The sequence below is a fragment of the Moschus berezovskii genome, chromosome 21 (assembly GCF_049115385.1).
Source record: "Moschus berezovskii isolate FMDL1 chromosome 21, NW_MosBer_1.0, whole genome shotgun sequence".
NCBI classification, from domain to species: Eukaryota; Metazoa; Chordata; class Mammalia; order Artiodactyla; family Moschidae; genus Moschus; species Moschus berezovskii.
The window spans coordinates 1,019,120-1,088,828 of record NC_142480.1 but is presented as its reverse complement, the minus strand read 5'-3'; the positions used below and the strand labels follow the sequence as shown (position 1 = coordinate 1,088,828).

Sequence of the window (69,709 nt, the reverse complement as noted above, 5' to 3'; positions counted from 1 at the left end):
GACCCCACGAACTGTAGTCAGCCAGGATCCTCTGTCCATGGGACGCTTCAGGCAAGAATACTGGAGTGGGTTGCCATTCCCTTCTCCAGAGAAGCTTCGTGACTCTGGGATCAAACCCAGGTCTCCTGCATTGCGAGCAGAATCTTCACTGTCTGAGCTACAGGGAAGATCCATTTCCAATGCACCATCAAAAGACCAAAAAGCAGTTGGTGGCCCAACTCCTGGAAATCTCCACCCCTTCCCCAAAATCGTTGGAATAATTCTCTCACTCATTAACCTGTGAATTACCGAGCCCGTGAAAGCTAACCAGGCCACACTTCGCAGCCGCTAGACTCGCCTTCTGCGATGGCCCACGTTCTGTGGAGTGTGTTTCTCACTGAAGAAAGCCACTTCTTAGCACTTTGTCTCGCACTGAATTCTTTCTGTGATGAAACATCAAACGCATGAGCTTCATTAGGTCTAAAAACCAGATGCTGTGGGTTTTGGCTGGGTTTGAGTCCCAGCCATGTGCGCTGCTGTTGTTCAGTCATGTCCTATCCTTTGGGACCCCACAGACTGCAGCACTCCAGGCTTCCCTGTCCTTCAGCATCTCCCAGAACCTGCTCAAACTCATGTGCGTTGTGTTGGTGGGTTGGTGTCCCAGCCACATGGGTTCAGGTCCCCCTGAGGTAAGCCGTTTCAGTCCTGATGGTCCTTGCTCAGCCCTGGGTCGCAGGGCCAGGCCAGAGCAGCTCTGAACTGACCCTCAGCAAGGCAGTCTGCATGTCTTCCAGGTTCGTCTCTCTAATTAGAAACTCTTCCACTGCCTGACTGGACTGGGCTTTGGAGAGACATCTTGGTTTTGTCCAAAGCTAGGCTCACCCCGAGCTCACCAAGGAGGTTGGGTAGAAGAGCTCCATGGTGGGTGGGTGTCTCTCCAGGGCACAGAGGAACATTGGAGGCAGCAGGGGGATGGAGGGGAGTTCCGACCCATCCCCAAAGATTGAGAAAAGTGAACTCTAGGAGAAAAAGCTCCGCCGCTTTAGAGGACTATAGTGTAAGTGGTATCCCCGTTGGACAGCTTGGCTTAGTACAGATCTCGGAATCCTTCAAAACTTTGCATTTCCCTAACCCCACTTGTAACAGTAAGCAACTTGCTAGAGAGGACTTCGCTGGAATAGCTCCGTTTCCATCCGCACTTCTGTCTTCCAGTTGGTTTCCAGGCCTCCTCTGCTTTATTCCAGTTCAGTTCAATTCAGTCGCTCAGTCGTGTCCGACTCTCCGCGACCCCATGAATCACAGCACGCCAGGCTTCCCTGTCCATCACCAACTCCCGGAGTTCACTCAAACTCATGTCCACAGAGTCGGTGATGCCATCCAGCCATCTCATCCTCAGTCGTCCCCTTCTCCTCCCACCCCCAACCTTTCCCAGCATCAGAGTCTTTTCCAGTGAGTCAACTCGTCGCTTGAGGTGGCCAAAGTATTGCAGTTTCAGCTTTAGCATCAGTCCTTCCAATGAACACCCAGGATCGATCTCTTTTAGAATGGACTGGTTGGATCTCCTTGCAGTACAAGGGACTCTCAAGAGTCTTCTGCAACACCACAGTTCAAAAGCATCAATTCTTCGGCGATCAGCTTTCTTCACAGTCCAACTCTCACATCCATACATGACCACGGGAAAAACCATAGCCTTGACTAGACGGCCTCCTCAGACAGCCATTTCGCTCTTTTGCATTTCTTTTCCATGGGGATGGTCTTGGTTCCTGTCTCCTGTACAATGTCACGAACCTCCGTCCAGAGTTCATCAGGCACTCTATCAATCAGATCTAGTCCCTTAAATCTATTTCTCACTTCCACTGTATAATCATAAGGGATTTGATTGAGGTCATATCTGAATGGTCTAGTGGTTTTCCCTACTTTCTTCAATTTAAGTCTGAACTTCGCAATAAGGAGTTCATGATCTGAGCCACAGTCAGCTCCTGGTCTTGTTTTCGCTAACTGTATACAGCTTCTCCATCTTTGGTTGCAAAGAATATAATCAATCTGATTTCGGTGTTGACCATCTGGTGATGTCCATGTGTAGAGTCTTCTCTTGTGTTGTTGGAAGAGGGTGTTTGCTATGACCAGTGCATTCTCTTGAAGGAGAAAAGGAAAGATATAAGCATCTGAATGCAGAGTTCCAAAGAATAGCAAGGAGAGATAAGAAAGCCTTCCTCAGTGATCAATGGAAAGAAATAGAGGAAAACAACAGAATAGGAAAAACAAGAGAGCTCTTCAAGAAAATTAGAGATTCCAAGGGAATATTTCATGCAAAGATGGGCTCGATAAAGGACAGAAATGGTATGGACCTAACAGAAGCAGAAGATATTAAAAAGAGGTGGCAGGAATACACAGAAGAACTGTACAAAAAAGATCTTCACGACCAAGATAGTCACGATAACGTGATCACTGACCTAGAGCCAGACATCTTGGAATGTGAAGTCAAGTGGGCCTTAGAAAGCATCACTACGAACAAAGCTAGTGGAGGTGATGGAATTCCAGTTGAGCTATTTCAAGTCTTGAAAGATGATGCTGTGAAAGTGCTGCACTCAATATGCCAGCAGATTTGGAAAACTCAGCAGTGGCCACAGGACTGGAAGAGGTCAGTCTTCATTCCAATCCCAAAGAAAGGCAATGCCAAAGAATGCTCAAACTACCGCACAATTGCACTCATCTCACACGCTAGTAAAGTCATGCTCAAAATTCTCCAAGCCAGGCTTCAGCAGTATATAAACCGTGAACTCCCAGATGTTCAAGCAGGTTTTAGAAAAGGCAGAGGCACCAGAGATCAAATTGCCAACATCCGCTGGATCATGGAGAAAGCAAGAGAGTTTCAGAAAAACATCTATTTCTGCTTTATTGACTATGCCAAAGCCTTTGACTGTGTCGATCACAATAAACTGTGGAACATTCTGAAAGAAATGGGAATCCCAGACCACCTGACCTGCCTCTTGAGAAACCTGTATGCAGGTCAGGAAGCAACTGTTAGAACTGTACATGGAACAACAGACTGGTTCCAAATAGGAAAAGGTGTACGTCAGGGTTGTATATTGTCACCTTGCTTATTTAACTTATATGCAGAGTACATCATGAGGAACGCTGGGCTGGAAGAAGCACAAGCTGGAATCAAGATTGCCGGGAGAAATATCAATAACCTCAGATATGCAGATGACACTACCCTTATGGCAGAAAGTGAAGAGGAACTCAAAAGCCTCTTGATGAAAGTGAAAGAGGAGAGTGAAAAGGTTGGCTTGAAGCTCAACATTCAGAAAACAAAGATCATGGCATCTGGTCCCATCACTTCATGGGAAATGGATGGAAAAACAGTGGAAACAGTGTCAGACTTTGTTTTTTTGGGCTCCAAAATCACCGCAGATGCTGATTGCAGCCATGAAATTAAAAGACGCTTGCTCCTTGGAAGGAAAGTTATGACCAACCTTGATAGTATATTAAAAAGCAGAGACATTACTTTGCCAACCAAGGTCCGCCTAGTCAAGGCAATGGTTTTTCCCGTGGTCATGTATGGATGTGAGAGTTGGACTGTGAAGAAGGCTGACCGCCGAAGAATCGATGCTTTTGAACTGTGGTGTTGGAGAAGACTCTTGAGAGTCCCTTATACTGCAAGGAGATCCAACCAGTCCATTCTAGAGGAGATCAATCCTGGATGTTCATTGGAGGGACTGATGCTAAAGCTGAAACTCCAATACTTTGGCCACCTCACGCGATGAGTTGACTCACTGGAAAAGACTCTGATGCTGGGAAAGGTTGGGGGCGGGAGGAGAAGGGGACGACCGAGAATGAGATGGGTGGATGGCATCACCGACTCTGTGGACATGAGTTTGAGTGAACTCCGGGAGTTGGTGATGGACAGGGAGGCCTGGCGTGCTGTGATTCATGGGGTCGCGGAGAGTCGGACACGACTGAGCGACTGAACTGAACTGAACTGAACTGAACTGACTAGACGGACCTTTGTTGGCAAAGTAATGTCTCTGCTTTTTAATAGTCTCCAAGTAAACTCAAAAGGTCCCTCATTTCCTTAAAACCACTGTAAATTCTTCACACTTTCACTGTAGAATTCACTGTTGACTAGGAAGACGCACAAGGTGAGAATTGCGAGTTAAGGTTTACTGGGGGCAAGATGCAGACGGCAGTCCCGGAGACAGCACCTCTCCGGGAGACAGCTCTGAGAGACTGCTCCAAAGAGGCAGTGGGAGGAAGGCCAGTGTACAAGACTTCAGCAAAGGGGGAGTTCAGCCCAATCAAGTGCTTACTTTACAGAGGTTTTCTGCTAGTCACAAAGAGCTGATGTCACCATGAAGGGATTTAGTGATTTTCTAGATAAGAAGAGGTGAAAGCATTGGGATCATGGAATCAGTTCCTGAAAACATCTATCTAAAGACCTGTTCCACCAGTTTTCCTGGAGCACAGAGTGCCTCTCTCCACCCTGAATTCTCCTGGCGGGGGTGGGGGTGGGGGGTTGGGGTGGGGGGGTGCAGCCACACAGGGTTCAATCTCCACAGAAACTGAAGTCGCTCAACCGTGTCCGACTCTTTGCAACTCCATGGACTATAGCCTACCAGGCTCCTCTGTCCATGAGATTTTCCAGGCGAGAGTACTGGAGTGGGTTGCCATTTCCAGATGGCAAATGCCCTTGTTAAGTCACTGGCAAATGCTCTTGGCAAGTGCCCGTTTGTAGTTGACACTAGGGAGATGGATGGACAGTTGGACCTGTTAACCAAAAATAATAGTTATTTTTACCAGCAAAGCAAGTTTATTCTGGAGCCATAAAGGATTGAAACTCTAGACTTGCAACTATGGCAAACCATATGAAATCGTGGCAAAGGCAAAGAGAGGAAACTCTTTTATAGAGGAGAAAGGAAGTTGGGAGGGGCTGTTATAAACACAAAGTCTGTTGACGGAAACTAGGAGATCAGAGTATAGTGGGTTTTCATTGGCCAAATTGTGACTGTCTTATTGAGTGAGCTGTTGCCGGGCAAGGAAAAAATCTTTCTTCCTCCTCCTGCTAATAAAGCAATGTCACTTCCTGCTGGGGATGAAGGGGCCCGTCTTCCTGTCCGAGTCGTGCTGGTGTGGCACGTGCGCTGAGTGTGTGAGAGCGTCCCCTTCTGGCCTCTTAGTTCCGTTTGCGCGCGCTTTGGTTTACTAGTTCTCACAGATAGGTGAAGGGACAGTTGGATGAATGCGTGGCTGGTGTATCAGTTAGAAGCACTTTTGGTTTCAAGTAGCAGTAATTATGAGAAGTGCGGTGGTTTGGACCAACAGGGGTTTATTTTTCTCCCATAACAAGAGTCCTGGAGGCAGGCAAGTCTGCTGAGCAGCCCAGTCATGTCAGACCAGCATCTCTGTAATCATGTTTGGCTTCCCTCATGCTCACAGAGGGTTGCCACAGCTCCAGACACCACATCCATGTTCCAGGCTAGACAAAGAGGGGAAAGGAGAGTGGAAGGGATGTCTGCCTCTTTTCTCATAGACACGAGCTCCCCAGAAGCTCCCCAGTAGTCTTCACTGACGTCTCCCTGGTCAGAACCGTGTCCCTCCCACGTGGCCTACCACGGCAGACCTGGGGGAGTGGGCGCCAAGTGCTTCCAGTGTCCCTAGCAGAAGAGAGAAGGGGATAGGAGGGAGGAGTGACTGCAGCAGACGCCGGGCATTGCCGCCTCCCAGCATCTTTTGAATATCATCTCTGCAGTTGGGTGGTTCCCACATTGTGAATCCTGTCCCTCCGGCTTGGAATCCAGAAGGATTGCGTTGCCCAGCCTTCCCTCACCACTAGGGGCAGATGTCCAACTTGACCCGGGAGGGGGCAGCGGTTTTGCTGGACTGGGCCTGGCAGAGGCAGCTTGTTTCTGGGGCCGGGGGTGGTGTCCCTCCTGCTGCCACAACAGCTCGGGCGTGGTGGGGGCAGCAGAGCCTGTAGCCAGACCAGTCCTGGCAGGGATTCTGGGCACTGTTCCTGGAAGCTGAGCCAGATCCGTGAGCCGTCTCACAGCTCCTTATAAATCCGCACGTGCGTAAACAAGCTAGAGTGGATCCCTTCATCCACAGCCGCTAGGGGCCGGATGCGTGTCCCCAGATGCTGTGTCTTCATCCCATACCTGCGATTGGGACCGCGTTTGGAAACGAGCTCTTTACAGATGTCATCAAGTCACCAAGAGGTCCTTGGGGTGGGCCTCAGTCCAGGACGCCGGTGTTCTCATAAGAGGGAAGTGAGGAGACAGACCGCCAGGGGAGAAGGCTGTGTGACTGCAGGGACAGACCCCCGGGGAGGAGGCTGTGTGACTGCAGGGACAGACCCCCGGGGAGGAGGCTGTGTGACTGCAGGGACAGACCCCCGGGGAGGAGGCTGTGTGACTGCAGGGACAGACCCCCAGGGAGAAGGCTGTGTGACTGCAGGGACAGGCTTCGAGAGGCTGCAGCTCCGAGCCCCGGAAGGCCAGACTGACGGCACCCGGAAGCTGGAGGACCCTGCCCCAGACCTTCAGAGGGAGCACGGTGTGTCCACACCTGGATGTGGACTCCTGGCCTCTGGAGCCTGAGAGAATAAGCTCCTGTGGTTTTAAGACCCCCAGTCTGCAGATCTTTGCTGCAGCAGCCTCAGAACACGCGTGCAACAGGGAAGGACCCCAGCCCATCCCCCAAACAACCGTGAGTGTCAGGCTGAGGGGAGAGCAGGCAGATGGATGTGCAACCCGACACGAGTTGGGGGCTCTGCTCGGTGGCGAGGCCCCTGCCCCCAGACAGAGCTGCTGCAGGGGCCCAGACACCCCTCCTTGTGCTTCCAAAGCAAGTTCTGTTGAGAGCTCTGCCAGCCAGGGCCTCCAGCCTCCTGCAGCGCCCTGCCACCCAGCCTGTCCTGCCCTAGCCCAGAGAGGATGCGGGGCGGGGGGAGCCGCCAGTGCTCAGGCCGAGGGCATGCCCTTTCCTCCCCGCCTCATCATCCCTGGAGCTCCATCCACAGTGGGTGGGTTTATCCTCCCTGAAGGTGGCTGCACGCGGGACACAGCGCCCTCCCCCCTGGTATTTCCAAGGGCTAGAGGCCTCTTAGAGCAGCAGGCACCCACGGATGAGAGGTGGGCTTGGTCCACGGGAGAGCCGGCGGGGTAGGGGGGGAGCTGCAGAAAACAGCTTACCCTGCGGATTCATACACAGGCGGCATGAGGGGCCTGTTCACAGAGGTGCTGGCAGGGGTGGGGGCAGGGCAGGGTGAAGGGTGCCCTGCTGGTGAGGCGGGCGCCCGGCAGTGAGGTGGCGGGAGGGGTCTGGGGGGCCGGCCCGGTGCGGAGCCTGCGGCCACCGTGCCTGCTGCCAGGAGCATGCTGTGCAAGGGCTGCGGGGTCCTGGTGAGGAGTGTCGGACCCCGCAGACGGGGCCTTTCTGTCCACCTGATTTTCAAGCATCTCCTGGCAGCAGAGGCTTCTGGGAACATCTCCGCGGGACACAGGTGTCTTCACGCTCTGCCCGTTTCAAGAGCGTCCTTGGAAGACCCCTGCCCAGCTCTCCATGCCCCAGCCGCCACCCTGTGGGCCATCCCCGCTCCCAATGGGGGCCGCGCGTCATGCTCCAGGCGGTCCTTGTGGCCGCTCCGAAGGTGGCTTGGCCGTGGTCCTCCAGGGCCTCCCCGAGCCGGGCTGTGCGCTGTGGGGCCAGCTGCCCACCCCGTGCCAGCTCGTCCCATTCTCCTCCGCTCACCCATCCAAGGGTCACCGCGTGAGGCTTACCCACACCTGGACAGAGCAGCTGCAGCAGCGGCCTCCATGTCCGGCAGACACTCGAGGCCCCTGGACCCGGCGGGGCCCGGCCTCACGTCCGCTGTCCTCAGAGACAGGGGTGCGTGGGGTGGGTTTAATTCTCCATTTGTGTGGACGGAGGATCAGTAGGGCACCAGGGCAGCTCAGGGTCACCTCCCAACCCATGGTCTCGTCTCCCAGGGCCAGAAGCTCAGCCAGGAGCTGCCTGTCACCCCCGAGGCCACGATCTCGTGCCTGCCACCTCGGGGTCCAGCAGTTCCCCGTCAGGGCTGCTGGAGGCCCCCCATAACCCCCTCTTCTCCAGCATCTCAGCAGCACCAGCCCCAGTGCGTCATGGGTCCCAACGGCAGGGTGTCCTGGCCCCCGCCTGGCCCCAAGCAAGTGCTCTCACTCCTCTTGATCCGGTCCCACTCGAGCCTGGAGGCCCCCGTGTCACTCAGTAAACGTGTTGGGAAACGTGGTCAGATAGCACGTGTTGCCTTCAGAATCCGAGGTGGCCCACCATGGGATTACCCGCAGTCTAGGAGGGCTCCACGCTTCCATGGCTGGGGCACAGCTTGGGAAACGGAGGTTCTGCGTGCCACCGGGCATGGCTGAAAAAAGCAAAAGCAAAGTTCCAAAATGACTCACCAAGCACGGCGCCCCATTTTTTGAGTGGGCAACACAAGTTACGGCAACTCATTTTTCACTCTGGGGCAAGGGCTGACCGCCGCGCTCCAGATCACGGGAGCCTGGAAATGTCACCACCTGAGCTGCGTGAGGCTCACCGCCCACCCTCTGATGCACGTCGCACCGCGGCATCTGGTGCCCGTACCACTTCCTAATAGCTGGGTCCGATTAGCATGAAACAGTCAATGCAGGGGCGCGGGGCAGCGTGTCAGCTGCTGGCTGTCACGTGACCAAGCTCCCCGGGAGCCAGGCTGTGACAGAGGCAGGGTATACTGATAGCCCTGCCAAGGGAAAGCAGAAGGCTTCTGATTTTTTCAGATTAGTCAGGATTGAGGGGGAAACGAAACGCCAGGCTGGTGACTAGCTGCACACTGGGCGCAAAGGCCATGGCGGTTTGCTCCACAATCACAGCCTGATTAAACTTATCCCCGTCTCCAGTCGGTCTTCACACCTAGCCTGTGGACACATAGGCAGGGTAAACACACAGGACAAGGGGGTGCGTGAGTTTCCCGTTGCTGCCGCAGCCGCTCACCACAGACTCAAGGACTTCAGACAACCGCATTTACTCTCTCACAGTTCTGGATGGCAGAAGCCTAATATCAAGGCGTCGGCAGGGCTGAGTCCAGAGAATCATCACCTCTGTGTTTTCAAGTCTTTCATGATGACGTTAATTTCAATCCCCTTGGGGATAATTTTAGCAAGGTTGGAGGCCTTGCCCTTGGGTGTTCTGCTTGGCCCTTCCTCCCCGTGATGTAGTAAAGAATGAATTTGGTTTCTGCCCCCAGCCCTGACACAGATCTCTTAAAATCCTTGGACTTTTCTGAGTGATAGGGAGTGTCTTTTCTTCTTCATAAGGAGGCCTTTTTTGATAACACCTGGGTTCATGCTAATGAGTGGTTAGGGTTGGGCCTCTGGATGGCCTCAGGATGAAGCTGGTCACCAGAAAGGCCCAATGGTACGGGACTGGAGCGCTCAGCCCTGCCCCCTGAGCTCCTGGGAAGCCAAGAGGGGTGTTGCAGATTAAGCTCTATGGAAACTCTCCAACAACATGGGCTTCTGGGTGGGGGACACATCCAGGTGCTGGGAGGGTTCAGTTCAGTTCAGTCACTCAGTCGTGTCCGACTCTTTGTGACCCCATGGACTGCTGCACGCCAGGCCTCCCTGTGCATCCCCAACTCCTGGAGCTTGCATCACATCCATCGAGTCAGTGATGCCACCCAACCATCTTGTCACCCCACTTCTCCTCCAGCCTTCAATCTTTCCCAGGATCAGGTCTTTTTCCAGTGAGTTGGCTCTTGGCATCAAGTAGCCAAAGTATTGGAGCTTCAGCTTCAGCAACAGTCCTTCCAATGATCAGGATTGACTTCCTTTCGGATTGACTGGTTTGATCTTTTTGCAGTTCAAGGGACTCTCAAGAGTCTTCTCCAGGACCACAATGCCAAAGCATCAGTTCTTTGGAGCTCCGCCTTCTTTGTGGTCCAACTCTCACATGACTACTGGAAATCAGTAAATGTAAAGAAACATCCCTCTCAGCTTTGTGAGCCAATCTACAAATTATTGGACCTGAAGAGAGCATCATGGGGCCCCTGACATAGAAGCCTCAGAGTCAGAAGCACCGGTGTCAAGCTGGACTTGCGCTTGGTACACAGGGGATGGGGCCGTCCTGCAAACTGAGCCTTCGACCTGTGGGATCTGTGCCGTTTGGGCAGACGGTATCAGGACCACGTTGAATGGCAGGGCCCAGAGGGGTCTGCTGAAGCCTGGAGAGGACACCTGGGGCCTGGAGTATTGAGAGAAGACCTGAGTTTCCCCAAAGTGGCTTCTCCGCTCTCCTTCCCGAGAGCAGGAGCCCATCACTCCTGTGCCGTGTCTGCCTGAGCTCAGTACACCCAGGAGCCGGAGGCAAGACCACGGCCCGTTGGCCTCACCCTGAAACAGGCCCAGGCCAGACTCCTCCATCACTTGAGCCCCTAAAGCCTCCCCTCTGACACGGCGGCACGTGGAGGCCCCAGGGGCCAGGGCATGTGCCTGCTCTTCCCCCGCTCACATGGTTGGTGGTCCCGGGCCTTGGGGACAGGCCTGGGGAAAGGTCTGTGGTGGACACGTGCGGCCCCACAGCAGCAGCCTTCCTCGGGGGGACCCAGACCCTCCCCATCACGGAGCTTGGGGGTCTGCAGCCTGACTCAGAGTGGGGAGCTGGGTGAGGGTCTCGAATCCCCAGCCTGGTTCTGCTTCGGCCAACAGCCAACAAGCCATCAGGACTTCCCCTCGCCACTCGGCCGCAAAGGCAGACCGCAGCCCTGCCTGCGTGCACACAGCGGGGGCACACGGCTCCACCAGCCTCACATCCCACCCTCTGCGGCCCCACCCGCTGGGTCTCATCCTTCCACAGACTGATTCCTGCCCACGTGAGCTGGTGAGGTTTGGAGACTTGTCTGGTGTCCGTTTAGCTCCCCGTCGACCATGCCTGCAGGGGTCCCCCTGACGTGCAGGATGGCAGTCACAGTGGTGAGGCAGGGAAGCAGGGGACGGTTCCCCCGGGGATGCCATCGGACGGCTGTCAGTCCAGAAAGGTGGCTTCGGCGGACCCATCTCTGCTGACTGCCTGAGTGGCGGAGGTCGCTGTGTGCTGTGGAGTCTCAGCCTCTTCACGGGGCTTGGGCTTTCATCAGTCCTGAGACCCATCGGCAGGTCTGTTTCCTGGGGGTACTCCTGTAGCCAGCACTGGTTACAGATCAGTCGGGAAGCCGTGTTCATCCCAGACATTTTGGATGCAGACTCTTTACCAAAGGTGCTATTTATGGAGGGGTGGAGCTGCCTTGGGAAGCAAAGAGGAGATGGAGGGGCACTGGAGGCTCACAAACAGGACGGTCACCGTCTTTTGAGCTGGAAGGATGAGGGTAGCAGCTAATGTTTCTGGAACCCTCGAGGAGCTGGGCCCACCAAGCAGGACTCCCCGGTGGCTGTGGTCACAGAGAGGCATGGCCGCTGCCAGAGGCTGGGCTCTAAAGCTGGGCGGAAACTCGGAAAGATGGCCTCAACTACCAAGGAGCTCCCTGCCCTGGGCACTTGCTCGTGTCTCCCTCAGGAAACTAGCTGGCATGGGAGCCAGCCTCCCAGGATACAGGGCAGGGTGGAGGCCCATGAGGGTTAGGGGAGGCTGAAGATGAGAGCCTCGGGGGTCAGGCCGTGACCAGGGGCCGCCTCCTTGGAGAAGGGCCTGCAGCCACGGACTGCTGCTGGGGGCTCAGCAGAGGAGGGGTCCAGCTGAGGCTGGCCGCTGCCCCAGGACAGCCACGAATGGCCTCCACTGCTGCAGGGGCATCAGACTGCAGGGAGGATGAGAACTGGCCAGAGCCCGGGGCGGGAATGGGCCCGCTACCCTGTTCCTTGCTTCCCCACCTCGCCTGCTTGCCCCCAAACAAGAAGGCCGAGGCCCAGGAGAGGGAGGTCACCGCTCTTCTCCTTGTGCCTGTGCTGGAGCGAGTGAGCAGACCCGCCCCCGCCCCAGTTCAGAGCCTGGGAGTCACAGGTGCGGTCAGCTGGGGCACTCGCGAGGGAAAGCGGAGGGTGAAACTGGCTATGAGATGGACATTTTAAACTGTCTGGGATGTTTTGATGCCTGAATGTTGTGGACTCTGCCTGAGCCTGAGATAAAATTATGGGAGAGAAAGGGGGATAGGACAGAGCACAGGGACTGACAGAGGCACCTCCTTACACCCTAATGAGCTGAGACGCCGCAAAAAACCAAACAAACTAGTGCAGGTGGATGACTGGATGGGTGGATGGATGGATAGAAGGGTGGATGATTGGATGGGTGGAGGGTAGATGGACGGACAGGAAGATGATTAGATGGGTGGATGGATGGATAGTAGGGTGGATGATTGGATGGGTGGAGGGTAGATGGACGGACAGGAAGATGAGCGGATAGAAGGGTGGATGACTGTGTGGGGTGGACGAATGGATGGATGGATAGTAGGGTGGATGATTGGATGGGTGGAGGATAGATGGACGGACAGGAAGATGATTAATGGATGGATGGATGGATAGAAGGGTGGATGACTGTGTGGGTTGGATGACTGGACAGCAAGACGGTTGGATGGATGGAGAATCAGCAGGGGCGCTTCCTGGGAACTCTCGGAGGCTCAGAAACCCGGACCATATCCTCCAGTGGATTACTCTGCTGCTCCATCTACTTCCCTGTGCCCTCTGCCTATGTTAGTGTAACCCTGACTCAGCGACCTGCTGTGTGGGTGGAGAAGGCAGGGGTGGGGCAACTTTCTCCCAGCCAGGCTGGGGTCAAGGGGAGGCACAGACCACAAAGAGGCGCAGGTAGGCACTGGGGTTTGGTCTGGGCTCTGCCGGAAGCTCACCTGGGCCCTCCAGATGATTATGGAAGGTCCCAGGGCCCTTCTGGATGGGGTTCATGAGGACAGGTGGCAGAATCCCTTGGCCCTATCAGCAAATAATTCTTTGGAATTCCCTTTCTTTGGGATGGGAATGAAGACTGACCTTTTCCAGTCCTGTGGCCACTGCTGAGTTTTCCAAATTTTCTAGCATACTGAGTGCAGCACTTTCACAGCATCATCTTTCAGGTTTTGCAATAGCTCAACTGGAATTCCATCACCTCCACTAGCTTTGTTCGTAGTGATGCTTTCTAAGGCCCACTTGACTTCACATTCCAAGATGTCTGCTTCTAGGTCAGTGATCACGTTATCGTGACTATCTTGGTCGTGAAGATCTTTTTTGTACAGTTCTTCTGTGTATTCTTACCACCTCTTCTTAATATCTTCTGCTTCTGTTAGGTCCATACCATTTCTGTCCTTCATCGAGCCCATCTTTGCATGAAATGTTCCCTTGGAATCTCTAATTTTCTTGAAGAGATCTCTTGTTTTTCCTATTCTGTTGTTTTCCTCTATTTCTTTGCATTGATCACTGAGAAAGGCTTTCTTATCTCTCCTTGCTATTCTTTGGAACTCTGCATTCAGATGCTTATATCTTTCCTTTTCTCCTTTGCTTTTCGCTTGTCTTCTTTTCACAGCTATTTGTAAGGCCTCCTCAGACAGCCATTTTGCTTTTTTGCATTTCTTTTCCATGGGGATGGTCTTGGTCCCTGTCTCCTGTACAATGTCACGAATCTCCGTCCAGAGTTCATCAGGCACTCTATCTATCAGATCTAGTCCCTTAAATCTATTTCTCACTTCCACTGTATAATCATAAGGGATTTGATTTAGGTCATATCTGAATGGTCTAGTGGTTTTCCCTACTTTCTTCAATTTAAGTCTGAATTTGGCAATAAGGAGTTCATGATCTGAGCCACAGTCAGCTCCTGGTCTTGTTTTTGATTGCACTCATCTCACACGCTAGTAAAGTCATGCTCAAAATTCTCCAAGCCAGGCTTCAGCAATATGTGAACCGTGAACTCCCAGATGTTCAAGCAGGTTTTAGAAAAGGCAGATGCACCAGAGATCAAATTGCCAACATCCGCTGGATCATGGAGAAAGCAAGAGAGTTCCAGAAGAGCATCTATTTCTGCTTCATTGACTATGCCAAAGCCTTTGACTGTGTGGATCACAATGAACTGTGGAAGATTCTGAAAGAGATGGGAATCCCAGACCACCTGACCTGCCTCTTGAGAAACCTGTATGCAGGTCAGGAAGCAACAGTCAGAACTGTACATGGAACAACAGACTGGTTCCAAATAGGAAAAGGAGTGCGTCAAGGCTGTATATTGTCACCTTGCTTATTTAACTTATATGCAGAGTACATCATGAGGAACGCTGGGCTGGAAGAAGCACAAGCTGGAATCAAGATTGCTGGGAGAAATACCAACAATCTCAGATATGCTGATGACACCACCCTTATGGCAGAAAGTGAAGAGGAACTGAAAAGCCTCTTGATGAAAGTGAAAGAGGAGAGTGAAAAGGTTGGCTTGAAGCTCAACATTCAGAAAACAAAGATCATGGCATCTGGTCCCATCACTTCATGGGAAATAGATGGGAAAACAGTGGAAACAGTGTCAGACTATTATTTTGGGCTCCAAAATCACTGCAGATGCTGATTGCAGCCATGAAATTAAAAGACGCTTACTCCTTGGAAGGAAAGTTATGACCAACCTTGATAATATATTAAAAAGCAGAGACATTACTTTGCCAACCAAGGTCTGTCTAGTCAAGGCTATGGTTTTTCCCGTGGTCATGTATGGATGTGAGAGTTGGACTGTGAAGAAAGCTGATCGCCGAAGAATCGATGCTTTTGAGCTGTGGTGTTGGAGAAGACTCTTGAGAGTCCCTTGTACTGCAAGGAGATCCAACCAGTCCATTCTAAGGGGGATCAATCCTGGGTGTTCATTGGAAGGACTGATGCTAAAGCTGAAACTCCAATACTTTGGCCACCTCATGCGACGAGTTGACTCACTGGAAAAGACTCTGATGCTGGGAAAGGTTGGGGGCGGGAAGAGAAGGGGACGACAGAGACTGAGATGGCTGGATGGCATCACCGACTCTGTGGACATGAGTTTGAGTGAACTCCGGGAGTTGGTGATGGACAGGGAGGGTGATGTGCATATCCGTGGGCGGGGCGTGGCCGCTGGCCGACCGGGATGTGTGCGCAGAGGCCGATCCAGGCAGACACTGCTGGTGTGCTGGGGGCGCAGAGTGTCCGGAGATGAGGGAGGAGAGGACAGTGGACGGGGCGGGGGTGGGGACACACAGGCCTGGCGGCCAGTGCAGGGATTTCGAGTTTGAGTGGATTCCATTCCTTGAGTGACAGGATGGTTCCTAGGTTCGGCCCCTCTTTGGCTGCTGCGTGGACAGCACGCAGCGCAGGGCAGCGGGAGCAGAGGTCAGCCAAGAGGGCGCTGCAGTAGTGCGGAGCAGCGCAGGGGCTGCCCAAGGGAGGGCTGGGCTCTGGGGCTTGCGAGGCCAAGGACGGCGCTTGGGACGCTCGGGCCGGGGCGGGCACCGCCCCTACGGTGGGCCGCAGCTCGCTCAACCTGGTTCTGCGGAGTAAACTGAGCGCCGAGGTGTCTCCACAGGAGGGCTCCCGATCTGGGAGGCTGCGGGCACTGGGACGGTTGGGCGGCGCGTCCCACCTGCTCCTCTCTCTCCTCGCCCGGGAGCGCCGGCCTGGAGCCGGGTGTCCGCGTGGGGAGCGCCTTTCTCCGCGCACGCGCGCCCCCGCACGCGCGCCCCCGCACGCGCGCCCCCGCACGCGCGCCCCCGCACGCGCGCCCCCGCGGCGCAGCCCAGCCCGCGACCAGCGCGCCCCCTGGCGGCAGCGAGCCGTAACGGCGCCGCGTCCGCCACTGACCGGCTTCTCCCGCTTCACAGTCACAGCCCTGCCCCGGCCAAGGGGCTTAAGCCCGCACTGAACCTATGAGCCACGGGGTCCGGAAAGAAAACCAAGGTGGACGGGTTATAGTGAAGAGTTCTGATAAAACGTGGCCCACTGGAAGAGGAAATGGCAACCCACTCCAGAGCTCTTGCCTGGAGAAACCCATGGACAGTATAAAAAGTCAAAAAGACATGATCTGGAAGAGGAGCCCCCTAGGTCAGAAGGTGTCCAGGTTGCTACTGGGGAAGAGCAGAGGGCGATTGCTAATAGCTTCAGAAAGAATGAAGAGACTGGGAAAAGCGGAGGTCCATCAGTTGCGCATGTGACTGGTGATGGAAGTAAAGTCAGATGCTGTAAAGAGCAATATTGCATAGGAACCTGGAATGTTAGGTCCATGAATCAAAGTATCTGGATGTGGTCAAGCAGGAGAGCAAGAGTGAACATCAACATCTTAGGAATCAGTGAACTAAAATGGACGGGAATGAGTGGATTTAACTCGGATGACCATTATATCTACTGTGGGCAGGAATCCCTCAGAAGAAATGGAGTAGCCATCATAGTCAACAAGAGTCCAAAATGCAGTACTTGGATGCAATCTCAAAAACGACAGAATGATCTCTGTTCGTTTCCGAGGCAAACCATTCAGTATCACAGTAATCCAAGTCCATGCCCCAACCACTGATGCCAAAGAAGCTGAAGTTGAACGGTTCTATGATGACCTACCTTCTAGAACTAACACCAAAAATGATGTCCCTTTCATCATAGCGGACTGGAACACAAAAGTCGGATGTCAAGAGATACCTGCAACAGGCAGGTTTGGCCTTGGAGTACAAAATGAAGCAGGGCCGAGGCTAACAGAGCTTTGTCAAGAGAACACGCTGGTTATAGCAAACATCTTTTCCAATAACTCAAGAGACGATTCTACAAATGGACATCATCAAATAGTCAATACTGAAATCAGATTATATTCTTTGCAGCTGAAGATGGAGAAGCTCTATACAGTCAGAAACTGTGTAGAAACAAGACCTGGAGCTGACTGTGGCTCAGATCATGAGCTCCTTATTGCAAAATTCAGGCTTAAATTGAAAAAAGTAGGGAAAATCACTAGGTCATTAAGGTATGACCTAAATCAAATCCCTTATGATTATACAGTGGAAGTGACAAATAGATTCAAGGGATTAGATCTGGTAGACAGAGTGCCTGAAGAAATATGGACGGAGGTTCAGAACATTGTACAGGAGGTGGTGACCAAAACCATACCAAAGAAAAAAAATGCAAGAAGGTGGTTGTCTGAAGAGGCTTTACAAATAGCTGAGGCAAGAAGAGACGTGAAAGGCAATATTGCAAGGAGAAGTGGAAGGATACACCCAACTGAAGTCAGAGCTCCAGAGAATAGCAAGGAGAGATAAGAACACCTTCTTCCATGAACAGTACAAAGAAGTAGAGGAAAGCAATAGAATGGAAAAGAGCAGAGATCTCTTCAAGAAATTGGAGATATCTAGGGGACATTTCATGCAAGGGTGGGCACAATAATGAACAGAAATGGTAAGGACCTAACAGAAGCAGAATAGTTTAAGAAAAGGTGGCAAGAATACACAGAAGAACTTTACAAAAAAGATCTTCATGATCCAGATAACCACGATGGTGTGATCACTCACCTAGAGCCAGTCATCCTGGAGTGTGAAGTCAAATGGGCCTTAGGAAGCATTACTATGAACAAAGCTAGTGAAGATAATGTAATTCCAGCTGTGCTATTTCAAACCCTAAAAGATGATGCTGTGAAAGTGCTGCACTCAATATGTCAGCAAATTTGGAGAACTGAGCAGTGGCCACAGGACTGGAGAAGGTCAATTTCCATTCCAATCCCAAAGAAATGTAGTGCCAAAGAATGTTTCAACTACCATACAATTGCACTCATTTCCCATGTGAATAAGGTAATGCTCAAAATCCTTCAAGCTAGGCTTCAGTAATACATGAACTGGGAACTTCCAGATGTACAATCTGAGTTTCAGAGAGGCAGAGAATCAGACGTCAAATTGCTAACATTCTTTGGATCATGGAGAAAAAAAGGGAATTCCACTTATACTACATTGACTACTTTAAGCCTTTGACTGTGAGGATCCCAACAAACTGTGGAAAATGCTTAAAGAAATTGGAATACCAGACCATCTTACCTGCCTCCTGAGAAACCTGTATGCAGGTCAAGAGGTAACAGAACCGGACATGAAACAACTAACTGTTTCAAAATTGGGAAAGGAGTATGACAAGGCTGGATATTGTCTCTCTGCTTATTTAACTTACTTGCAGAGTACATCATGAGAAATGCCAGGCTGAATGAATCACAAGTTGGAATCAGGATTGCTGGGAGAAATGTCAGTAACCTCAGATATGCAGATGACACCACTCTACTGGCAGAAAGTGAAGAGGAACCAAAGAACCTCTTGGTGACGGGGAAAGAGGAGAGTGGAAAAGCTGGCTTAAACTCAACTTTCAAAAAACTAAGATCACGGCATCCGGTCCCATCACTTCATGGCAAACAGATGTGGGAAAAGTGGAAGCAGTGACTGATTTTATTTTCCTGAGCTCCCGAATCACTGTGGATGGCGGCGACAGCCATGAAATTAAAGGATGCTTGCTCCTTGGAAGAAAAGTTACGACAAACCTAGACATGTATTAAAAAGCAGAAACGTCACTTTGTTGACAAAGGTCTGTCTAGTCAAAGCTATGGTTTTTCCAGTAGTCATATATAGATATGAGATTTGGACCATAAAAAAGACGGAGTGCTGAGGAATTGATGCTTTTGAATTGCGGTGCTGACAGACTTTTGAGAGCCCCTGAGACAGCAGGAAGGTCAAAGGAGTCCATCCTAAAGGAAATCAACCCGGAATAGTCACTGGAAAAACTGATGCTGAAGCTTCAATATTTTGGCCATCTGATGTGAAGAGCTGACTCATTGGAAAAGACCCTGATCTGGGAAGTTAGTTAAAGTTAAGTTGCTCAGTTGTGTCTGACTCTTTGTGACCCTATGGACAGTAGCCTGCCAGGCTCCTCAGTCCTTGAAATTTTCCAGGAAGGATACTGGAGTGGGTTGCCATTTCCTTCTCCAAATGCTGGGAAAGACTGAAGCCAAAGGAGAAGGGGCCCAGAGGACAAGACGGTTAAATGGCATCACTGCTTAGTGGACGCGAGTTTGAGCAAACTCGGGAAGACAGTCAAGGGCAGAGGAGGGGCCCCAGTCCACCGGGTTGCAGAGAGCTGGATGCAGTTTAGCGACTGAACAGCAGTGGGCCTCTCTGCAGAAACCCTCTGGGCCTCCAGAGTCCCGAACTGTGGGCGAACACAGCCCTTCGAACACACTTGACCCTGGTGGGACCAGAATCACCGCCTGCTGGCGGGGAAGGGGTCCTGGCAGGATTAGGAGACCTAGGGCGCCTGGGGTCCAGAAGGGCCGGAAAGGTCCGCGGGGGCGGGGAGTGCTCAGAGAGGCGTGGAAGGGCAGAGCTCAGCTCTCCGGGAAGGGCCAGGGCTGCTGGGGCCTGGCCACATCCGCTGAGGCCTGGCACCCTGGATGCTCAGTGCCTCCTGAGCCGTGGGCGGCAGCAGCCCTGGGGTGGCAGGAGGCAAGAGAGGAGCGGGGTGAATGGGGGCTTAACTGGATGGACTCCGGAGAGACAGGGGAGCATGGGGGATTGTTGGGGAGCTGAGAGCTGGGAGGGCTGCTGCCCAGATCCCCGTGAAGAGGTGGTCTCGACCCCTCCCAGGTGGTGAAGGCCTTCACAGCCGGTGGGGGGAGGGAAGGGGCGGTGAGGCAGGTCCTGGGGGTGCCACTCCCCCTGGGGTCTCTGGATCCGCTTGCGCCTCCTGCTGCCCCAGGCCCTGTGTCAGGTGGCCCCAGGTGTTGTAGGAATCCCTCAGGGATCCCCTCTGCCCACCGCTTCTCTGGGGATCGGTCATGGAGCAGGGGCAGGGACCCCACAGATCACTTCCCCCTGCAGCCATGGGCGGGTGGAGTGGGCAGCGGGCTGGGGTCTGAGCGGGCAGAGGAGAGCTCGGGACCGGGGACCAGGGCCCGGGCAGGTGCTGGGCCGGGCCAGCACTCGGAGAGCTCGTGATCTCCCCCAGGGCACCTCTGGGGTCCCAGCGCTGCACCTCCCACTGTTTAACCAAACCCCAGCCCTCCGGCCTTGGCAGCCCCCAGGATAAAGGGTGTGTGGTGGTTAAAAAAGTGTTTAAGCTTATTTCCTGTGTGTGTGTTTCAAACTTACAGGAGTAACAGTATGCTAAAAAAGAAAAAATTGCTGTTTCTTCATGTTACCTGTTTTTACTGAGGTATCATGTACCCTAAGTACCCGCCCACACCTTAACTGGATAATTACCGTAACTTTTACTTGTGCAGTAGTGAAGAATCGGTCTGCAATGAAGGAGATGCAGATTCGACCTTCGGTCGGGAAGATCCCCTGGAGGAGGAAATGGCAACCCACTCCAGGATCACACAGACATCCCTGTAAACACCCATGGTCTCCATGTCCCTGCTGGCACAAAACCCTGGGCCTCCAGAAGCCCACAGCCTAGGGGGCAGAACAGACCAGAGACAAGCAGCTGTCCTGACTTCCCAGAAGCTGGAAATGCAACCATACCCCAGTTAAAAATGAAATCTGGTCTTTATAAGGCTTGGGAAACAGACCGCACACAGGAGACCCTCCAATAGCTAGGTATGCAGTGCAAGGCTTCGGGACGTGAGACACTGTACTCCTGGTCACCTGAGTCATCTCTGTGAGCTCCTTATATTTGAAACCAAATTATATCTCTCCACCATAAGTCCCATGATTTCTGTATCAAGCTTCTTCATGTGTTTTGGAAAAAAACTTGCAGGCCTTTCACTTATGGCTGATTTGTAGGTCAGATAGAGAATTTTTTGTGCTTTGTACAGTTAAATTTCAGATATTAGGTGTTCATGGAAAGGCCCTTTACAGTAGATATTTCTGTAACATTTCTCTCTTTTTTAATATCGATATTTATTTACTTGGTTTTATTGAGCCACCAGGGAAGCCCCAACATTTCTTCCTCATGACAGCCATCCTGCCAGTTATTCTTAAGGCTTGTGAGACCCTCACACCTGGGGGCCCTCCAGCCTCTAGCTCACCCGCCATGTCCGTGTGCCCCTCTAGCCCAGCGTTAAGAGCTCCCCATTCGTGGAGTAATATCTTTCCTCAAATGCTGAATCTTTCACTTTTCTGCGCGGTCTTCATCTGTTTTCCCTTTGAGGCCTGGCTTTAATCTGGGTACAGATTCTAATAGATGCTAAAGTGGCCCTGAGCCTGTGTTTTCAAAGACAACTGCGCGTGCTATGCCATGAGTTAGTCGCTAGGTCGCGTCCGACTCTTTTGAACCCCCTGGACTGCAGCCCGACAGGCTCCCCTGTCCACAGCATTCTCCAGGCGAAAGTACCTGAATGGGCTGCCACTTCCTACTCCAGGGAATCTTCCCAACTCAGGAATCAAAGCCCACTCTCCTGCATTGCAGGCGGATTCTTTTCAGTCTGAGCCACTGGAAAGCCCTAAAAGATAGCTCCACCCAAACTCCATTTTTTCTTAAACACCATCTTTCTTTGGTTGAAGTTTTAATTTCCAGTGTTGATTGATCACAGGTTTGGTTTTTTTTTCCTTTCCTAGGTTACTATTATTCATTGGAAGGACTGATGCTGAAGCCAAAGCTCCAATATTTTTCACCTGATGTGAAAAGCTGACTGATTGGAAAAGACCCTGATGCTGGGAAAGATTGAAGGCATGAAGAAGCGGGTGACAGAGGATGAGATGGCTGGATGGCATCACCCACTCAATGGACATGTGTTTGAGCAAGCTCAGGAGATACTGAAAGACAGAGGGGTCTGGAGCTGCAGCCCCTGGGGCCACAGAGTCGGACTCGACTGAGCGACTGAACGACAACAAAGCTTACGATTGAGTCAATCCTCCTGCCCCTCATAGTGACCATCCCAGACACGATTGAGTCAATCCTCCTGCCCCTCGCAGTGACCATCCCAGACACGATTGAGCGCAATCCTCCTGCCTCTCGCAGTGACCATCCCAGACACGATTGAGCGCAATCCTCCTGCCCCTCTCAGTGACCATCCCAGACACGATTGAGCGCAATCCTCCTGCCCCTCTCAGTGACCATCCCAGACACGATTGAGTCAATCCTCCTGCCCCTCGCAGTGACCATCCCAGACACGACTGAGCGCAATCCTCCGCCCCTCTCAGTGACCATCCCAGACACGATTGAGTCAATCCTCCTGCCCCTCCTAGTGACCATCCCAGACACGATTGAGTCAATCCTCCTGCCCCTCGTAGTGACCATCCCAGACACGATTGAGTCAATCCTCCTGCCCTCGCAGTGACCATCCCAGACACGATTGAGTCAATCCTCCTGCCCCTCCTAGTGACCATCCAGACACGATTGAGCGCAATCCTCCTGCCCCTCTCAGTGACCATCCCAGACACGATTGAGTCAATCCTCCTGCCCCTCGCAGTGACCATCCCAGACACGATTGAGTCAATCCTCCTGCCTCTCGCAGTGACCATCCCAGACACGTTTGAGCGCAATCCTCCTGCCCCTCTCAGTGACCATCCCAGACACGATTGAGTCAATCCTCCTGCCCCTCCAGTGACCATCCCAGACACGATTGAGTCAATCCTCCTGCCCCTCCAGTGACCATCCCAGACACGATTGAGTCAATCCTCCTCCCCTCTCCAGTGACCATCCCAGACACGATTGAGCGCAATCCTCCTGCCCCTCGCAGTGACCATCCCAGACACGATTGAGTCAATCCTCCTCCCCCTCCCCCCCGCAGTGACCATCCCAGACACATTTTGCTGTTATTGTGTTTCTTCCTTTATTTTTCATTGAGGTATCATTCAGTGTGGGCTTCCCTGGTGGCTCAGAGGTTAAAGCGTCTGCCTCCAATGCGGGAGACCCGGTTCGATCCCTGGGTCGGGAAGATCCCCTGGAGAAGGAAACGGTAACCCACTCCAGTATTCTTGCCTGGAGAATCCCATGGACTGAGAAGCATGGTAGGCTACAGTCCACGGGGTCGCAAAGAGTCGGACACGACGGAGCAACGAACGGTAACGGTATCATTCAGTATAATTTGCAAAGAACGACAGGCACCGATCTCTGCTGCAAATGCCTGTGGAATACTGGCTGTAACGCAATGCCTCCGCTGCCTCTTTTCATTCTCTTTCTTTTTAAGAACTTTAAACTGAGACATAATTCACATACCACAAAATCCTCCCATTTAAACCGTATAATTCTGTGGTTTTCCGTATACGCAGAGTTGTGTGAGCATCACCCATCAGCAAGACCTAATTCCAGAACATTCCATCACCTGTGCACCTATGAGGCTCTGCTCAGTGGCCATTTGTGGGTCTTCACTGGGGAAATGCCTATTCAGACCCTTCACCCCCGTTTTAATTAGGCTTCTTCTTCTTATTGCTGAGTTGTAAGAGTTCTCGATGTATTCTGGTTTTTAGACTTATCCGATACAAGACTTGCAAATACGTTTCTATCATATTGTGGGTTGTCTTTTTATTTCCTTGATAGTGTCCTCTGAAGGACAAACATCCTAAATTTTTCAGAAGTTAAATTGATGTTTTCCTTTGTGGCTTGTGCTTTTGGTGTCCTATTTAAGAAAACTCTGGCTAACCTCAGGTCATGGATATCTACCTCCATGTTTTCTTAGAGTCCTAGCTCTTACACTGAGGTCTCTGATGCATTTTGAGTTAATTTTTGTATATGGTGTAAGGTAAGGGTCCAGCTTCATTCATTTGCATGTAGATATCCAATCTTCCTGGTACCATTTGTTGAAAAGTCTGTTCTTTCCCCAGTTAAATGGTCTGGGCAGTTTTGTCAAAAGTCACTTGACCATCTATGTGAGGGTTTGTTTCTGGGTCCTCCATGCTTGTATTCATCTGTTCCCATGCCAGTACCAAACTGTTTTAATTGCTGTAGCTTTGTGGTAAGTTTTTTTTTTTAAATAATTTTTCAAGTCTTTATTGAATTTGTTACAGTATAGCTTCTGTTATCTGCTTTGGTTTTTTGGCTGTGAGGTGTGTGGAATCCTGGCGTCCCAGATGGGGACTGAACCTCCACCCCCTGCATCAGAAGGCAGAGTCCTGACCACTGGACGACAAGGGAAGGCCCCTGTGGTATATTTGGAAGTCGGGAAATGTGGATCCTCCAACTTATTCTTCTTCAAGAGTGTTTTGGCTGTTTGGAACCCTTTGCAATTCCATATGAATTTGATGACTTGCTTTGCTACTGTGGGAAAGGGCTGCTGGACTTTTCAGAGACTGTGCTGAATTTGTAGACTGCTTTGGGCACTGTTGACATCTTCACAATGTTGAGTCTTCCTGTCTGTGAATACGGGATGTCTTCCCATTTATTTCTTTTTAATTCTCTTCAGCAATGTTTTATAGTTTCTAGCGTATAAGACTTCGAGACTTTCACCAATTAGGCTAATTTATTCCTAAGTGTTTAATTCTTTTAGATGTTGTTTTAGATGGGATTGCTTTCTTAATTTCCATTTTGAAATTTATTTATTGTTTTTGACTGTGCTGGGTCTTGGTTGCTACATGTGAGCTTTTCTCCAATTGCGGCAAGTGAGGGGTACTCTCTGGTTGTGTTGTAGGGGCTTCGCACTGCAGTGACTTATCTCGCTGCAGAGCACAGGCTCTAGGGCGCGCGGGCTTCAGTAGCTGTGGCTCCTGGGCTCTAGAGCATAGGCTCAATAGCTGTGGAGCATGGGCTTAGTTGCTTCTCGGCATGCGGGATGCTTTTGATGCTTTTGAACTGTGGTGCTGGAGAAGACTCTTGAGAGTCCCTTGGGCTGGAAGGAGATCAAACCAGTCCATCCTAAAGGAAATCAGTCCTGAATATTCGTTGGGAGGACTGATGCTGAAGCTGAAGCTCCAATTCTATGGTCACCTGGTGCAGAGAACTGACTCACTGGAAAAGACCCTATGCTGGGAAAGATTGAGGGTGGGAGGAGAAGGGGACGACAGAGGGTGAGATGGTTGGATGGCATCACCGATTCAATGGACATGAGTTTGAGCAAGCTCCGGGAGTCGGTGATGGACAGGGAGGCCTGACGTGCTACAGTCCATGAGGTCGCAAAGAGTCGGACACGACTGAGCAACTGAACTGAACTGATGTGGGATCTTCCCCAATCAGGGGTCAAACTCGTGTTCCTTGCATTGGCAGGTGGATTCTTTACCACAGAGTCATTCTTTACCAGGGAAGCCCTTAATTTCCTTTTATCGCCTGAATTATTTGTGATCTTACTACTTCCTATTACCTAACATTTTAATATACGTATTTGCTTGTCTTCTGTCTCCTTTATAAAAATTAAACTTCCATAAGGGCTACAGCTTGGGTTTTATTGTCATGGCACCTTAACAGCGTCAGACACGTAGTTCAGTACATAACTCTTGGGAGCACAGTAATGACAGAACCATTTACCTATTTCAGCATTCGCTTCGTTTTCTATCTTTTTTCTTGTCCCACAATAAAGAATCCTCCACAAGAGCTGTCAACGTGAATTCCCTGCAACGAAGGTTTTATTTTTATGGCAAAAGTTCTTCATCAGGGAACTGACATCCTGTCTTTTTAATCATATCTGCAGTTTTCAGACTGCTTTCCAAGGTGATGAGATGATTCTCCTTTCTGCCATCAGCGTACAAAGCTCCCCCACTCCTCATACTCCCAGGCTCATTTTCAATGTCAGCAGCCTGGGGGTGGAGCCCTGGGTCAGTGGTGCTTGACTCGGCATTTCCCCCATGACTTGTGAACTTAAACATCTTCACATGTTTGTTGATGAATTGCTCTTCTGTGAATTGCTTATTTATGTCCACTTTCCTACTGGCTCTAAAAAATCTGTTTTTTGTCAACTTCCAGGAGCCTTTGGTCTATTATAGATATTCATCACTTGTCTGTCATCTGCTTTACAGATATTTATTCTTCCAAATTTATTATTTTCATATTGTTTGTTTATGGCTTCTTTTTCCACAGAAAATTTAATATTCCTATGAAGTCAAATAGATCTAACCCTCTAGCATAGTTTCAGGGTATTCGGCTTGAGGCTTGACTCTATATTACGTGTGTGTTGATTACATACGTGGTTTTTTCACTTCTTTGGTTTCTGCATTAATTACTGAATTGTCTGGCTCTGACACTCACACACTATGTGCATTTTGCTTCAGATGGCTCTCTTTTGGACCAGCACCACCTGGTAACGGCCCCATCCTTCCTCCTGAGTGGACCCCCCTCTTGTGTCATGGATGAAATTCTCCCCCAGACGGTAACTACTCCCAGCATTTCTATTCCGGTCCTGGGTCTGTTTGCTTGTTCCCACCTCAACAGTGTATTTATCAGATTAGTGTTTAGAGACTGGCCTCGTGTCTGGGATGGCAGATCCTCCCTTCCTCCTTTTCAGTCTTTTCTTGCCTGTTGTTGCTATGTTGTTGCTAAGTCACTTCAGTCGTGTCCGACTCTGTGTGACCCCATAGACGGAAGCCCACCAGGCTCCCCCATCCCTGGGATTCTCCAGGCAAGAACACTGGAGTGGGTTGCCATTTCCTTCTCCAATGTGTGAAAGTGAAAAGTGAAAGTGAAGTCGCTCAGTCGTATCTGACTCTTAGCGACCCCACAGACTGCAGCCTACCAGGCTCAACCATCCATGGGATTTTCTAGGCAAGAGTACTGGAGTGGCTTGCCATTGCCTGTTATTGGGTATTTATTCTTATATATCAGACTATGAACTCCTCATTGCCAAGTTCAGACTTAAATTGAAGAAAGTAGGGAAAACCACTAGACCATTCAGGTATGACCTAAGTCAAATCCCTTACGATTATACAGTGGAAGTGAGAAATAGATCCAGGGGATTAGATCTGATAGACAGAGTGCCTGAAGAACTATGGATGGAGGTTCGTGACACTGTACAGGGGGCAGTGATCAAGGCCATCCCCAAGAAAAAAGAAAGGCAAAATGGTTGTCTTTTTGTAAGGAGGCCTTAAAAATAGCTGAGAAAAGAAGAGAAGTGAAAGGAAAAGGAGAAAAGGAAAGATATACCCATCTGACTGCAGGGTTCCAAAGAATAGCAAGGAGAGATAAGAAAGTCTTCCCCAGTGACCAGTGCAAAGAAATAGAGGAAAACAATAGAATGTGAAAGACTACAAGAAAATTAGAGATATCAAGGGAACATTTCATGCAAAGATATGCACAATAAAGGACAGAAACGGTACGGACCTAACAGAAGCAGAAGATATTAAGAAGAGGAGGCAAGAATACACAGAAGAACTGTACAAAAAAGATCTTCACGACCCAGATAATCACGATGGTATGATCACTCACCTAGAGCCAGACATCCTGGAATGTGAAGTCAAGTGGGCCTTAGGAAGCATCTCTATGAATAAAGCTAGTGGAGGTGATGGAATTCCAGTTGAGCTATTTCAAATCCTAAAAGATGATGCTGTGAAAGTGCTGCACTCAATATGCCAGCAAATTTGGAAAACTCAGCAATGGCCACAGGAATGGAAAAGGTCAGTCTTCATTCCAATCCCAAAGAAAAGCAATGCCAAGGAATGCTCAAACTACCGCACAATTGCACTCATCTCACCCGCTAGTAAGGTAATGCTCAAAATTCTCCAAGGCAGCCTTTAGTAGTACGTGGACCACAAACTTCCAGACTTTCAAGCTGGACTAAGAAAAGGCAAAGGAACCAGAGATCTAATTGCCAACATCTGTTGGATCATCAAAAAAGCAAGAGAGTTCCAAAAAAACATCTACTTCTGCTTTATTGACTATGCCAAAGCCTTTAACTGTGTCGATCACAACAAACTGTGGAAAATTCTCCAAGAGACGGGGATACCAGACCACCTTACCTGCCTCCTGAGAAATCTGTATGCAGGTCAAGAAGTAACAGTTAGAACTGGACATGGAACAACAGACTGGTTCCAAATTGGGAAAGGAGTATGTCAAGGCTGTATACTGTCACCCTGCTTATTTAACTTATATGCAGAGTACATCATGAGAAATGCTGGGCTGGATGAAGGACAAGCTGGAATCAAGATTGCCAGGAGAAATGTCAATAACCTCAGATATGCAGATGACACCACTCTACTGGCAGAAAGTGAAGAGGAACTAAAGAGTCTCTTGATGAAAGTGAAAGAGGAGAGTGAAAAAGTTGGCTTGAAGCTTAACATTCAGAAAACTAAGATCATAGCATCCGGTCCCATCACTTCATGGCAAATAGATGGGGAAACAGTGGAAACAGTGTCAGACTTTATTTTGGGGGGCTCCAAAATCACTGCAGATGGTGACTGCAGCCATGAAATTAAAAGACTCCTGCTCCTTGGAAGAAAAGTTATGACAGCATATTAGAAAGCAGAGACATTACTTTGCCAACAAAGGTCCGTCTAGTTAAGTCTATGGTTTTTCCAGTGGTCACGTGTGGATGTGAGAGTTGGGACTATAACGAAAGCTGAGCACCAAAGAATTGATGCTTTTGAACTGTGGTGCTGGAGAAGACTCTTGAGCGTCCCTTGGACTGACAGGAGATCCAACCAGTCCATCCTAAGGGAGATCAGTCCTCGCTGTTCATTGGAAGGACTGATGCTGAAGCTGAAACTCCAATACTTTGGCCACCTGATGTGAAGAACTGACTCACTGGAAAAGACCCTCATGCTGGGAAAAATTGAGGGCAGGAGGAGAAGGGGGTGACAGAGGATGAGATGGTGGGATGGCATCACTGACTTGATGAACATGAGTGTGAGCGAGCTCTGGGAGTCGGCGATGGACGGGGAGGCCTGGGGTGCTGCCGTCCACGGGTTCGCACAGAGTTGGACGTGACTGAGCTGCACTGATTCTTCCGTGTGAGTTTTCAGGTGACTTTAGCCGTGAAAGGCCTCCTGGGGCTCTGCCTGGTCCTCGTTTCGTTGTCCGGATCATGCTGTCTGCGGCTCCATGAGGGTTTACGGCTTTCTTCATGTAGGTCGCGTGCCTTTCTTTGTGTACTTGAATTTTTTGTTCTCCATCACCGTAGGGATGGAATAGATTCCCCATTTGTAGAAGCTCATTAGTGGAGCAGAAAAACAATGATGGATTATCCCATGTTTTCTCTTCCTGCCTTTTCACCAGATTATTGCATCCACACCAGTGGTTTTTACTAGGTTTTCCTTCTTCTTTTCCAGGGTTTACGCTGATCCTTTCAGTCTCATCTATATTCATAAGTGGGATGGCCATCTTTCCGTACCATCTGTTATCAGCTGGTGGGGGGGGCCTGCCTTTTCCTGTGGGATGGAAGACAGCCGCACTCAGACTGGTCTCTAGAGGTGGGCAGAGGTCTACTCCTCCTGCAGGCTGCCCCCCAGCAGCCTCCTCCCAGGCCCGTAGCCGCCTTTGCTCATCCCTGGCTGGGCACCCTGCAGGACAGACCAGCTGCTCCCAGCAGCTACCGCTGCCCTCCCGCTCATGGGGGAGGTTTGAGGAGCCAGGGGGCCTTTGGCTGATGGCCCCTCTCTGCCTCGGGAGTAACTGCTCGGCCCCCAACTTGTACGTCTTAGGGCGGAGAAGCCCCATGCCATCCCACCAGGGGGAGTGGGGGGTAGCCAGGCCGGCCCGCTGCTGGGTACCAGCACCATCAGGGTCCCAGAGACTTCCCAGCAAGGCCCACCTGGAAAAGAAGACAGCATGTGACGCTCTCGGGGGTGAGGTGGGCCAGGCCTCCAGGGGCCAGCACTCAGCAGTGAGGCATCCGGTCCTGGAGGGCTCTGTCCTCCGCCTCTCCCCCCACTGGCCCCAGGCCCCCGGCCTCCCCGCCACCTTCCTGCAGAGCCCGGGCTGCCACTCTCGGGAAGCTCCCATTCTGGGCACCTGCACCCACTCCATGGATGCCCCTGACCGCTCCTCCAGCCCCTAAAGGAAAGGGAGTCGACCCAAGCGTGCCCCCACCCGGCCTCCTCCATCTCCCCTCCCACCTTCCTCGGTGCCCTGCAGGGCTCCTCCTCAGTCAGGGTCAGGGTCGGGGACGGGAAGGGACGCTCCTGTACTTGACACCGGGGTCCTCCCAGCGCACGGGCAGAGTGCAGGTCCTGGGTTCAGGTCCTTGGGCTCTGAGTCCACAGGGACACGGCAGCCAGCAGCCCAGCATGGAGCTTCCCGAGCCCCGTCCCTGCTCCCCGCGGTGACCCCAGGGCCTCTTGGGGCGGCGGACACGGACTGTCCACTGCGGGCCGCCCCCGCCCGGCCCCTGAAGCGCAGAGCCCCTTCCCCGTAGACAAGGCTGTTGGAAAGGAGAAGCGCATGGGCTCCGAGTCGGGGGCCTCTGCCGGGCCGGGCCCCTCAGGACCAGGAGAGGGGCCGTCTCCCCGGGGCCCCTCCGCCGAACACGGGGCCTCGTAGTCCGGCTCCCCCGCTTCTCCTGGGGGGCAGAGAGCACACGCTGGAAACCTCCTGGTCGGTTTCCACGCCTCGTCCCCCGCGTCGGGGTCTCCCATGTCCCGGGCCGGCAGAGACCCCCGTCTCAGAGCCCATGCGCTTCTCCTTTCCTGGGGTCGCCCCCAGGGTACCGGCCTTTTCCCGGGGTCGCCCCTCTCCCACGGGCTCCTCACCGGCCACGCCCACCGCCCGGTTGAACCGGTTGGGTGACCGCAGGGCGGGCCGGTGGGCTAGTGGAGCGAAGGGCAGGGTTCCCCCGAGGGTCGAGGGTCGGTCGGCGAGGCCTGGGGGACCAAACTGGTAAGCTGGGACAAACTCGGGGACTCGGCCCTCGAAGGGGAGGGAACAAACTGTGAGAAAGCTCAGAGGCGGGTGCCCGCTGGTCTCGCAGCTTAAAGCAGGCAGGGGGCTGGCCCGGCAGCTCTCCCAAGGGGCTCAGGCGGCTGCTTGACCTGAGGGCCCGCACCGCAGAGCCTGTCTGTGTTGGGGGCGCCACCCTCTGTGGGGCGGAGACTGCGGCCAGAGCACAGGTCAAGGAGAAGGGGTGAGGGAGGCCAGGCCCCTGCCACCTGCTTACCCAGGGCCCCAGAATCTGGGAGCCGGAGGTGAGCTGCTGTCCTTGGAATGGCTTCAAGGGAGGTGGTGGGCTTGAACCTCAGAGAACGGGAGGCAGTGGGGGGTTCTGGAGAAAATAGGAGCAAGGGCTCCTCCTCCACTCACTCCCCCTCCATGAGACAGCCCCCCTCCTGCCAGCCAGGCCCTTCAGACCCTGGGGTTCTCATCCTGCCCGCATCCACCCTACACCGTGATGCTGGGGACCCTCCGGGGCTGTGGGGTGTCCCCGAAGCAGACCCAGTGAGGACCAGAGTGCACACTGAGAAAGGGGGTTGAGGGGGCTGGAGGTGGGGGCCCAGATCCACAGGAGTCTGGGGAGGGAGCTTCCTGGGAGGGAGCAAGGCTGCTGGGGGAATACAGTCAGCCCCCTCCTGCTCCCTGGTGCGTCTCCCGAAGCTGCTGGGCTAGTAGACTCATCTGTCATTGTCTTAATTTCAGTTATTTTTTTTAAGATTTATTTATTTATCAGCTTTCCTGATGGCTCAGTTGGTAAAAAATCCGCCTGCAATGCAGGAGACCCAGGTTTGATTTCTGAGTCAGAAAGATCCCGTGAGGAAGGGATAGACTCCCTGCTCCAGTATTCTTCTTGGGCTTCCCTTATGGCTCAAGCTGGTAAAGAATCCGCCTGCAATGTGAGAGATCTGGGTTCGACCCCTGGGTTGGGAAGATTCCCTGGAGAAGGGATCAGGCTACCCATTCCAGTGTTCTAGCCTGGAGGATTCAATGGACTGTATATGTCCATGGGGTTGCAAAGAGTCGGACACGACTGAATGACTTTCCGTTCCGTTCCGTTCCGTTCAGTCGCTCAGTCGTGTCCGACTCTTTGAGACCCCGTGGACTGTAGCCTACCAGGCTTCTCCGTCCATGGGATTCTCCAGGCAAGAATACTGGAGTGGGTTACCATTTCCTTCTCCAGGGGATCTTTCTGACCCAGGGATTGAACCCGGGTCTCCCGCATTGGAGGCAGACGCTTTAACCTCTGAGCCACCAGGGAAGCCCGAATGACTTTCACTGTATCCATTTTGTCTTTGGCTGTGGTGGGTCTTTGTTGCAGTGTGTGGGCTTCTGATCGTGGTGGCTTCTCTTGGCTTCTCTTTGGATCTGGTGACTCTAGGTGCTAAGGCTTCAGTAGTTGCAGCCCATGGACTTGGTTGCACCACAGCATGTGGGATCTTCCTGGACCAGGAATCGAACTGGTGTCCCTGCATTGCAAGGCAGATTCTTAACCACTGGACAACCAGGGAAGCCCTTTCAGTTATTTTTAATTCTAGAATTTCCATCTGGTTTTTCTTTTCATGGACTCCAGGCCTCTGGTAAAATTCTCCATCTTGTAAATGACAAGATTATTCTTGAATGTTCTAATAATTATTTAAAAAGCCAAGTTGATTGAAGCCCCAATATCTGGATCACCTGTGAGACTGTCTCTTTTCTTTTCTAAAAGCTGTGCCAGGCCTTCGTTGCTGCATGCGAACTCTAATTTGTGGCATGTGGGATCTTGTTCCCTGGCCAGGGATGGAACCCAGGCCCTCTGCACTGGAGCATGGGGTCTTAGCCACTGGACCACCAGCGAGGCTCCTGTTTCTTTTTTCTCTAGAGCCTTTCATCCCTTTTTCCTTCCTTCTCTTTGTCCCTGTCCCCTGGCACGCCCTGTAATTAGGGGATGAGTGTTGGACTTGTACAGGATGGGAGTGACATACATCTCATTGGCTGGAGAGTCACTTGCAGGGGCCTCAGCTGAAGGCTTGGGTGTTTCCCACAGCTCCCTCTCCTCCATGCCGGGGTTCTGGTTCCTCTCTCCAATGCCACCAGACTGCTAAACATTTCGCTTAGCCTTCTAGGCTTTTAACTGCCATTTTCCGCTTGGCTTCTTAGTCCTTCACCCCAAATAGCACGAAGTGATGTGAAGTGAAGTTGCTCAGTCATGTCCGACTCTGCAACCCCAAGGACTGTAACCTACCAGGCTCCTCTGTCCATGGGATTCTTCAGGCAAGAATCCCGGAGTGGGTTGCCATTTCCTTCTCCAGGGGATCTTCCCAACCCAGGGATCGAACCCGGGTCTCCCACATTGGAGGCAGATGCTTTACCCTCTGAACCACCAGGGAAGCCACCAAACAGCATAGAAATGGGCAAATACCTCAAGGGGGCAAGAGGCTCTTGGATGGGGTTTCATGCTGGCGTTTCTCTCCCTAGGCTGGTGAGAATGTGGAGAGCTGAGGTGCTGTGTTCTCCTTGGCCTCTAGGCACAGCATCTTCCACAAATCAACAGGCTCCCAAGGAGGAGAGTGACTGAGAATGTGGCTCATCTCAAGGTGACCCCCTCTGGTAAGGGCCTCAGCCCCTCAAGTCTATGCTGCCTCTGTTGCTCACCAATGCCTTCAGACAGCTGTGCAATTTTAAAAGCTTTTGGCCATACCATGCATCATGTGGCAATCTCAGTTCGCTGACCAGGGATCAAACCTGTGGCCCCTGCGTTGGCAGTATGTAGTCTTCATCACTAGGCTGCCAAGAAGTCCCCAGCTGTGCATTTTTAAATGTGGCTTTTAAAGTTGCTTTTGATGCAAAGTTTTGTCTGATGTTTGCTAATCATCATAGTTGGAAGCGTGATTAAAAATTAAATGGTCTTATAAACTGTAATGAGTGCTGTGGATTTGCTTGGTATATGGTCAGAATAATCTACCGGATGATTCAACTGATTCAGAAATTATCGGGGCTTCTCAGGTGGCTCAGTGGTAAAGAGTCCATCTGCCAGTGAAGGAGACGCAGGTTCAATTCCTGGTCTGGTAAGATCCCACATGCCAAGGAGTCATTACACCCACGCACCGCAGCTCCAGAGCCTGAGATCCAGAGCCTGGGAGCCATAACTCCAAGTAAGGGAGTTATGAAAGCCTGAGCCCACACGCCACAGCTGCTGGGGTCTGAGTGCCCTGGAGGCTGTGCCCAGCAACAGAAGAAGTCACAGAAATGAGAAGCCCTCGTGCCGCAACTAGAGCAAAGCCCGAGCAGCGGCAAGGACCCCATACAGCCATAAATAAGTAAAATAAATTAAAATTTTAAAAATTGTCAAAATTATGTGTGTGTGTTTTAAATTTTATAACAAAAATGAGAGAAATCAGGTTGCATTTATTTTAGTAAGAACCACATTAAGAAAACATGTCACGATAGAGTATGTATTTTTCTTTTCTCTTCCTGCTCATGAAATCTCACACTAGAAAACACAAGAAACTGAAGCCCGTGTGACTCCCCTGGTGAGTGGTTTCTGCATGGGAATTGTACACCTAACTTAGCCAGTTCCTCTTTAGAGGAACTAAAGAGCCTCTGGATGAAGGTCAAAGAGGAGAGTGAAAAAGCTGGCTTAAAGCTCAACATTAAAAAAACTAAGATATGGCATCTAGTCCCATCACTTCATGGCAAATAGATGGGGAAAACTTAGAAAGAGATTTCATTTTCTTGGGTTCCAAAATCTCCACTGTGGACAATGACTGCAGTCACAAGATTGCTCCTTGGAAGGGAAGCTATGGTGAACCTAGACACTGCGTTAAAGAGCAGACACCGCTTTGCCGACAAATGTCTGCACAGTCAAAGGCATGGTTTTCCCATGGTCATGTACGGATGTGAGATCTGGACCGTAAAGAAGGCTGAGCACCGAGGAACTGATGCTTTCAAACTGTGGTGCTGGAGAAGACTCTTGAGAGTCCCTTGGACTGCAAGGAGATCCAACCAGTCAATCCTAAAAGAAATCAAGCCTGAATGTTCATTGGAAGGACTGATGCTGAAGCTGAAGCTCCAGTACTTTGGCCACCTGATGTGAAGAGCTGACTCATTGGAAAACACCCTGATGCTGGGAAAGATTGGGGGCAGGAGGAGAAGGGGACAACAGAGGATGAGATGGCTGGATGGCATCACTGACTCAATGGATGTGAGTTTGAGCAAACTCAAGGAGATAGTGAAGAACAGGAAAGCCTGGAGTGCTGCAGTTCACGGGGTCGCAAAGAGTTGAACATGACTTAGTGACTAAATAGCAACAACAACAACTCAGCCAGAGTCCCATTCTAGAATCGTCGGAAAGCCCGTTCATCTCCCGTGAGAGGAAACAGCGCGCTAGCCACATGCAGTGTCGTGCTCTGATACCTGGGAGTTGCTACGTCTGGTCCTTCCCGCCCCAGGGAGGCTGCAACCCCTGCTTGAAAGAATTCTGGTTTCTGCTTATGTGACTCGGGTCCAGTCTGAGACCATAAGGCCTTGGAACATTTTAATACTTTCTTGTTTGAGCCATCAAATCAGAAGAAAGAAGCCTGCATAGTGTATGTATTTGGGGTGCAAAGGACACTGAGGCACATCATGATATGCGCTGAAGTTGTAAAGCAAGGACCTGGGCTTGGAGTAGCAAGCAGGCGGGGCTGCGGGGGCCGCCAGGGACAGAGCAGACACCAGGTGACAGTCAGAGCGCATGCAGGCCTCCAAGGTAGGCTGTGCTGTGTCACAGTGTTTACAGATGCTGGTGGCTGATGTGATGCAGTTCAAAAATGTTGACTTTTAATTAAACTTTTACAACTATTCAAAGAGCACATGTGCATGAGTTAAAAACACAAATGAAGTGTCCAGAGTTAAAAAAAAATTTAAGTCTTAGGTTAAGGCAAGGATTAAAAATATTTTTAAAGAATTTATTTGGCTGTTCTGGGGCTTAGTTGCGGCATGGGGGATCTTCAGTTGCGGCATGCAAACTCTTATGTGCAACATGTAGGTTGAATGGTTAAGACTCTTCGCTCCCAATGCAGGGGGCCTGTGTTCCATCCCTGGTCAGGGAACTAAAATCTACAAGCCGAGTGGGCAAAAAGAAAAGAATAACACATTTATTCTGGGTCCAGTTCAGCAGCAGTGACAGGGCTCTGGACTGGCCTTGCTGCTCAGCTCCTGGTCTTCTCCTCTTGGTCATATGATGGCTGCTGCAGCTCCAAGCATCACATCCTCAGCCAGCAAAGGCAGTGTGCAGATGGCAGTGTCTTACCTCACCTCATCTCTTCCATGGGAGGTTCAGCATTCCCAGAAGCACCCTTCCCCACCCTCTGATTGAAAGCAGAAGGCCCATCACTTGTCAAATACTGGGCATGTGCCCACTCCCAGCACTGGTCTATCCTCTGGGAGAGCAAGAACTCTGCACCGGGGACTGAAAGCACCTGGGTCTGCTGGCAGGAACCAGGTGGGAGGTTTCCAGACAGAGTCACTGAGGCGGGAGGGCTGAGGCAGCACTGCAGACCAGAGCAAAGCCCCTCCCGTCCCCTGGGGCTCTGGGGTGACCCTAGGTGGGAGGAGGCAGTCCTGCAGCCCTTTCTCACCGGCCTTGTCCGCAAGGGGTCTGCAGGGTTATGTGGGGGCACATGAGACCCTGGACCCCGAGACAGAGCTATAGGATTGTGGGGGCTGGGTGGGGGCTGTTCATGAGAGCCCAGACCCAAGCAGAGGTGGGCTCTGCCCGCTCACCAGAGGGTGCTCCCTGAGCAGGGCCTGCTTCTAGCTCCTGCCCTGCCCCAGAGCACAAGAGGGCCGCTCTCACTGCCGCTGGCTAAGGCATGAATGGGGGGGGGGCGGAGCATGCATCTGGTGGGGCGTGGCCACCGCCCTGCCCACCCTTGGGTTCCCTTTGTAGGAGTGACTTCTGCAGGGTGTGTAGGCAGACACCCCTTCAGCAGGGAGGCTCAGGGGTCACGGGGACCCAGCCACCAGCAGTCCCTCCTGCCTGCCCTCAGGTTTAGGAGTGCAGGGGCTAATGCCTGGCCTGCCACACCCAGCATCTGCTGCTCCCAGGCCAGGCCCAGCAGGATGGGGGCCCTTCTCCCCCGCAGTGGAGGGGGGCCCTGTCCCACCCCTTCAGCTGGGGTCTCAGCTGGGCTGAATAATTAGCCAGGGACCCCATGTGGCCCAGGCTTTAGAACCGGCCTTCCTGCCGTCTGGTAATTAGGATAATTACCGCAGTTCAGACAGGGGGACAGCGGACCTGAGAGAAAGGCCAGGGGCCTCCCCGCCTCTGACCCAGCTGCCCTGCCCGCGCTCAGCCCACGTCCAGGCCTGCGGGCCGTCCCTGTTGGCCCCAGGCCAAGCAGGTCCACACAGGCCTGGGCAGACACAGAAGGGGACACCGGCCCCTCGGGAAGGCCCGGCTCCGGGCTGCAGCCGACCTTTGGCTCCGGTCCGAGGCAGCAAGGCTGGACAGACTCCCAGAAAGGGCCTGGGGCTGGGGCTTCACTTCTGGGTCAGGAGTTACCACAGCCCTGAGGCTTCTTTCTCATTTCATGGCAAATGCCTGTGAAACTAGTGGCCGTGTGCAAACGAACGTCCAAATGCAAAGGACAGCCGCTCCCCGATCCCCAACCCCCAACCCCCGAGGACAGGGCAGCTGGGCTGGCAGACGCTCAGGTTGTATGAGTTCTGCCAGAGAACCCCGGCCTAAATCCCGGGGAGCAGGGTGTAGGGCTCAGGAGGGGCCCTCACCAGAGGTGGCTCTAGGCCCAGCCCCGCCCGACGCTGCTACCAAGTCCAGGCTTCAAAGGGCAGCAGGCCCCTGGGGCCGGAAAGGGCGGGGAGGCCTCTGTCCCAGCGTTTATCTCTCCTCTGCATCCCCAGGACCCACTCCCACCCACAAGGGTGTCTGCAGGCTCCACCTCAGGCCCCAGGGACCACCTCAGACCCTACCTGGCCCTGGAGCCAGGGGTCCACAGGTCGTGCTATCCTACCACGTTCTGCGGGGATCCTCCCGCTCCTGACTATCGTGTCTGACTCTTTATGACCCGCCCACCAGGCTCCTCTGTCCCTGGGATTCTCCAGGCAAGAATATTGAGCAGGTTGCCATGCCCTCCTGCAGGGGGTCTTCCCGCCCCAGGGATCAAACCCGGGTCGCGTGCCCCTTCTGCTTCGCAGGCAGATTCTTTTCCGCTCACTACCCACTAAGGAAAGCAGCATATCTTGTCATTGTTAATACCGGTCCCTGGTTTAAAAAATTCAGGCAGAACCAAGGGCAAATGGTGGGTACCCAGTGACCTGACAGTGTAGAGGGACGAGAGGCTGTGGGTTCGCTGAGGACGGTGAGGAGCTGGTTCAGCACTTGCCCAGGAGCCACTGCATGTTCCCATGGCTGCCAGATGTCCCTTACTGATGTCCTTCGATGGACTGAGGCCAAGCTGTTTCTAGCTCTGCTTCAGATGCAAAGCAGCGACGGCTGTGTGCACACACGCAGATATTCCTGCAGGGCAGGTTCTGGGAAGCAGACGGGCTGGCTGCTCATGGGCTTTTGTCAGGTGAGAGGCACTGTCTCCCCGCCTCCAATCTCAGACTAATGGGGGGGTTCATCTCCCCACCACTCCTGTCCTGTCCCACTTCAAAGCCTCCAGTGTTTGCAAGTGATATAGGTTTGCAATTCTCTGATTCTGGGCGAAGTTAAGTATCTTCCAGACAACAGCCACATGCATCGGGGCTGCTTGCCAAACTTACCAGCTAGACGGTCACTCACAGGACCTTCTGCTGGGGAGCCGGCCCCTGGTTGGGATATGAGTTAGCAACAATCTTTTCCCAGTATGTGGCGTATCCTTTGACTTAAAAGATTATATCTATGTAAAACTTTGCAATTTGTAATTTAAATTTATCCAAAAAAAATTTAAGACTTCTGTTTTGTCATGCTGCGCAAAGTCTTCCTCATCATGAGAGTATTAAATGTCTCCTTTGTCTTCTTCAAATGTTTTGTGGATTTGTTTTTGGCATTTATCTTTCTGGTCCATACAGAATTTATTTTGGAGTAAGATAGGAGTCCAACGTCTTATTTCTTTCTGATGGCCACTTGGTTGTCCCAATACTATTAAAGAATACCCTTTTCCTAGCAGACTTTAAATGCCAAATAATCATATGCTGGGGTTTTCCTGGTGGTTCAGCGGGTGAAGAACCCGCCTGCAATGCAGGAGACACAGGAGACTCAGGTTTGATCCCTGTATCGGGAAGATCCCTTGGAGAGGGAAATAGCATCCACTCCAGTACTCTTGCCTGGGAAATCCCATGGACAGAGGAGCCTGGCGGGCTACAGCCCAATAGGCAGCGAAAAGTCGGACACGACTGAGTGACTAAGCATACGATCGAATGCTAAATTAGACCTCTGATCTGTGTGTCTAGTCAACCATCTGTGACAGAATGTTCTGGTCGGCTCTGTGACAGGTTCTACCCTCTGGCAGGACTGGAGTCTTTCTTTTTTTAGAATTATATAGGCTATTGTTTTGGGAAGTCTTTTTTTTTTAAGTTTTACAAATTGTGGTAAAACACATTAAAAAACATGAAATTTATTATTAAACCCCCCCTTTTTTCCACTGCAACCATTTTTAAGGGTACAGTTCAGGGGCATTAAGTACATTCGTGTTGTCATGCAACCATCATCACCACCCACTTCCTGAACTTTTTCACCTTCCTTTCGGAATCGGAAACCGTCTCCATTAAACATTCCCTCATCCTATGCCCCCCACCCCCACCCCCAGCAATCACCATTCTACTTTCTGTCTCTAAGAATCTGATTACTCTAGGGACCTCGTAGAAGTGGAATCATCAAGAGTTTGCTTTTTGTGACCTGCTTAATTAACTTAGTGTAATGTCCTCAAGGCTCATCCATGTGCCTTTTAAAGGCTGAATAATATTCCATTGTATGGATGGACCACGTTTTGCTTATCCATTCATCCTCGGGTAGACATTTGGGATGCAGCCATCTTTGGGCTATTGTAAATAAAGTTGCTATGAACACAGGTGTATAAATACCTATTTGAGTCTCTGCTCTCAGCTCTTTCAGGCATATATTCAGAAGGGGAATAGCTGGATTGTATGGGAGCTCTAACTATATAGAAGCAACACCATCTTGCATTCCCACCAACAGGGCATAGGATTCTAACTCTCCACAGACACCCTCCCCAACACTGATCATTATTATTTTCTAACAGTAGTCATCCTAACAGGTGTTAAGTGGTATCTCCTTCAGGTGTGGATTTGCATCTCCCTTAGAAGGAAAGTTATGACCAACCTAGACAGCATATTAAAAAGCAGAGACATTACTTTGCCAACAAAGGTCCGTCTAGTCAAGGCTATGGTTTTTCCCGTGGTCATGTATGGATGTGAGAGTTGGACTATAAAGAAAGCTGAGTGCCGAAGAATTGATGCTTTTGAACTGTGGTGTTGGAGAAGACTCTTGAGAGTCCCTTGGACTGCAAGGAGATCCAACAAGCCCATCCTAAAGGAGATCAGTCCTGGGTATTCATTGGAAGGACTGATGCTGAGGTTGAAACTCCAATACTTAGGCCACCTGATGCAAAGAGCTGACTCATTTGAAAAGGCCCTGATGCTAGGAAAGATTGAGGGCAGGAGGAGAAGGGAACGACAGAGGATGAGATGGTTGGATGGCATCACCAACTTGATGGACATGGGTTTGGGTGGACTCTGCGAGTTGGTGATGGACAGGGAGGCCTGGCGTGCTGCGGTTCATGGGGTCGCAAAGAGTCGGACATGACGGAGTGACTGAACTGAACTGAATGACTCATGGTATTGAGCATCTTCCTATGTGCTTGTTGGCCATTTAGGTATCTTCTTTGGAGACATGTCTATTCAAATCCTTTTGGGCTAATTATTCTTCTATCTTTATTTTTCTCATGGACTTCAAGATTGGCTCACATAATTATTAGAAAAAAAAAGTCCTATAGCTTCTAAGGTTGCATCCAATGTACAGGTCACCTTGGGAGGGGGTCTATCGCCTCACCCTCCTGGGGTTTCCTTTCCAGTCCTCACTGCAGGTTCCTGGCTAGTCTACTTGTTTTTCCTACCCTCCCCCTATGGCTCCAGGTACTGCCTCCAGATGCCCCCGTTCTGTCCTGAATCCCAAATGCTCCTGGACAGCTCCCTGCGTGTCCTTAGGTCTCTCCACCATTCCGTGTCAAGCTTGGCAGCTGAGCCCTGCACACATGCTCCCCTTGCCTGCTCACCTGGCTCCGTGACAGCGTGGGGCCCAGGAGACCACTGGGCATCCTCTTTGCCTGCTCCCTTCCTCACCTAGGAGGAAATCAGGGTTCTGGCAGGAGAAAGATGCAAAGAGAGAAAAGGACTTTTATAAAGGTCCACCCACCAAGGTGCGGGTAAGGCGGAGGTGAAACCAACAGGGTGGTGAAGACTCAGGCAGGGGCTGGTCCCAGAGCCCTCAGTTCAGTTCAGTGCTCAGTCACGTCTGACTCTTTGCAACCCCATGGACTGCAGCACGCCAGGCTTCCATGTCCATCACCAACTCCCGGGGCTTGGTCAAACTCATGTCCACCGAGTTGGTGATGCCATCCAACCATCTCATCCTCTGTCGTCCCCTTCTCCTCCTGCCTTCAATCTTTCCCAGCATCAGGGTCTTTTCTAATGAGTCAGCTCTTCACATCGGGTGGCCAAAGTATTGCAGCTTCAGCATCAGTCCTTCCAATGAATATTCAGGACTGATTTCCTTTAGGATTGACTGGTTGGATCTCCTTGCACTCCAAGGGACTCTCAAGAGTCTTCTCCAACACCACAGTTCAAAAGCATCAATTCTTCAGTGCTAGCCTTCTTTATTCGGAGAAGGCGATGGCACCCCACTCCAGTACTCTTGCCTGGAAAATCCCATGGACGGAGGAGCTTGGTAGACTGCAGTCCATGGGGTCACGAAGAGTCGGACACGACTGAGTGACTTCACTTTCACTTTTCACTTTCATGCATTGGAGAAGGAAATGGCAACCCACTCCAGTGTTCTTGCCTGGAGAATCCCAGGGACGGTGGAGCCTGGTGGGCTTCGGTCTATGGGGTCGCACAGAGTCGGACACGACTGAAGCGACTTAAACAGCAGCAGCAGCCTTCTTTATGCTCCAACTCTCACATGCATACATGACTACTGGAAAAACCATAGCTTTGACTAGATGGACCTTTGTTAGCAAAGCAACGTCTCTGATTTTTAATATGCTATCTAGGTTGGTCATAGCTTTTCTTTCAAGGAGCAAGAGGTCTTTTAATTTCATGGCTGCAGTCACCATCTGCAGTGATTTTGGAGCCCCCAAAAATAAAGTCTGTCACTGTTTCCATTGTTTCCCCATCTATTTGCCATGAAGTGATGGGACCAGATGCCATGACCTTAGCTTGCTTTTTTGAATATTAAGTTTTAACATTTTCCAGCCACTTTTTCACTCTCCTCTTTCACTTTATCAAGAGGCTCTTTAGTTCTTCTTCACTTTCTGCCATTAGGGTGGTGTCATCTGCAAATCTGAGGTTATTGATATTTCTCCCAGCAATCTTGATCCCAGCTTGTGCTTCACGCAGCCCAGCATTTCTCATGAGTACTCTACATATAAGTTAAATAAGCAGGGTGACAATATACAGCCTTGACATACTCCTTTCCTGATTTGGAACCAGTCTGTTGTTCCATGTCCAGTTCTAACTATTGTTTCCTGACCTGCATACCTCCTGAGATTTCTTAGGAGGCAGGTCAGGTGGTCTGGTATTCCCATCTTAAAGAATTTTCCACAGTTTGTTGTGATCCACACAAAGGCTTTGGCATAGTCAATAAAGCAGAAGTAGATGTTTTTCTGGAACTCTCTTGCTTTCTCTATGGTCCAATGGATGTTGGCAATTTGATCTCTGGTTCCTCTGCCTTTTCTGAATCCAGCTTGAACTTCTGGAAGTTCCCAGTTCATGTCCTGTTGAAGTGTGGCTTGTCAAATTTTGAGCATGACTTTGCTAGCGTGTGAGATGAGTGCAGTTGTGTGGTAGTCTGAACATTGTTTGGCATTGCCTTTCTTTGGGATTGGAATGAAAACAACTGACCTTTCCCAGAGCCCTAAAAGGGTAGAAAGGGCCTCAAGGCAGGGCCTGAGGCCTCAGAGAGAAGACAGGTGTGTGCCCAGCCAGGAGGAAACTGGGGAAATTCTCCAACTTCTGGGCTGGAGTCCAAACTCACCGGAAGCCAGGGGAGAGTGGGGGATGGGGCCACCGATGCAGTCCCAGAGCACAGGGCGGGGAGGGGGGAGGAAGGAGGGTCTGGGGGCAAACCCGGAACACCCAGCACAGTCTCTGCCCCATCTCTTCTCTCCCAGGGCTAGGACTGGACACCTGACCGCTTCCCCACTCCCCGCCCCCCAGTCTTGTTCTCGCATCCACGCTCTTCGCTCTTCGGGAGCTGCAGCTCTCGGACACCCTCAACTGAGCAGGTCTCAGCCAGCATCAAGCACTCCCTGGGCGCCACTCTGTCCTTGGGATGAAGGACAAGCTCCCCGATCACCTGGCCACAGGTCCCTCCCCTGCCCCCTTGGACCCCTCAAGTCCCCTCCCGTGCGAGCTCCCTTCTTCCGCTGAGCCGGGCGCAGGCGCGCCGCCCACCGCCGGGCGCACTGCTGGGACCCTCCTCGCCCTTCCCTCTGCAGGTGTGTTTCTCCCAGAGCTGCCGTGGCGCTCCCTTCTGTAGCGTAGGGACAGGTCAGGGCCTGGCTCTGTCCGGGGCCGGAGACCGTGGGGCGGGACGGGGCGGGCCGCGGAGCTCCGGGTGCCGAGCAGTGAGGGCCCGATCGCGCCCGTGAACCGTCTGTGCTCCGGCCGCCCAGGCCCAGAAGCCCAGCTCCCAGGGCTTCCCTTGCTCTGGCCACGCGCCTGCTCCCTCGGCCCAGGCCTGCCCTGACCGTGAAGGCGAGAACGCCTACGGGCCGAACCCCACCGCGGCCTCTGCCCTCGCCGTTAATCCCTCTCCGCCTGGAGCTCCTGGGACACCGGACACCTCTGTGGTAGCGCCCAGCGCCGGGCGAGCGGCCGGGGGGACTCTCTCCCGGGCCCCGCGCCCCGCCCCGGGGGGGACGGAGGAGGCGCCCGCGACCCGCCGGCCCCTGGCCCTCCGAGAGAACGCCTGGGGTCGGGGCGCGCCCTGGGGCTTCCCCGCCTCCTTGGCCCTCCGGCCCTCACTGGGGCGGGCAGGGCCGAAGGTGAGAGGCCGGGGGTGCGGCTCGAGCGCCGGGCTCCCGGAGCTGGGCTAAACGTTAACCGCGCGCGGGCTCGGAGCCAGGACGCGGGGGCGGCTGCGGGCACCGGGAGGCGCCCGGCACGCAGGGGCGGGTCCCCAAGGCGAGGCGGGGCGCGGGGCCGGAGGGGAGGGTCTGGGAGCCCACGGGGGCCGGGGCCGGCGGCCGGCCCGGGCGGCGGAGGCGGCGCGGGCGCGGGGGCCGCGCGCACCTGGCGCCCCAGGCCGCCCCGACCTGGATTTCCGGGGGGCGGAGGCGGGGCCGGGGGCGGGCCGGGGCGGGGCGCCCGCGGACGTCAGGGCCCCGCCGCCGAGGCCGGGCGCCGCTCCGCCCGTGGGCTCGCCGGGCTGCCGCGAGCGTGCGGGCCGCGCCGGGCATGTCCTAGGCGGCGGCCCCGCCCAGCGCTCGGCCGGCCGGGCGGGAGGGCCGGGGCCGAGCCGGGACGGAGCCGGGGCTGAACCGCAGGTAAGACGCGCCGATCTGCGCCCGCGGCGGCCGGGCCTCCCCGCGCGCGCACCTGCGCGCCTCGGAGCCGCGGGGGCGGCGGGCAGGGGGCCGAGGTGAGGGGTCCAGGGGGCCGGACAAAGGCGCGAGGGTGGGCGCTGCCGACGCACCTGGCCGGGCCGGTCCCCGCAGCCGCGGAGGCGGCCTGGGTCTGCGCCGGGCCGGGAGGGGCCGCCGAGCGCGCGGCTGCGCGGCCTGGAGAGAGGGGTCCCCGCCCAGGCACCGGCTGGGCCCCGGCCGTCCGCGGCGGGCGCTGATTCGGGGACGGCGCCGCCCCCTCCCCCTCCGCGCCCGGCGCTCCCGCCGGCCGCCTCCCGGCCTGGCCTCCTCTCCGCGGTCCCTCCCTCCGCCTTCCTCCTCCTACTCCCTCTCTCCTCATTTCCCTTCCCCGCCGCCGCCGCCGCCTCTCCGCCGTCCCTGCCTCCTCTCCCGGCCCGGCCCCGGCCTCGGTTCCGTCTGCCCCTTCCAGCCGCCCGCCGCCGCCGCTCCCAGCCCTGCCCAGCCCCTGCCCCGCGCGACTCCTCCCCGCACCCCTGGGCGGGTGGCCCTTCTGGCTGGGGCGGCCGAGGGGACAAGTTTGGGGTGTTTATTATTCTCCCTCCTAGCAACGATGGCCAGCCCAGCTCCGAACCGGCCGCAGGCTGCTGGGGAGCGTCCACCGCTCCAGGCCTGGGCCTTTTTGGGATGGGGTGGCAGTGGCAGGGGCGGCCTGGCTCGGCCACAGCCGCATCACAGTGCTTTGGGGCTTTGGCCTCCCTTTGCCAGCAGAGGCTGTGGCCTTCTCTGGGTGGGGTCTGTTCCCAACTGCTGATGGGGACCTAGTAGCAGGTGACGGCAGAGGGCGGGAGCTGAGCGGGGTGGGGGCTGGGAAGCACCGTGATGGGGCGGGCATGCCTTTGGAGAGAGCCCTCCCAGGGCTGTAGGGGCTTGGAGGTCCCCACCCCCTCCGCCTCCAGCACCGGGCCCTCTGGCTGGACCCTGAGGAAGGGCAGGGGTCCCAGGATGAGGGGGCTCTGGCCGGCGGGGGTGTCTTCTGGGTGGATTTTGTGTGTCTTCCCATGTGCTTGCCCGAGTTGGCACAGGGGTATGCCATGGATTGCACGCCCTCTTGGGCCTTCACCGATGGGTGGGGCCTGGCGTTGAGACCCGGCTCTCAGGAGCCTCGGGCAGAGCTCTGGGTGTGGGCGTTGCAGGGAGGAGGCCTGGGATGCTCCTCCAGGGTGTCAGCCCCTTCCTCTCTTACTGGTCAGTCGCCTCTCACGCGGCCCCCGCTGCACACAGTGAGTCAGGTCCGGGGCCTGGGACCTCCAGGGCTGGCCCCACAGGTGTGTGACATGTGCTCAGACCCTGGACTGGGTGTAGCCGTCTGCTCTTCCTGTCCTGAGCTCCTCCGTGACTTTGGAACAGGCCTACTGCACTCAGCACCCAGGCTGACATCAAGTCCTGGGCCCTCCAGGGCATCTGCTCTGCTCCTGGACCAGCCACTGGAATCCTAGGCACGCATGACCCAGCATCTGGGCCCTGGCCCGTCCCTCTGCCTGGAGCCCAGCCCCAGGGGCTTGCGTGCCCACTTCCCCACCCCCTGCCTTGGATGGACCTCTCCCCTCAGCGCTGCCAGCAGCCCCTGTTTCTCTGTGTCGCTGGCACCTTTGCACAAGCTGCTCCCCTCCTTGGCGCCCGCCGGCCGGCTGGAAGGAAGCCCCGCGATGCGGGGACGGTGTGCGGCTCCCAGAGCCCAGGATGCCGCCTGTGTGCGTGCGCACGCCCCCTCCAGGAGCGTGGCTCGGGAGCTTGTGGGCGGTACTCCGAGTGTGCTTGGACGCTTTGTGCACGCGTGTGTGGCATGGGTGTGTCTGCGCTCTTGGTGCCCGTGCCCTTGTGCTGGTGGTGACATGTCTCTGGGCAACGGGCATGGGTCCCACCCCCCGACCACATCTGCCCCCAGGACCTCGGGCACCACAGCACCACCTCCCTCCTGGGCCCTGGAGGGGCTGCCTGCTGCCCTGACCCCCTGGACTGGCCTGGCCTGGGGGGTGTCTTTGGTGCCCTCTCATGGCAAGTGTACTGATATCTCAGGGTGCTCGTGTCCAGCCGCAGGAGGCAGGGCCTCTGGCTCAGAGTCTGTGTCCAGGCCTGTGGACCTGGCCTCATGGGGCCCCTGAGGCTGCTTGCGGAGTCCTCCCCTGGGAGCAGGTCACGGGAACACATGAGTGTCCACAGGCAGGCAGTGTGGCCAAGGCCCCACATGCCTGACCCCTGGCACCCAGACAGAGAAGAGGGTACACGGGGGCCCAGAGCATAAGGGGGACATTAGCCTGGGAGGGGGCCCACAGAGGACAGGCGCGGTCCGGGAGGAGCTGCTGGAGCTCAGCATTTCTGAAAGCGGCCGCAGTGGTGGCACCGTGAAGGTGCTTGAGGCCCGGTAGTGCAGGCTCTGTGAGGGCCTTCGGGGTGCCCAGGGGCGGGGGCCCAGGGAGGGGGCCCCTCTCTGATGACTCCTCCCACCCCCAGGGCCGGACGGGCCTCATGAGCGCCAAGATGAGCGTCACCTCGTGGTTCCTGGTAAGCAGCAGCGGCACCCGCCACCGACTCCCCCGAGAGCTCATCTTCGTGGGGCGAGACGAGTGTGAGCTCATGCTGCAGGTGAGTGTGGGCACCCGTGCCGGAAGAGCCCACCCTACTTGCTACAGGCCCCCCGGGGAGAGGCCTGGGCCTCCGCCTGGGCCCTGGACCCACAGCAGGCCCGTGGGTGCTCAAGGGCAAGGGGCCTGGGCCTCTTCTGATGGGCGGTCTGATGCCGTCGGACTCTGAAGGCGTCAAACCCGCCTTTGGAAGGCTCCTGAAAGCGGATCTGTGCACATCCTCGTTGCCCAGTGTGCCCAGCTGGGCTGGGAATCAGGGGCTACAGGGCCAGCTCTGACCAGGGGAAGTCCAGTGCCCCTGGTGGGGGCTGGAGAGGCTGGCAGGGCACTAAGTGCCAGGATGCCAGGCACTCGGCGATCAGGAATTTCTGTCTGGCCCTAGTTTGTGTTGCGCTGAGCTTGGCTCCTGAGTCTGGCTCCTAGGATCAGGGAGGGGAGGGCAGGGGGCCAGAGACCTGGTCCTGTAGGGTCCACAGGGTGCCCCCACCCTAATGGTTGTCACCGGGTCGGGCTCCCTGCAGCCATGAGCCCTCCCCAGCATGGGGCCTGGGCCCCTGTCCCCAAGGGCCCTGCCAAGCTCCACAGGTCCCACCGTGGGACTCTCAGGAGCTGCCCTCTGTGGGCTGCGCTGCCCGGTCCAACCAGGGGCCCCTCAGGGCCGGGCGAGATGCTGCACTGCGTGCTGCCCCCTCACTCCCTGGGATTCATGGGGCTTTGGGCCGCAGCCGAGGATCCCAGCCAAGCGCATGTCCACTTGGGCAGCCAGTGCAGGGCCTGTGCGTGTCCAGACACCCTGGCTTCTCTGGTCTACCCGCCTCCAGACCCAGCGGGACCCCGACTTGCTGCCTTTGCCCTTTCGGTCTTTCCAGGGTCTGATCTAGAGAAGCCTCTGCCTTTTTCTCTTTGCATCTCGCCTTTGGAAGTTGCCTTTGGAAGGCTCTGTGCAGGCCTGGGCAGGTGTTTTCTGTAAAGGGCTGGGTACAGGGTTGAGGCCTTGTGGTCACATGCCCCCTGTCACAGCCCCTTGCCTTTGCTGCTGTCACGAAGCACCGTGCACAGTCCAGCGGACGCTGGTCAGACTTGGCGGGTGTTGAAATGTCAATTTCATATTATTTTCTCCTGTCCTGAAAGAGTCTTTTCGTTTTTTTTTTTTTGACCGTGTGAAATGGAAAGACTGTTTCTCAGGCCCACATGAAACAAGCAGAGGTCATAGACTGCCTCCGGGGATGTGATGTGAGGCCTGGATGTGCCTGGTGGCTGCCTGGTGGTGTCATGTGACATGGCCCCTGTTGTCTGTCAGTTGGTGAGGGGTCTGAAGGAATCGCTGCCTTCGGCCCTGACCCCTGCCAGGGGGTTGTGTGTTCCCTGCTGTGACCGAGTGTGTGGTCCCCCGGGGTGGCCAGGAGGGCCTCTCGTAGGGGGGCCTGGGTGTGCTGGGGGCCAGCACACTTGCTCCTCCCTGGCCCTGGCCCCGCCCCCGCACCAGGCCCTCAGTCTGCCTGTTTCTTTTCCCCAGGGTTGGAGGAGAGGCTCCTGCTGCCGTGGGGGCAGGGTACTTAGAGTGAGTCTGGGGTCTGACTCCTAGTTTCTGGGCCAGTTGGTGGTGGAGCCCTGAGCAGGGTGGAGGGCCAGGCCAGCTTCATGCCCGGCCAGCTCCTGGCCTGGGTGCACCCTCGTTCTGCCCTTGGCTGTCCTGGGTGGTGTGACCGTGTGTCCATCACACAAGGAAACTGAGGCTCCAGGTTGTCGTGTCGCTGGAGAGTGAAGTGGGAACACAGCCTGCTCCATCCACCGGGCCCTCGCTCAGGACACCCCACGTCCTTGTCTCCTGGGCTGTGCGGTCCTGCCGGCCCTTCACCCGCAAGCCTGGAGCCCCTGCTAGGGAGTTGCTCACTGGCACACCCCTGCCTGACCCCAGTCCCCGCCTCCCACTGCCCAGCCCGAGTTCCCCCCCAGTGCCTGGCCTGAGTCCCCCCACCTGGATGGAATTCCCTTCGGCTTCTCCCCGGGGTCAGCTCCAGGCTTCCCCGCCTCCTGGCTCCTGCCTGGCGGCCCCCAAGGCTCACACTCGGCCTGGGCTCTGGGCGCATGAGGCCTCTCCCTGGAGGCGCTGTCCACACCCATGGCCTCAGTCCCCGTCTCCGCTCATGGGATGCGCACGGTGGCTCTCGCCGCCCTATCCCCAGCCTCCTGTGTCCCTAGCTCCTGGGCATCTCAGTGGCAGCCCCGGCCTGCTGCTGCTGAGCAGATCCCTTATCCTCCAACCCGCTGGGTGTCCAGGGCAAACCCCGACCTTCCCTCTCCCCACCTCGCACCTCGGGCGTCCCTGAGTGCCGCTCCCGCCCCCGCCCCCCGGCCTCCAGGCCTTCGTGGGGCCCCGCCTGCCCCCACCTGCCCCCGCTCCCTGGCACCCCACACCTGTCCCAGCCCTCCCACTCAGCTGCCCTCTCCCGTCCCCTCCTCACCCTTTTCCAGCTGCGTGTTCCTGGAGCGCCCGGGCCTGCCCTCTGCATCCACTCCCACGTTTGTGATGGTCACCGACCCCACGCTGGAGCCTGGGGTCCCCGTGGCAGGGCTGGGCCGGCCACAAACATGTGGGAGGAGCCAGATGACCCCCCAGGAGACAGACCGAAGGTGGCACTGGGGTTGGCAGGGGCTGAGAGCCGAGGAGGAGGAGCTTGGGGGTGCTGCTGGAGGTGGGGTGCTCCTTTCGGGGGACGGAGGAGGCCATGCGATGAGGGGAAGGCTGGGGAGCAGGGGGCTGCCCCGAGGCTGTGCTGCCATCAAGGCAGGGGCCTCGGAGGGGGGGCCTGGGCGGGGGTGCTGTGTCCCGGGGGCGGCGCTGCCCACCTCTTCGGTGCCCCCAGACTCTCCAGCCGACCCCCCACGCACCTCAGGGCATGGCTCCCGGGCTGAGCCTGGCTCCCCCTGGGCCTGAGCGGGGATGAGAGTGGGGACCCGGGCCCAGGCCTCCTTCTGTGGCTCCTGCACCCGTGGCCTGGGCTCCGGTGCAGGGCGTGTGTCACTATGTGTGCACACGTGTACACACGCACAGACATGTAGGTGCGCCCAGGCCTGTGTGCACACACGTGCATGTTGGTGTGTCTGTGTGTGAGAGAGAGCCTGTGTGTGTTTGTGGCTAGAGGTCCTCTCTACTTCGGCCCGTTTGCCCCTTGGGAGGGTGTCAGGTGGGCTCCGTCTGCTCCCATCCTTACCCAGACACCCGGCCCGGGAGCCCCTGCACACACCCCCCACACAGGCAGGCCGTGGGCGCTATGGCCCTGCTGGGTGGCACTGGGTGTGAGCTGGCAGGTGGGTGTGCCCAGAGCCCAGGCTTTTGGCCACTGCTGGATTCTGGGGGGGGCTTCCAGCCATGGAGGGCATCAGGCCCAGATTTTGGAAGCCCGTCTTTACTCCGTTTTAAAGGGAGTGCAGTTAGGTCCTCTCCCAAAGGTCCAAGTGTCTGCAGCTTCTCTAGTCTATTTCGCAGGTCTCTGACCAACTCGCTCCACTTGCCACGCCCCCTGCTTTGGGTTCTCTTATGTCTGAAGGCCCAGGCCCCCTCCCCGCCTCCTGGGTGGGCCTCCAGCCTCTGAGCTGCTGGCCTCGGTGGGGTGGGGTCCCCCCTGGGGCTTCGGCCGAGAGGGGGAGGTGTTCTGGATGTGGGGCCTCTCCCTGCTGGGGCCCAGGGGGTCCTGAAGGTCCCCGCAGTCTGGGGATGGGCTGTGGCTGGGGCTGTGCCTGGAGTGGAAGGGGCCTGGAAACTGGAAGGGGCAGCCCAGGCTCTGGGTGCAAATGAGGGGGGCTGTGCCAAGTCCCAGGAGCCAGGAGGTGGGCAGGGCAGGGCATCTTGCTGGGAGAGGGAAGGTAGACTGAGGGAGGGGGTAGTGCTGGGCAGAGGACCCAGGCCCAGAGCGGGCAGGGCACCTCCAGAGCCTGCACAGCAGTCTGGCCGGCAGGCTGGAGGGGGCACAGTGGGGAGGGGAACGTTCAGGGAGCGCTGAAGCTTTTGGGGAGCCCCAGAAAGTTCAACGGAAGAGTCGGGGTCAGGGCCAGGTTGGGGAGTTGTGGGGATGGACGGGGGTGGGCTGACTGGGGTGCTGACCGGGAAGGTGGGGGCCTGGGGGCGTGGCCGGAGCAGCTGGGGGTCTCGATTAGCGCCATCCCGAGGGAGGCTGAAGGGCCAGGTGGGCGAGGAGGAGAAATTGGTTTGGCCAGGCTGGGCTTTACCCACCCAGAAGGCAGCCAGGGAGGGTCCAGGAGGTGGAGATCTGAGGCTCAGAGAGGTCAAAAAGGTGGGTCTGGAAGCCCCTCTGGGGCCGCACCTCAGCCAAAGTGGCAGCTGAGCCTGAGGGGCAGAGTACCCTCCTGTGGCCCACCCCTCGGGCCTTGGGCCGGGCACAGCCCACCGGTCCCATCACCTCCCAGTGTGCAGCCTCCAGCAGCTTCTCCCCAGGTCCACAGTGCTGGGAGGCCTGATGCCCAGCCAGCCAGAGGGCACAGTCCAGCCCCCAGTGGCATCCAGGTGTTGGGCAGCTGGCTAGACATGGAGAGGGCATGGGAGGAGGTGAGCCCCAGTCCTCCCGGCTGCCCTCTGGACTCCAAGGAGTGCCCAACCCGTGGGGCCTCCCACGGGGGCAGTGACCTGCCTGGGAGAGGGCAGGCGAGCCTGAGCACACCGCCCAGGAAACTGCTGGTTCTTGTCTGTGTCACCTGGAGGCCTGGAGGAGGGGGCGGGGTCCCCTGTGTGCCCGCCCCAGCCCCACCCCTACCCATCCGGACTATGGCAGGGGCTGCCGCGGGGCCCAGCAGGGAGTCCAGTGGGAGAGCTGGTGCCTGTGTCTGGGCACAGGCCGTGGCCAGGGTGGCCAGGAGCCGTCTAGCTGCGGGTGCCACCTTTGGCTGAGAAAGTTAGGGCTGGGGCAGAGACCCGGCCTGGGGTGCAGGGCAGTAAGTTTCAAGGTCAGACTCAGCTCACCTGAGACTCGTTACCTGGGGAGCCAGAGCCTCCTGCCCCAGCGCCGCCCATGTGAGCCTGGGTAAGCTGGCGGCCTTTCCTGGGAAGCCCCCAGGTGGGCACTGCGGCAGGTGGCCCCATGGATGCTGCGCCGCCCTTGAAATGCCTGCACCCGCACTCCCTCCAGGGGCCCGAGGGTCCGTGGCAGGATGAGGTGGGGACCCCCACCATTGCAGTGTCGCCATGCCCCGACCCGGCAGCGCCGGCCTCCACATCTGGGACAGGCCCAGGGCTGTGGCCCCCGCGAGCCCGCCCACTGCAGTCTCCTTTCCAGGTCCTGCCTTGGTGCCTCAGCCAAGCTACGTGGCCTTGGGTGCGGGCAGGGCTGGGCTGGAGCCCACGTCTGCCTCTCCCTCGTGTGCTCTCCTCTCTGGGTAGGGAGGAGGCCCGGCCCTGGGAGCTCCCATCCTGGGGGTGGGTGCTGGAGCTTCCCTGGAAGATGGATGATGCTGGAGGGGCTGGGTGGGCAGAACCTCAGAGAAGTGGCTGCCGGTGGTGGTTGCTGGCAGGGGAGGGCTCTGGGCCCTCACCTGTGAGACCTTAGAAGCCGGGAGGGTGGTGACGTGGAGGCTCAGGTGCTGGGCCCCCCTCCCCAGGACTGTACGGTCCTGTCCCGGGCGGCAGGGAGCATGTGGGCCCCATGGGCCCCACGAGTGTGCTCTGGACATGGGGTGTCTCGTGGGCACTCCTGGAGGGCTGAGTGGCAGCCGGTTCTGCCAGTCTCACCTGGGGCTAGACCTCGGCCATGGCTCACCCAGTGCAAGGAGGGATACAGCTGTCCCTGGACCTGAGGGGCCTTTGGCACTGAGGTGTGGCTGCGGGTTGGGCGGTGATACTCTGTGCCGAGACTGCCAGCCCCTTGGCCGGGCAGGGCGGCCTGTGCTGGCGCTTCCTGATGGAGCAGAACATGACCCTGTGACCTCATCCCTGCCTCTGTCACCTGGAGTGGAGGGACTGCAGCTTGACCATGTGAGGGAGCTGGGCAGGGCCCTGGTGAGCTGGTGGCCAGGGCGGAGGCACCGTGTACACACACTCACGTGGCACCTGGGCGGCAGGAAGCACACTCCGGGTGTGCGAGCCTGGTGCACGCCAGCGGAAGTGCGCGTGCGTGTGTGTGCGTGTCCACCACTCTGAGAGGTGTGCGCTATGGGATTGGCTGGGCGGGGTGGGGGCTCCTCCGAGCCCCCCAGCCCTCCCTTTGATCCTCCCTCTGGGCTCCAGTCCTCCCCCGGCCCCCCGCCCTTGGGAGCGAACAGCCTGTCCCCGAGCATCCGGAGGGTGTTCAGCCCTTCCCACACTCCCCCAGGAGCAGTGGCGGGGAGGGCAGTGGGCGCTGGCCAGCTGGTGCCCACTGGTCACAGAGGGAGGGCCCAGAGCGGCAGGCTGGGGCGGGAGGAACCCGATGTCCCTTGGTGCTGGGCGGGCTGGCTGGGTCCGGCTCGCATGGGCTTTCTTCGGGGCGCACACTGAGGTGTGGAGACGTGACTGAGCCCTTTGTGCTGCGAGGCCCTGGTGGGAGTGTGATCTGGTCGGGCGGGTGGATGCGCGGCCACCTGTGCGGTCACTTCCCCTGGGTCCCCTTCCCGGGAGGCCAGCTAAGGCCTCCGTGTCTCTCCAGTCCCGCAGCGTGGACAAGCAGCATGCCGTCATCAACTACGACCAGGACAGGGACGAGCACTGGCTGAAGGACCTGGGTAGCCTGAACGGGGTGAGTGCAGGGCTTCCGTGCTGGCCACGCCCCTTCCCAAGGCCCCACCCACACCCGACCCCGACCCCTCACCTTGGCCACACCCCTCCCACCGGCCCCACCTGGCCCCTCGCCCCGCCCTCACCTTGGCCCCGCCCCATTCCCACAGGCCCCACCCACCCGACCCCGCCCCTTCACCTTGGCCATGACCCCCCCACCGGCCCCATCCGGCCCCTGGCCCCGCCCTCACCTTGGCCCACCCTGCCCCCCTGCCATCCTTCAGGACCTGCTGCTCTGGTGGCCTCCTAAGGAAGGCTCCCTCTGGGCAGGGCCCCTAGAAGGAGGGGCTGCCTTCTGGGAGGAGGGGAGTCAGGCCCTCAGGATGGCAGGGGAGGTTTGGGGACCTCCTGCAGGCTGGAAAATGGGCTCCTAAGATGGATGGATGCTGGGTGTCCTGTCCTAGGGGCATATGTGAGCTGTTTTGTGAGTTGGGAGTGGCAGGTTCGGAGAGGTGACCAAGAGGAAGTTCCTGGCTGCAGGAGCGAGTGAGGGGCGGGCAGAGACTGGCAGGGAGGAGGGGGGGGAGGGGGGAGGAGGGGAGGGGGTCCCTCCTCAGGGTCCGGCGTCTGTCTGGGCGTCTTGTTCCTTCTGTGTTCGGTTCCCTGCCCCGGAGGCTGTTTCAGTAAGAAAGCAAACCACCGGCATCCCTCCAGCCAAGGAGGACCCTGCCCACCCCCACACCCCCACCCTGAGCTGGGGGTCCCACAACACCCTCAGGCCCACCCTGCCTCCACCAGTTGCTGAGTACCACCCACCCAGTCCCCCTCTGAGTGCCCCCAGCCGGGGGTCTCGATCTCTGCTGGAGTCTGTCCCCTGAGACCCCTTTTCCATCAGCCCCCCAGTCAGATGAACCATCCCTGCCCGAAGGGGGCTGCACAACCTGACCAGCCTTGCACGGGGCCACCCTGCAGGTCTGGGGGCTGCCACCCAAGGGCCTCGGGCGCTGGGGCTGGCAGGAGGCCCTGTGTATCCGTTTCACAAGGGTGTCACGGGCTCTGTGCTCGAGGGCTGTGTCAGGGTCCCTGGGTGCTGGGTGGACCCCACGCCTTGGCCCCCCTTCCAGCCATCTGTCTTGTGGTCCCTTTGGGGCGTGACACTGGTGTGCCCGTGCAGGTCAGTGCCCGGCCCCGAGCAGCACAGGAGGGCTGGGTGGTTCACGGCCGCATGTGCCCTGGCTCAGCACCCGGTTGCTTCCCCGCAGACGTTCGTGAATGACGTGCGCATCCCAGACCAGAGATACGTCACGCTGAAGCTCAATGACGTCATCCGGTTCGGCTACGATATCCTTCCGGGTGCTGACCCTCCTCCCCGCTCCCTCCATCCCCACCGCCACGGGTGCCCTGGCACTCACCCTCCTCCCCACCCCCACTGTCCCCACGGTCACCGTCGCCCAGTTATCCTGGAAGCAGGTGGGGGCCCCTTGGTCCCAGCCAGGGCCCCAGGGGGTTAGAGGCAGCAGGATGAACCTGGGGCGGGGCTCCGGCCTGGCCATGGGCACCTCTGTCCACTTGCCGGCCCACCGGTGTGCGCCCACACAGGCCTGAGGAATGAGACAGCTTTCCTGGGACCCAGGGTCCGGTTTGCTGGGGGACCCTAGGAGTGACTTCTGTGCTCAGAACGTGGCGGGTGGGGCGACCCATGCGTGTGGCAGGAGTGCAGCCCGTCCCCTGCCCCCCATCCTCGGTGCCCCCACTGAGCCCTCCCCACCTGTGGAGCCTTGGGAGGCCGGGGCTGCTGTGGTCTGGGATGGGAGCCAGAGCTGGACGCTTGTGGCCTGCCCTCCGGAGCACTCTGGGCTCCTGGGCTGTGCGTGGGGAGGAGGGGAGTCCCTGCAGCCCTCAGGCACGTGCGTGCGATGACCGGGGGCCAGCACAGCCCGCAGGCGGCCCCTGCAGTGTGGACAGGTGCCTATGACAGGATGGGTGTGCGGGGGCGAGCCTGCCGGCGTCCACCCTCATGCCCGCGTGCTCTCCTCGTCCACCTTGCTGGCAGCGGAGGATGCCGTCCATGTTCCTTAACGCGCTGCCACATCCCAACATGTACGTTCTGGAGCGCGTGCAGCACCGCGTCCCGGAGGAGGCGCTCAGGGTCAGTGCTGCGCGCGCGGCCTGGCCCCGCCCCCGGCCCCCCCTTCCCGCTGCTCGCCCCCAGGCCTCTTGGCTGCCCGGCCCAGCCACGGTGCTGTGAGTCAGCCCTGTCTGGCCTGCTCCGCCGGATGGCCTGGTCTGGCCAGCGGGGAGATAGCCACCCCCCGGGTGACGCAGCCACAGAGGAGGGGTGACGCAGCCACAGAGGAGGGCGTGGCTGGAGCCTGAGAGGAGGTTTCTGGGCCCAGCAGGAGGGGGGGCCGGGAAGAGGACTCACTCTCCTGGCATCTTGGGCACCGGGAGGACCCTCCTCCTGGGTGGGGGCAGGCAGGGAGGGGTAACCAGAGGCTGGCAGGGGCCAGCCTTGGAGAAGGTCCTGGGTGGGGGCGCCCTCGGGCACACTTCCCTGATCTGGGGCTGGGGTATGGGGGTCACAGCAGGTGGAGCCCCCACTTTCCCCTTGCTCAGCTGTGTGGGCATCAAGGAGCGGACTCGTGGGACCCTGTGCACAGCCCCACCCAGGAGCCCCAAGACAGGAGTAGGGGGAGGCTCACTCCCATTTTCCAAAGGAACTGTGGGCAGTGCAGGGAGAGTGGGTGACCTGCCCTGGGGCCCATGACTGGTGAGGGGCACGCAGGCACGACCCAGGCATGTGTGTACACACACACACACAGCCAGTGAGGGGCGGGGGCCCCAGCGAGCCCGGCACACACACGCGTGTACACACACACACACACACACGCACAGGCACCAGCAGCACTGCTTCCCACCTCCCGCGGTTCCTGGGGGCTGACCGCAGCCGTCTCTCGAGGGGCCTGTGGGTGGTGGTCCCCCTGTCGGCTGCTGCCCACTCCCTTCTGGAAGCTTGTGGACCCCCAGCGTCGAGCTGTGTGACCCGGGCAGGTGTTAGCTGTCTGCCCGTCTTGGGTGGTGACGGAGACCGCATTCTCTGCGGGGCCAGGCGGGGCGGGGCCGTCCTCAGAGCGGGGGGCGGGGCCGTCCTGGGGGCGGGGCTGTCTCAGAGCTGGGGGCGGGGCCGTCCTCAGAGCGGAGGGCGGGGCCGTCCTCAGAGCTGAGGTGGGGCCGTCCTCAGTTGAAGGGCGGGGCTGTCCTCAGAGTTGGGGGCGGGGCCGTCCTTAGAGCTGGGGGCGGGGCTGTCCTCAGAGCGGAGGGCGGGGCCGTCCTCAGAGCTGGGGGTGGGGCTGTCCTCAGAATTGGGGGAAGGGGAGGCATCCTGGGGGCGGGGCTGTCCTCGGGGCGGGGCTGTCCTCGGGGCGGGGCGGGGCAGGGCGGAGCGGGCCCGCCCCTCACCCTAGCTGCTGCCCACAGCACGAGAAGTACACCAGCCAACTTCAGGTGAGCGTCAAGATCCCCACGCCCAAGAGGGTTGAGTCTGTGCCCGAGCAGGCGCCCTACTGCGAGGCCTCGACCCCCAGGCCAGAGCGGGGGGACCGGAGACCAGGACCAGGTAGGATGGCGGTGCTGCAGGTCGCAGGCGGGGCAGGGCACAGCACCCAGGCCCTGACCCCTCACCAGGAGATGGCCTTTGACCCACACCCCCGACAACCCCGCCTGTGTGTGCCTGCCTTCCTGCGCCCCCATAGGCACGCCTGTCCACTCACCCCTGTCAACACTGGCTGTGCCCCCCGTGTGCCCCGGCACCCATGTGGTCCAGTCAGAGTGCAGGGGCCCTCAGCTCCTGGTTCACTCATCTGTGGCCAGAACCAGAGCAGGGCCTGGGAGAGAGGCCAGCCCTGGGTAGGCCTGATGGATGGTTCATCGGGCGGAGGACTGGGACCAGGGACAGGCCTCCCCTGGAACAGCCGCTCCGCGGATGGGCTCTCACCACTACCACTGGTGCAGAAACGGGGCTCAGGATGGTTGGCAGCTGGCGAGGGTCTGGGTGGCTGCAGGTCCAAGCTGGGAGGCAATGTCAGGGCCCCCCACAGACCCCAACATCTTCCCCAGCTGTGGGTCTCCCCTTCTGTTGGCGATAGGGCCGTGTGTGGCCCAGGGTCCAACTCTCTCCCTCTACAGAGGCGGCCACCTACCGCACGCCCCTTTACGGGCAGCCCTCCTGGTGGGGTGAAGATGATGGGGACACCCTGCCCGAGGATCGGCGCCAGGAAGAGCCCGGCCCAGGTGAGCCCTGGGGGGCGGCCCAGGCGTGGGGTTCCTTCTCATCCGTGGGGGAGGGCCCGGGGGCAGCGGAGCTGCTGGTGCTGCCTGTGGTCCTGAGTCCGCGTCCCTCCCGCCCCAGAGCGGCCCAAGGACCTGGCTCAGCAGGACGGCGATCTTACGGGGACGCCAGCCAGCTTCCGGGCCCCCTCGGAGCCCCAGGTCTACTCCTTCCGGCGGGAGCCCAGCTACTTCGAGATCCCCACCAAGGAGGCGCCCCCGCCGCGGCCCCCAGAGGCGCCGGCGCATGAGGCGCCCACCAGGGATGCAGAGCCCGGCGGGGGCGGGGCAGCCCCTGTGCAGAGCCACGCCTGTTTCACCATTGAGTTTGACGACTGCAGCCCTGGCAAGCTGAAGATCAAGGACCACGTCACCAAGTTCCTGCGCCAGCGGCGGCCCCCAGGCAAGGAGGCCACACCCGTGGAAGTGGTCTCTGCCGAGACCAAGGTGGCCGACTGGCTGGTGCAGAATGACCCGAGCTTGCTGCCCCGGGCTGGCCCCGGCGACGACCGGCACAGCACCAAGAGTGACGTGCCGGTGCACACGCGCACCCTGAAGGGTGAGCACGCGGCCGCCTGCCCTGGCCACCGGGCCTCGTCCCCCCAGTGCATCTGTGTGTCCCGGGAGCTGCCTGCCTGCGCGGGGCCATCCTGCGTGTTCTTGCTGCCCCTGTGGACCGCGTGTACAGGGCTCCCCAGAGTGGGCAGGGGGGCACCGTGTTCCGCCTCTGGGACCACAGGGGTCCTGTGTGCCTTTCCCTCCATCTCACCCGTTGGGTCCCCCCCCACCCCACAGGCCACAAGCACGAGGATGGCACCCAGAGCGACTCAGAGGACCCCCTGGTCAAGGTGGCTGGGGCCCCCGGGGTCCCTGCGGAGGCTGGTGGGGAGCAAGTGCGGCTGCAGAGGCAGATCAAGCGGGACCCCCAGGAGCTTCTGCACAACCAGCAGGCCTTTGTCATCGAGTTCTTTGACGAGGACACGCCCCGAAAGAAGCGCTCCCAGTCCTTCACGCATACACCCCCCGGAGACCCCCGGCTCGACAGACGTCGCGGCCCTGGGCCTGCCGACAGGGACCGCTCGGCCGCCCCTGCTCCAGCCCGGGGAACCGGCAGCGGTTCGGGGCCACAGCGGGCCGGCTCGCTCAAGCGGGAGAAGACGGAGGAGCGACTGGGCAGCCCCTCGCCAGCCTCCCGGGCCCCCGCCCGCCCCTTCGGCAGCGTGGGGCGTCGCTCCCGCTTGGCCCAGGACTTCGCGGCCCAGTGTCTACGGGACAGCTCCCCGGCAGCCCGGCCGGGCCCCGAGAAAGCGCCCCCCACGCTGCCCGCCCCCCTGACGCCCCGTGGGGCCAGCCCCGCAGCCCCCTCACCTCCACCGCCCCCGCCCGCCGACCCCCAGGTGACAAAGGCTCGCAAGCAGGAGGAGGACGACAGTCTCAGCGATGCGGGGACCTATACCATTGAGACGGAGGCACAGGACCAGGAGGTGGAGGAGGCCCGCAAGATGATTGACCAGGTGCTGTGCAGGGAGTGGGGTGGGGGGCCCGGCCTGGGCAAGGCTCTGACTGCGGCCCGCCTGTCTCTCATGGCAGGTCTTTGGGGTCCTCGAGTCCCCTGAACTCTCCAGAGCGTCCTCGGCCACCTTCCGCCCAGTCATCAGAGCGGACAGAGAAGAGCTTGGAGACGGGGTGGCCCAGCGAATGGCCCTGCTGCAGGAGTTTGCATCCCGGCCTGCGGGCGTGACCCCCCAGGTGGATCTGCAGGTATGGGGCTGAGCCCAGACACTGCCCGGGGAGGAACTGGGCAGGGAGAGGGCAGCACCTGGCCAAGGTTCTGGGCACGGGGTCCCTGGTCCTGCCCAAGCTGCGGGCTCCAGGCTCCAGTGCCCACCAGGGCTGAGAGGTCCAAGCCTGGGACCTGAGTCGAGTTGGGTGCCTGGGTGCGTGTGCCCCTAGGGGAGGGCTTGGCTGAGTCTACCTGCTGACCTCCGGGCCACTGGACCAGGTTGAGATGTGGGTGGTCGGGTCAGGGTCCTGTGAGCCAGGCGGGGCCACAGGGGGCCTCCCAGCTGCTTCTCTGGGGGAACAGGGGGCAGGCACGGGAAAGGTGTGGGGGCCGGGTGTCGGGCTGGGATGCCTTACCCTCCACCGCCCCCGGACCTCCCCATGTTGCTCCAGCCTCTCCCCGCCTCACGCCCTTCCGCCCTCCTCTCCTAGGGCCTCCCGGTACCAGGCTCCCCCGGGGGTCAGAAGTGGGTGTCCCGCTGGGCCAGCCTGGCCGACAGCTACTCAGACCCAGGCCTGTCAGGTAAGTGGCTCCAGTGTTGCAGCGGCAAGAGGGTGGCCTCAGGCTGCCAACTGGACAGGTGTGTGCACATTGCTGCCGGAGGAGGGCCAGCTCCCTGTGTGCTCGGGGGGCCTGTGGGCAGCATCCAACCCAGCTGGCCCCCTTGTCTCTGCAGAGGACGGCCCCGGACGCAGAACCGCAGAGCTGGAGGGGATCCCGCCAGTGCGGCCGCGGCGGCTGCTCCCGCAGCTGCCCAGCGACAGGGCGGACAGCCCTGCCGGCCCCGAGGCGGCCAGGAGGAGTGGTCCCGGGCCGCCAGAGGTGGGCGGTGAACAGGCCGGACCCCTCTTGGGGCAGGAGGACCTGGACCCCTGACAGCCTCAGTGACGCCAGCGGTTCAGATGGCGGGCGGGGCCCCGAGCTGGGCGGGGGCCCCCAAGAGGAAAGACGCAGGAGCCCCCAGGAAGGGCCGGCGTGGACGAGGGGTCGGCGCTCGCCGAGGGGCCCCGGGGAGCCAGCCCCCACCTCTTTCTTCATCAGCGACCCGGGCCCGGAGGCGGCCCTCCACCAGGAAGGCTGCTGCGGCTCCCGGGCAGGTGGAGGCCCCGGGGCGGGCCCAGCCCAGCGCCCCTGCCTGGGACAGCACGTACGTCAGCACCAGCGGGAGGATGGTCATCCAGCTGCAGACGACGGGGAAGCCCCCAGAGCTCGAGGGCCCTGCCCCAGCGCCCCCCAAGGAGGCCTTGGCGTTTGTCCGGCAGGAAAGCTTTACTAAAGAGCCGGCCAGCGGCCCCGTGACGTCCAGCCAGTTGCCCCAGATCCCCAGCCACCCCCTCCTGCAGGACCTGGCTGCGGCCCGGGCCGCACGCGTGGACCTCCACTCTCAGGACACTCACTTGATCTTAAAGGAGACTGAGACGGCGCTGGCCGCCTTGGAGGCCCGGCTGCTCTCCAAGTCCCTGGAAGAGCCAGAGGGAGAGGTGGGCATCGCCCCTGGGCCGCCGGAGGACTCCCTGTCCGGGGATTCTGACGTGGACACGGCCAGCACCGTCAGCCTGCTCAGTGGCAAGAACGGGCCCAGCCCAACTGGCTCCCAGCCCACAGGGCTGCACAGGGAGAAGCCGCCATCTCCGCCAGCGGCACAGGACCTGGGGGGTGTCGGCCTGAGCAGCGCCCGTGAGCGGCTCTCGGAGAAGCAGCGTCGCCCTCGGGGCCCCTGGCGGACGCAGGCCGCGGAGAGCCAGCAAGACGCCTGGCAGCACGGCGTGGCCACGGCCCCCGGGGGTCCCCGGACTGGCCCGATGAGGACCGTGGCTCCAGCCTCGCGCACCCTCCCGGCACTGACACGGTCACTTCCGACCACGAGACCCCTGGGCCCACGGGGGCAGCTCGGCCAGGGACGCGCCGGAAACCCACGGCCCCGCCGCCGCCAACTGCCGCTGCCCGGGAGGAGCAAGGCCGTGGTTCGGCCGGCGTCCAGAAGGCACAGCAGGCGCTGACCCGCTCCAACAGCCTGTCCACCCCGCGGGCCACACGGGCCTCCCGGCTGAGGCGGGCCCGGCTGGGGGACGCCTCGGACACGGAGGCGGCAGACGGTGAACGGGGGCCCCCGGCCAACCCGGAGCCTGCAGGGCGGCCAGTGGCCGAGCAGGCCAAGAAGCTGTCCCGCCTGGACATCCTGGCCATGCCCCGGAAGAGGGCCGGCTCCTTCACGGGGCCCAGTGACTCAGAGGCGGTCCCCGCCCGAGCCGGCTTCTCGGGCCGCAGCGTCGAGCTGTACTGCCCTGGACGCAAGCCCACCATGATGGCCGAGGCTCGGCCTGCTGCCAGGAAGGCTGCCAATGCCGCTGCGGTCCCCCGCCAGCCCTTCAGCAGGGCCCGCCCCGGAAGTGCCCGATACTCGTCACCCAGTGAGTGCCGGGAGCGGGCGGGTGGTCCCGGGCTCCGTCAGCATGGGTGGGGTGTCGGCAGCTTCCTGTGCGGCAGCCAGGCCGCAGGGTCAGGCCCATTGCTGGCCCTGGAGGACACCCTTCCCTGTCAGCAGACGTGTGGCCCCCCAGCCAGGTGTGCAGGGCGATGGGCCTCCCGCTGCCCCAGCCGTCCTGAGCACGCAGGAAGCCCTGCCCGTCTCCTGGGTGGAGGGGCCCACAGGCAGAGGACTGGGTCCACCCACTCCCTCCTGGGGGTGCGGACCCCATGGCTGCAGCGGGGAGGGCTGGCCGCCGTGGCCCTGGAGCTGGCCTCCTGCCGGCATGGACCCCTGGCCGCAGGGGCTGAGCGTCCTGAGTGAACTGGTTGGAGGCATCGGCTCTGCTGTTGCCTCACTGCCTGGCCCTGGCCCCGCTGGTACCTGCCTGCCGACTTAGAGCCTCTCCCTGCCTGCGGGTCTGCTGGGGGCCAAGGCGGCAGTGGCTGGCCGGGGGTGCTTGGGCCCCACCCTCCTGGTTCTGTGTGTGTTTGCGGCTGCATCGGGGGTCAGTGCCGAGGTGGCCAAGGATGGGGGGCTATGACAGATGGATGGGCTGGCAGGTATAAGGGGGGCTGCGGCAGCTGAGCTTGGGATCCAGCCAGGGGCTGTACAAGGCCACCTGCGCGGTCCAGCCCAGGGCCACGACTGATCTACGTGGAGAGGTGTACCCTTTACCTAGGGTGTCTGGTCACCGCTTCTCTGCCACTAAGGGCACTGGTTCCCATCCGGTGGGCACAGACCCACCTCTCAGACAGAATACGGCCTGTGCCCACTGCTGACCAGCCGCCACCCTGGGCTGCTCCGCGAGGGTCCTTGGACACACCGGCTGCCCGTCCAGGCACATGCCTCTGAGCGGGAGTCTGCTGGCGCTTCAGCTGAGGGGCTTCTGGGTGCAGGGGCGCCAGCTGCAGCTGGGCTCGCCCTGCCGCTCCAGGCCCTCGCCCGGAGGCCTGGGGGCAGCCGCGGGTGCTGAATGCTGCTCTATTCTGTTCTTGCTTCTGGAACCAACTCCCTCACCCGAGACATGCGTCGCCGGCAACAGGGCTCCGACTGCACATCTACTTCCGAGGAGGAGTATGGCTCCCACCACGGCTCCCCCAAACATACACGTTCCCATGCCTCAACAGCCACGCAGACCCCACGGGCTGGCGGCTCCGGCCGGGCACGACCGAGGGCCCCTGGCCTCCGGGACACGGATGATGAGGATGAAGAGCCTGATCCCTACGGTTTCATTGTGCAGACGGCTGAGATTGCGGAGATTGCCAGGTGAGGGGTGCCTCTCCTTGGGACTGGCTGGGGGTTCAGATCCTAAAAGGGTTCAGAAATGCCAGTCAAGTGGATGGGTAGCTGGGAGTCAGGTGGGTGGATGCTGGGTAGATGGGTGATGGATGTTTGGAAGGATGGATGGATTATGAATCGTCGGGTAGATCATTGTATGATGGATGGTTAGATGGATGATGGATGGGTGGATAAATGAATTGATGGAGGGTGGACAGTTGGGGGGTGGGGGGATGGATGTTTAGATGGATGGATGATGGTTGGGTGGACAGGTGAATTGATGGAGGATTGACATTTGGGTGGATGGATGGAGGGATGGGATGGGTGGTGGGTGGTTGGATGGATGGATGCAGATCTGCCCGTAAGGGTGTGGGGAGGAACCTTGGGCATAAGGAAGGTCTTCACAAACTTTATTGAAAAAGTCCTTTCGTGGGGTCACTCAGTGGAGGGTGCCTCCTGGTCAGGTGCTGAGAGGATGCTGCAGAGGTGCCAGAGAGATAGAGTGGCCTTTGGCTGGGCAGCGGTCAGTGCTGTGCCGGCCGTGAGGAGGAGCTGGGGTGAACGGCTGGGCTGATAAGTGGCACGTTCAGTGCCCAGGATGCTCAGCTTGGCCGGGGAGGCACCGGGAAGGGAGGCGACCGGGGCAGGCAGCTCCGAGGACGGTGGCCCACATGGGAGGTGGAGGCCCGGCGGCGTCAGCACGGAGACGGTGACCCAGGCTGTGGGCAGCGTGAGGGCACAAAGAAAAGAGGGCTGGGGCCAGCTCAGGATGCCTGCGGGGCAGTTGGAGGCGAGCTGCCTGCGGAGTGATGCGGGCAGGGGCTCTGGCATCCTGGAGGGGAGCCGCCCCAGGTCAGGGAAAGCAGTGGAGGCGGGAGGAGAGAGGATGGAACGTGGGGTCCCCGCGGGGGCTCCCTGCATGCACAAGCCCAAATGCACCAGTGTGCGGGGTGCTGGAGGCACAGGAGGTGGAGGGGAGGCGGGCGGGGGGCAGGGGCGCGGGTCACGAGGGTGCAGGGAGTTCAGGGGGCACTTGTGTGTCTTTGCCGTAGGAAGGGTGGGTTCACCTTGGAGACTGCTATCTTGGGGGTGCCTAGGCAGCCTGGGGTGTAGGCAGAGGCTGGTCAGGGACACTTGGTCTGGCCGCACCCGGCATCTGTTGGGAGGGACTGACGTTGCTGAGAGTGGATGAGTCTGGAGGTCTGCTGGGGGTGCCCTGGGCAGAGCCTGGCCTCTGGGGTGACCTCGATAGCCCCTCCGCTGGGAGAGACGGGAACGGTGGTGGATGGTGGCCCCTGCCCCGCACCTGCCGGGGGCTTGAGCAGCGCCAGATGTGGTGCCCAGGACAGGGGACAGAGGGGCGGCTCCAGCCCGGGGGCTTCGCGGGCGGCCAGGGGCAGGGACCTGGTTCCCAGTGGGCCCCTGGCCTTTCCCTCCTCGGGGCAGAGGGGACGAGGGGTCTCGGCTGGCACCAGGGGCTGTGACTTGGCCCTGCTGTCCTATGGGGAGGTCCCTGGTCTCTCTGGGCCAACCTGACCCTTGTCGGTGACCCCGCCTCTGTGTCCCATGAAGCAGGGCCCCTGTGGTCCTGGTGGCCACAGGAGAGGGGGACGTGGCTGGGGCCTGGGGGTGTTTCTGCCCACCTCTCCCCGAGGTGCCCAGCGGGGTCCTCTCCCTCTGCCCCTGCTAGTGCTGGGGGCTCTTTGCCCCGCCCCTCACCCAGCGGCCGCCTCCTGGTGGGGCCTCCTGCCCCCGCCTGGGGGACTGTGTCCCCCCTGGCTCCTGTCCCCAGTGTCGCCCCCCACGGGCCCGGGCCTGGGAGGAGCCTTCAGGGACCTGCCTTCTGTGCTGCTGGCTGCAGGCTGAGCCAGACGCTGGTGAAGGACGTGGCCACCCTGGCCCGTGAGATCCACGACGTGGCTGGCGACGGTGACTCCCCAGGCTCTCCGGGGCCCGCCCGCAGCCCCTCCCTCAACAACGGGCCCAGCACCCCTGCCTCCACCATCTCTGCCCGCGAGGAGGTGAGCCTGGCCCTTGGCGGCCCCTTCCACGCCCCTCGCAGGCAGGTCTCGGGGGTCGTGGAAGGGAGCCCTCAGGGTGGGCAGGGCCGGCCTTCCTGGGAGAGGGGAGGCCGGGGACCCCGAGCAGCTGGCGCTGTAGTCTGCTCTGCCCGTGGCGCGGCGGGCATGGGCCACTCCTCTGCTCCCCTCCTCTGCAGCTGGTGCAGCGCATCCCCGAGGCCAGCCTCAACTTCCAGAAGGTGCCGCCTGGCTCCCAGGGCCCTCGGGACCTGGACCAGAACATGAATGACCGCTGCGAGGACGCCCTGGCCAACAAGACTCGGCCCCGGAACCGCGAGGAGGCAGGCGCCCCGCCCCCCCAGGGGAGCCCCCTTGGGCAACGGCGGGCCGGGACCCCGGGTGTGGAGGGGTGGGGCCCGGGGCTAGATGGCGGGGCCCAGGCGTGGAGGGGCGGGGCCCAGGCGTGGAGGGGTGGGGTCCGGGGCTAGATGGGCGGGGCCCAGGTGTGGAGGGGCGGGGCCCTGTGCGTGAAGGGGCGGGCCCCGGGGCTAGAGGGGCGGGGCCCAGGCGTGGAGGGGCGGGGCCCTATGCGTGGGGGGGCGGGGCCCCCGGGGCTAGAGGGGCGGGGCCCAGGCATGGAGGGGCGGGGCCCCCCGGGCGAGCGGTGGCTGTGCTGACGCCTGGGTCCTTACAGGTGATTTTCGATAACCTCATGCTGAACCCAGTGTCCCAGCTGTCCCAGGCCATCCGCGAGAACACGGAGCACCTTGCCGAGAAGATGAAGTGAGTCATCCCACCGTCCCATCCCCCTGGGGAGGGTCCAGGGAGCCGCCGCTCTTGGTGGACGCCCAGCCTGTACACGGGTACAGACACGTGCCTGTGAGCCAGGACCGAGGCGGGCGTCTGCAGACACAGGCCCGTGCTCTGGCAAGCAGACCCTTGGTCTGGGGGGCAGGGCCCCCAAGCGGCCTGCTCTGCCCTCCTCCCAGCTCTCCCCATGACAGGCTCAGAGACAGCACGCTGGTGCCCCCAGCCCGGGTCCTGCTCCGGGCCTCAGTTTCCCCTCGTGCCCAGTGGGGGATGGTGTGGGCCTCCCTGTGGCTGGCGGGGTGGCCTGGGAGGGTCCGTGTGGGGCCCCGCGGTCACCATCCTCTGCCTGCTCCCGCCCCCACTCCTCCGGGGACAGGATCCTCTTCCAGAACTCAGGGCGAGCGTGGGAGGACTTGGAGGCCAGGATCAACGCTGAGAATGAGGTGCCCATCCTGAAGACGTCCAACAGGGTGAGGGCTCCCCTGCCCCCCAGCCCACCCCCAGCCCGCTTGGCTCCGGGGGAGACCAGGAGCAGTCACTGAAGCCCTGGACCCCAGGTCCTCCCCAACCATGGTCCCTGGGGAAGGGTGAGGCTGGACAGTCCTGCTCCACCTTCTCCTTTTTTCCCGCTTCTAGGAGATCAGCTCCATCCTCAAGGAGCTGAGGCGTGTGCAGAAGCAGCTGGAAGGTGGGTGAGGCCCCGACCTGGGGGGGCGGGGGTAGGGCTTCCGGGGGCCTTGGTGGGGCCTGACCCACACCCACGGCTAACTGGCTGGAAGGACCCCTGGAGGGTGGGTCCGGGCGGCAGGGCAGGGCCTCCAAGCGGCCTCACGCTGCATACCCCCCCAGTTATCAATGCCATCGTGGACCCCAGCGGGAACCTGGACCTGCTGACCGGAAACCGTGGCCCCATGGGCTCAGCCCAGCTCGGGAGAGCCCGGCCGGCCGCCCCAGGCCTGTGCTCGCCCTCCTCGGCCCTGCCACCCCGGAGCTTCCCACAGCGGACGAGCTGCGGGACCCCTGGCCTCCCCGACCCCCCCTTCCGCCCCGACTTCCTCCAGGACGCTGAGAGATTCCTGATCTAGGGGCGGGACCTCCCCCCAACTCCACTCACCGCTGCGGCCTCCTCCGGCTCGGACAGGTCACCGCGAAGACCCCTACACGTGCCATAACCCCGTGGGTGGGTGCCCAGGCCCCGGCCCCCTCCCCAGTTCCCGCCGACCCGCTCCCCCACACCGCCTGCCCTGCTGGCCTCCTGGCCCAGCCCCTGCTGCGGCCGCCGCCAAGGGCCAGCATCCTGCCCTGTGCCAGCGCCCTTCCATCCCCGATGTCGTGTCTTTAGCTTCGAGGAAAGAGTCATTGTGCCATGGCAGCCGCGCCCCTCCCTGGCCTGGGAGGGCCCTGTCCCCCTCGTGGGCTGGGGGACACCTGTGTCCTGCTGGGCCCTCCGTGCTGGCTGGGCCCAGCTTGGGGAGGAGGGGCTGGGCAGTGCAGGCTCTCAGTGCCAAACACAGGGCCGGGGGGTGGGCGTGCACTGTGATGCCCCGGCTCTCGGGACAGGCAGAGTGCGGGCTGGGCTGGGTAGAGGCCAGTGACCCAGGCAGGGGTGCAGCCCGTGGGGATATTTGGGGCAGGGACCCCACTGCTGCGAGCCTTTGGTGCCAACACAACTGCCAAACTCAGCGTGTGGGCCGGGCGGCCACGCACATAGACACGCACATGCCAGGAGCACGTCTGCACTCACGGCAGGCCCAGGCTCATCCAGGGAGGGCGGCAGGCCCTGTCCCGGGCTCCTGGGGTCCAGGTGAACCCCCAGGTGAGGTGAGCAGTTGACCGCAGTGGCCAAAACCCCCTGGGCTTACAGAAGCTCCCTGGATTGCATGCCCTCTCCCGTCCTCTGGACGCTGCGGGCATTAACCGGGTGCCCCTCAGGCCTCCATGTGCCGGGGGGCGGTGGGGGGATGGGGGCAGCCCCCCAGGAACAGTTCATTTCTCAGGATCCTCTCAGCTGGGAACGAGCCAGGCAGCAGAGCGCGGCCCCTCCTTCCTGGGGGGCTGATGTGTCTGGAGCCTCTAAGCCAAAGAGCCCGTTGGTTGTGGCGGGTGGGCGTGCGGCCACCCCGCCAGGACCATCCTGGGGTGGGGGTGCGTCCGCCCCGCCTGGCGTCTGCACTAATGTTGATGGCGAGCAGGGGTAGGGGTGCTGGGGGTGGGTCCCCGAGGCAGGACCCCAGGCCAGTGGGTGCAGGTCTGGGCCGCGGGGGACGATGCGTGTTTGTGTTTCCGTCTCTCTGTCGTGGCTTTCCCGGTGCCTCTTCCCGATGTGTACACGTGTGAGTGCAGTGGGGCCCCCGCCCGGCCCTGCCGCGAGCTTGCTGCGTCCGCATGTCCGCACGGAGGAGGTGCTAGTTCTGGTGCCCGCCCCCGCATGCCCACATGGCTGCCCCCCCAGAAGCGAGCAGTGGCCGTCCACCCCCCGCCCCTCCCATGGTGATCACTGCACAATGTTTCTATTCACGAATCCATGCTCCCCTCCCCTCCAGCCTTCACCCTGGGATCGGTAACTTATTTGTCTGGCTTCTCGGAGGCACGTCTGTGCGTTTGTCCTCAGGTGGTCTTATGGATGTCTTTCATAAAATGGTTATTTTATATGATTTGTCATGGAATATGTTCTAATAAATCATTCTTCTGTCATGTGGCAGCATGCCAGGGTCTGGCGCCGTGGCCTCATTTCTCCTGGGGTGGTTTGGGGGTGGAGGGGGCCCCCTGCAATCCGGGAGGTTCATGCCACTGTCTCCCTTCCTGGTCTGCTGCTGCTAAGTCGCTTCAGTCGTGTCCGACTGTGTGCGACCCCATAGACGGCAGCCCACCAGGCTCCTCTGTCCACAGGATTCTCCAGGCAAGAACACTGGAGTGGGTTGCCATTGCCTTCTGCCTTCCTGGTCTGGAAAATCCGTTTAGACCCACAAGTCAGGAGCACTGCCATGCAGACACGCTGCCACCAGAGGGCGACCTAAAGCTGGGACCTGTCTGAGGTTTGCTTTGGGAAAAACGTTATTCGAGCCATTCATTGAGGCAGCATCCAAGAGCACCCTTCACAGTGGGCCCTGCCTGTAGACAGAGCCCGGGAGGGACGCAGGCCCGGTGCTGGGCATCTGCTGCTCCCAGTCCGCCCCCTTTTTACGGCTCAGAGGGGTGTCTGACCTTACTTGCTGACCCTCCCACCCAGGAGCGATATGTGCCCACCTACAGGGAGGACC

At 58.2% G+C, this 69,709-nt stretch overlaps 1 protein-coding gene across 1 annotated transcript; it reads left to right on the top strand.

The window, feature by feature from the left end:
• Positions 1 to 44,088: 44,088 nt before the first annotated feature.
• Positions 44,089 to 69,158, top strand: CEP170B (centrosomal protein 170B). The gene is given in 23 exon segments (XM_088829817.1): positions 44,089 to 44,377; positions 46,928 to 47,059; positions 49,534 to 49,692; positions 53,694 to 53,783; positions 55,024 to 55,104; positions 55,854 to 55,910; positions 57,239 to 57,377; positions 57,947 to 58,051; positions 58,170 to 58,646; positions 58,883 to 59,601; positions 59,678 to 59,848; positions 60,302 to 60,392; positions 60,547 to 60,740; positions 60,742 to 60,936; positions 60,938 to 61,588; positions 61,591 to 62,281; positions 63,363 to 63,606; positions 65,480 to 65,639; positions 65,837 to 65,980; positions 66,334 to 66,422; positions 66,826 to 66,919; positions 67,086 to 67,137; positions 67,299 to 69,158. Coding segments are annotated over 22 exon segments (4,956 nt in total). The 5' UTR covers positions 44,089 to 44,377; positions 46,928 to 46,942; the 3' UTR covers positions 67,535 to 69,158.
• Positions 69,159 to 69,709: the final 551 nt, after the last annotated feature.